The sequence below is a fragment of the Hemiscyllium ocellatum genome, chromosome 48 (genome assembly GCF_020745735.1).
Source record: "Hemiscyllium ocellatum isolate sHemOce1 chromosome 48, sHemOce1.pat.X.cur, whole genome shotgun sequence".
NCBI classification, from domain to species: domain Eukaryota; kingdom Metazoa; phylum Chordata; class Chondrichthyes; order Orectolobiformes; family Hemiscylliidae; genus Hemiscyllium; species Hemiscyllium ocellatum.
This window is the reverse complement of record NC_083448.1, coordinates 16,860,141-16,932,229: the sequence shown is the minus strand read 5'-3', so window position 1 is coordinate 16,932,229 and position 72,089 is coordinate 16,860,141. Positions and strand designations below refer to the sequence as shown.

The 72,089-nt window shown below is 51.1% G+C and overlaps 1 protein-coding gene across 1 annotated transcript; it reads right to left on the bottom strand.

Moving 5' to 3' along the window:
• Positions 1 to 23,358: 23,358 nt before the first annotated feature.
• LOC132836820 (solute carrier family 23 member 2-like) lies at positions 23,359 to 67,990 on the bottom strand. Its single transcript, XM_060856286.1, has 16 exons — positions 67,785 to 67,990; positions 65,950 to 66,220; positions 53,803 to 53,901; positions 52,488 to 52,604; positions 49,647 to 49,804; positions 46,190 to 46,278; positions 45,142 to 45,209; positions 43,838 to 44,019; positions 42,255 to 42,375; positions 41,549 to 41,705; positions 40,378 to 40,525; positions 38,311 to 38,416; positions 33,926 to 34,055; positions 32,006 to 32,143; positions 26,913 to 27,008; positions 23,359 to 26,696 (listed from the first exon to the last, which is right to left on the bottom strand). The coding sequence occupies exons 2-16, from the start codon at positions 66,055 to 66,057 to the stop codon at positions 26,467 to 26,469; spliced, it is 1,947 nt and encodes a 648-aa protein (XP_060712269.1). The 5' UTR covers positions 66,058 to 66,220; positions 67,785 to 67,990; the 3' UTR covers positions 23,359 to 26,466.
• Between the last annotated feature and the right edge of the window lie 4,099 nt (positions 67,991 to 72,089).

The following is a 72,089-nucleotide window of genomic DNA, read 5'->3' as shown; positions in this document are numbered from 1 at the left end:
ATTAAATTCGCTATACAGGGGATTTCCTGGTAGTGGTTGAAAGTTAAAATGAAGCTATGGTTTGGTGCTCTGGTTCAGCTGTGTGTGATACAGGAAGAAACTAAAGAGCTACTTCCAGGGAAACTCATGTTGTGTGTTGTTTACACTGCTGCTTGCAGAAGGGGTGTATACAAGTCAGATTCGGAGAGCGACAGGTTACTGATTTCTGATGATGGACTTAGGGCCACTTGTCGATCATAACAATGACTCAGCAGCTTCTGGGTGTGAACGATATCAGCAGCAGCCTTTGGACTGCTGGGAGGGGAAAGATGGAAAGATTTTCTCCCAAGTAACATAACTGAAGCCTCAGGAAAGTGACTTAGTGTTTCCCTTATCAGTGGCTGTGAGCTGCAACTTTTCACCAGGCACTATGAGACTTTGCAGTTTGTGTACAAATTGCCCTGTGCCTCCAGTCAAGAGGTGACAAGAGATGATTACTTTGAGAAGGTGATGGTGAGCTATCTTGAAGCACTGCAGTCTGGGTGCTGTACGTATGTGCTTAGGAAGAAGATGCCAGGATTTTGACCAGTGATATAGTTCGAAGTCAGGGTGGAGAATGGCTTGGAGGGGAACTTGCAGGGGTCAGTGTTCCCATGTACCTGCTGCCCTTATCCTGACAGATAACTGGTACACACAGGTATGACTATGTGTCGATTGGGGGGGATGAGTCAGCAACTGTAGGGCATTACTAGAGAAACAAAATAGACAAGCAAAGACAGAATCATGATTTGGAGATGTTGGTGTTGGATTCGGGTGTACAAAGTTAAAAATCACACAACACCAGGTTATAGTCCAACAGGTCTAACTGGAAGCACACGAGCTTTCAGAGCAACGCTCCTTCATCAGGTGATAGAATCAACATGACTGTTTCTCACAACTCAGTGTTGATCACAGCCCAAGGCATGTATTTCTTCATTAACTGACGCATCAGCTTCGGAGATGGCATTTCATAACATGTTTTCTCAAGGACTGAGGGCCAGTAGCAATACTCCCCCACACGTTACAAAATCGTCACTGCTGTTTCCAATCATCATCATTGCAACTTACACAACAGGCATTATGTAACAGAGTCAACCAACAATACTGATGTTCTGACAGTGTGGCACTCCCTCAGCACTGACCCTCTGACAGTGCAGCTCTCCCTCAGCACTGACCCTCCGACAGTGCCCACTCCCTCAGCACTGACCTTCCGACAGTGCCCACTCCCTCAGCATTGACCCTCTGACAGTGTGGCACTCCCTCAGCACTGACCCTCTGACAGTGTGGCACTCCCTCAGCACTGACCCTCTGACAGTGCGGCACTCCCTCAGCACTGACCCTCCGACAGTGCGGCACTCCCTCAGCACTGACCCTCTGACAGTGCGGCACTCCTTCAGCACTGACCCTCCGACAGTGCGGCACTCCTTCAGCACTGACCCTCCGACAGTGCCCACTCCCTCAGCACTGACCCTCTGACAGTGTGGCACTCCCTCAGCACTGACCCTCCGACAGTGCAGTGCTCCCCCAGCACTGACCCTCTGACAGTGCGGCACTCCTTCAGCACTGACCCTCCGACAGTGCGGCACTCCTTCAGCACTGACCCTCCGACAGTGCGGCACTCCTTCAGCACTGACCCTCCGACAGTGCCCACTCCCTCAGCACTGACCCTGTATTCATGAATAGGGAGGGCCATGTATGCCAGATGCTGGTAAATGGGCCTAGTTTATTTCGGAAAGTTACTCAGCATGAATGAGTTGGCCCAAAGGGACTGGCTGTGTCCAAGCAGTCTGACTGAAATGGACAATCCTTTCTCCAGCACAACTGGCTGCATTGCTGGAACCTTCTTCCATCCAAAACTTGCTTCACACAGGAACAGACCAGGCCCTTGTCCCCTCCACACGACTTTATCCAGCTATCTGTCTGCAAACCGGACCAGCAATGAGCAGGACATATTCAGGGGAAATGGATGTCTGAGTGTATATCTAAATGCTGAAGGGGTCAGGAAGCTGAGTGAGACATCAGGCTGGGAGACAGAGAATTACAAACTACAGCTGATCACCCACCGTACCCTTTCTCCTGCTCTCCTCTCTTGGTTAAAGAGTGGAGCTCACACCAAAACCTTTTGACCAAATCTACTTGGACTGTCCCGGGTGGGTCAAAATACACCCTGTCCCATCACCCTGCAACAGACCCTCACCCCCAACCTGTCCCAAACCAGGCTCCCACAACACAAAACACAGCATGCAAACCCAATGACAGGTTCTGATGTATCCCAGCCCAACGTCCCACTCCGAGGAAGCCTCCACCCTGTTCCCAGACCCTGGCCTACCGTCACTGTCCCTCCCACATCTGGATGGACTGCAATATGGTCCTTTACTGGAAACCCATGTGCGTGGCCTACCTCTGTGGAGGTTGCGAGACCTGCTGAACTTCCCCAGCTGCTTCGGTTTCTGTTCGGTGCAGTCACATGGTAGACTTTACCAGCTCATGAGAAACAGTGGGTACTCAGAATGTGCCTCACAGAGGGTCACCCCAAACTCTACATCTACCCCAATCACTCCTACCCTTGACTGGGAAAGATTTGGATCTCAGGACCTTTCCCTGACCCTCTGTTGCCTGATTCCCAGAACGACAATTCCTAGTTCAACCTGTCGCACAGGCTGAGCCATACTCACTCGGATATAGTGAGCAGGAGTGACAGGGTAAGGGAGAGGCTGTGGAACAGGAAGGCACACCTCTTTCAACACCCACAAGATCACCTCTGCGTTCTAAGGCTGATCAGAACAAAATCAAAGCGCCTTATACTCATCTCCCATTGTGGAGACAGGCAAGAAACAGGCAAGGTCCCTGAGTACTGGACAACTGATGGTTCCCAATGAATTGCAAAAGGTCCATCAGGAAAAGGTGGAAGGAATAGGTTTCAGGATGATTCTAGCATCAGCAAGGTGAGAGTGACCACATATTGAGTGCAACAAGAAATCTCAGCCAGGAATCTGGTTCTAACTCTTCCCCCAAACCCCTCCCTGAGGTCAGAAAGCCTCATCTGAAAGACATGGAGTCCCATGCACAGTATCAGTATCTCTCTACTTACAGGAGGATGTCAGTGTCATTGAGTCATAAGGCACAGAAACAGACCCTTCGGCCCAACTGGTCAATGCTAACCACAATCCCAAACTCAACGAGTCCCACCTGCCTGCTCCTGGTCCATATCCCTCCAAACCTTTCCAATGCATGTCCTTATCCAAATGTCCTTCAAATGTTGGAACTATACCCACATCCATCACTTCCTCTGGCAGTTCATCCCACACATGGAACCCCTCTCTGCGTGAGAAAAATTGCCTCTCATGTGTGTTAAATCCTGTTCCTCTCACTGTGAACATATGCCCCCGGTTTTGAAATCCCCTGTGCTCTAGGGAAAAGACCCCTCATGATTTCATAAATCTCTCTAAGGTCCACCTTTCTACCTCCTATGCCCCAGTAAAAAAAAATCCCAGTCAATCCAGCCTCTCCCCATCTCTCCATTCCCAGCAACATCCTGGTTAAAGCCTCCTGGAGCCTGTGTTTGAGAAGGTGAGTCTGACTGTAACCAAGCTGGGCTGGGTTGGCTGATGAGGCCTTTCCTGTCTCCAAGGGCTATGAGTGTTTGGAACACCTAGACACAGACAGAGTCCTCGAAGGCTACCAAAGACAACTCTTGTGCAGTTGGGGAACAAGGGCAGGAAAATGGGCATGAGGAATGTGGGATCAGCCATGATCCTGTTGACTGGTGGAGCGGGATTGATGGGCCGAAAAGCCTGCTACTGTTCTTGTTCCTTATGGACTGATGGAATCAATTGGGCAGGCTGGGCTTGTCTCAGAGAGTGAGGGGTAATGATGATGATGACCACAAGGCATCTTGATGGGGCCTGTTCATCTGCAACATGTGAGGAACTGACCAGACCACAGGTCCTTGTGTCTTGGCTTTGGAACTGAAGAGTAATGATGCACAAAGTCATCACTGTCCCCAGCAGTCCACCCAACTCATTGCAGACTGACCAGGAAGGCTGCAGGTGTCATCGCTTCACCGTGGGTGGAGAAGGGAGGCTGGGAAGGGGAAAAGACAATCCTTCCCCAACTCCAGGGAATGTCGATAGCTAGTTCTCTTACTCTCCTCACACTGATGCTGCTGCACACCTCTCCCTATCTCAGCCACCTTGGTCATCTCATTCCCGAATAGCTCCACACGCAGTCCCCTGGTCAAAGCATGTTCAACAACAGCCCTGGGAAACATCACATCATATCTGAACAGCAGCAAGCTGCTGGATTACAGCTGGGAGCCTGGGCAGGTGGAAATCATTCTGAAATCTCAAAGAAAACACACCTACACACACAGACACACACACATAGACACACACACGCACGCATGCAGACACACATAGACACACACACAGACAGACACGGACACACGCACGCAGACACGCACACACACATGCACATAGACACACACAGGCACACACATAGACACACACGCACAGACACACACAGGCACACACATAGACACACACGCACAGACACACACACAGACACGCACATAGACATACACGCACAGACAAACACATACACAGACACACACACAGACACACACAGGCACACACAGGGGCACACACGCACGCATGCAGACACACACAGACACACACACATAGACACAGACACACATGCATGCACAGATACACACCATGCAGACACACACACACACACACACAAACACATGCAAACACACAGACACACACGCAGATCAGAAAACTGCCTTTCACACTCACATAAATAAGGCAGCAATAATTCAATATTGATTCACTTATCTGCTTTGGGGCCTCAGTAAGCAGATTAGTCATTAATTAAATTGTATCACAAGGCATTCTGCTGGCACAGACTCACAGAGACTTGGAACTTCCCATGCCTGACTCACTTGTGTGAGATGGAAGTCCATTTGGCAATGGACAGATCTGACTCTGGGGACAAGGGCCCTGGTGTGGAAGGAAGAGTGAAAAGGAACACAGGTTTCTGTGAGAAGGAAGGAAGCAGAATGGGTGGAGGGACAGCATCAGGATTCAGGAGGGCTGAATGGTCTGTGTCTTGCACTGTACGTGATGCAAAACAACTTAATTGCAGTGACGTGGTGTTGTGAAATCTTGTCAAACTTGGCTTGCAGTCAGGATCATTTGCTCAAAGCACTGACACTAAAGCACATGAAGTCTTGCTGCGGGGGTGAGGGGGGGGCTGGCGTTATTTGACAGAGGGTTGTAAATGTGGGGAGGGAGGGTGAGAATGACAGAGACAGACAGAGAGGCGGGGGGCAGAGAGTTTCAGTGAGAAAGCTCTGTAGCTGAAGTTTCAGACAGCCCAAGGCATGGTTACCAGTGCTGCAGTAACCCCGGACAAACAGCAAGCAGAAATTAGAGGGTTCACAAGGGCTGCACCAGGTGAGTCCACAGTGAAGGGCAATGAGACTTTTTCCCCTATGTGGGTCAACTCAGCTGAAATAAAACTGGAGCATGGGCCCTGTTGGGCTCCAGCAATCAAGTAAGTGTTCTCCTTTCACCTCGTGTACACAGCTCTGTCCAATAAAAGCCCATCGCTGTTTCTGTCCTCTCCCTCAGATCTTAGCTGACTGCCACCTCTGTAACCCGAGTATAAATACCTCCCTATTTCTCAGTTAGACTCGAAACGTCAGCTCTTTTCTCTCCTTACAGATGCAGCCAGACCTGCTGAGATTTTCCAGCATTTTCTCAGTTGGTTTCAGCTGACTGTTAGTTGTGAATATCGAACAGTGAGGGAGATCCACATAGAAAGCAGCTGCTGATTTGTTTGCAGAGACAGTTTGAGATTAAAGCATACTGCTGAGACCATTTTACTGCATTCTAGCCCCCCTCCCACTCACACCTGGGTATATTGGGCTTTGGGCTCACTCCCTGTAGGGGGAATGAAACAATGCAAGTTCTCAGGATAGTCCTACCTGTTCTCCTCTGTCTCGATTAATGAAATCAGCTTCTGAAGACTTCCTCAAATCATTTGGACACATCTGGAAACAAGGTGAGTTAGTTGCAGGTAATGTTGTTCCCCTCTTCCTGTCATGGGATAGGGACTTCACATGCTGCTGAGGTTAACAGAGTGAGAGAGACAACCCCCTTAAAGGGACACACACACACACTCAGCACCTGATTCCACAACTAAGATAGTGTCCTGAGCTGTGGTATGGCTCAAATCCCTTCACTTGATGACAGACTCCTTGATGGCTATTCAATACTGGACTTGCTGAATCATCCCATTGGGATTTCAGGCATTTTGACAGGACAAGGATGAGTGTGTGTGTGTGTGTGTGTGTGTTCCCCTGCACCATCCCCTGCCAAAAGGTGTCAGAATCCAGAACTAGACTGCCTGACGTTTCAAACTCATCTGATTGTCTCGCTGACAATGGACAGCATTTCTTTATTCTTTCCTGAGATGATTTCTTGTCCATTACCTCATTACCCAGAGGGCAGTTCAGAGCCAACGACATGGCTGTGGGTTTGGGACAGTGAGGACGGAGAGTTTCCTTCCCAATAGGAATCAGGGAACCAGATGGGGTTTTCCTGACAGAAAGCAAATTACTACGGATGCTGGAATCTGAAACCAAAAGAGAAAATGCTGGAAAATCTCAGCAGGTCTGGCTGCATCTGTAAGGAGAGAAAAGAGCTGACATTTCGAGGCTCACTGACCCTTTGTCGAAGCTTTTCCTGACGATTGGATTCAGGATCATCATGAGTGTCTCGGTTTTGAATGAAGTGAAATTCCACCAGCTGGCATGTGGGATTTGAACTGGTGTTCCCTGGGCTCTAGGTGAATAGCTACTTGGCCATCTGCTATCCCTCAAGCTGAGAGGTAGCTGACTGCTCCCCAAGTGCTCCATAACACTGCCGAGGCAGAGAATGGTGAAGGGGTTTGGGTCTGCCTTTCCAATGTTTGACCCCCATGGTGAGACTCAGAGCTCCACGGGGTTTGGCAGACTGAGTCTGACTCCCAGTTCATGTTCTGAACGAGCCTTGTCTGATTAAAAGGGGTGAAGTCCACCTGACAAAGTTCAGAGGGGATTCCTGAAACATGGACGTGTCGCCCCCAACAGCAACAACAACAACATCATGCCTGAGATAGCGCCTACTGCCTGCGCCTCTCCCACAACATCCAGAGGGGTGGCTCCATGTGGCTCAGTTAGGATTGTTGGGATAAACTCCTGACTGCTCCCTCACTGCCCATGCCAACCCCGGGTAGCTTGGATGAACCATTATGGAAACAGATCTTGGTGATTTCCATCCAGAGGGGCAGGAGTGGGAGCTGTGAGCCACTGTCTCACCATCACATCCCCCCACTCGGGGGCAAAGAGTTAGTCCCCTCTGTCCAAACACATCGAGGAGAATTAACTCCACCTTCTGCTGTCCTCCTGCTCGGGACAGAGGGTCACCACCCCCACCCCAAGTATCCCAACCCCCATCCACTGGGATCTTGCTGTGTGCACATTCACCACTGCGTGGTGATAGATCAGGTTATGGGGTGGGGGGGGGGGTCTCTCTGTTTCCAACATTGTTTGGGATGGAAAGGCCAGTGAGTGCGGAGTGACCCTGATGGATAGACATGCAGATGGATGGGTGTCAGTGAAGAGCAGGAACCTTAGTAAGGGAGTAGCTGTGTGAAAGCCTGACCATTGCTGAACTCTGGGGAACCCTCCTCCACGGGACCTGCCTGGAAGCAGCTACAATAAATCAGGCTTCATTCTCTGCTCCTCGCTCCACTCCATCTCATTCCATTGGTCTGCAATCAGAAGGTGAGGGTCTTAGACACATGCCTGAGAATCCCTGAGATCCCTTCTGGAGTGTGTCGCGGCAGAAGCAACAGCATGATTGGATCCAGCACACAGAGGTGGCTGCTCAGTCCTCTCAATCCCACTGGCACAGAGAGAGCTCATCCCATCTGCTGATAGACCAGAATGGCTCCATGACTACCTGAATCGCAGTCCCTCTGTGTGAAGCTAAGAGTGTCATTGGAGGGCTAGATGGTTTCATTCCCACCAAAGCAGCCGAGCTCAATGACAGCTTCACTATCAGGACTCACCAGTCAATCACTTGACTACATAACGAAGGAATTTGACTCACTGGTGAAGCCCAGTGACACTGTTGCCTGGACACCTTCCCTGATATAGACACAAGTCTATACTGTATTGTAGTTGTGTCCATCCACAATTCTGCTTACACAGTGACTTGTCCAATATGCACTGGTTTGAGATTCTCAGCTCCTACCTGTGGAACCGTTTCCAGTTTTCTGTCCTTCTTGTGTGGTTTCAGGCCAGCAGGAAACTCTGTGTGAAATCCTTCCTGACTTGGTGAGGAAACCTCTCTCTCCTCTTTTTAAAGTGCTTCTGAAAACATCTCCTTGCAGTCATCCGTCCTGATAACTCGAAAAACAACTGAGTCTCAGATTCAGTTTGGGAACACTCCTCTGATTCCCTTTCCCACCCAAGGAACAGCGATGTCAGACAGGTCTTCCCTTTGACACGGTCTCTTCCCTCAGTTTGGTTTGAAACTGCAAACTGCTTCCTTCCTCAGATTCCCATCCATTTGCTTCCACTCATTCCCCATTGCTTCAGTGCACTGACATGGAACGGGCAAAGAAGCTAAATGATTGCACATGTGTACAGACATGTAGATTCACAAAATATGGGTAGGCATGCACCATTCAGACCCTCTCACCTGCTACACCATTCAATAATCTCATCTCAATCATAATTCCACTTTCCTGCCCATTCCCGGGAGTCCTTCAACCCATTACTAATAAAATTCTATGTCCTTCTCAAATTTATTCTGTCTCCCACATTAGGGACCAAGCCAGACTCCCTCAGAATATTTTCAGTCGGTCGCCCAGACCCTAACCTTTGCTTATTGTAAAGGTAGGTGTGAAGTGGATATTCCAGGAGTGATACAGCTGGTCAAACCACTCAGCTTTAAGCAAAACAGAATTTATTTACCTACTACAGTTGAATCACGAACAAAAGAATACGGAATTTAGAATAACTTAATTATTGGAAAACTCGGCAGGCTTGATACCCAACTGAGGAGCTGTTCCAATTCCCGTAACATCCCACAAACGCACCCCTTGGCAAACACGGGTTCCTCCAGGCAGGAGAGATTTCAGAGACAGAGGCTGGAACCTGTTTGCACTGTAGCAGCTTCTGACTGCCTGCTCCCAGCACCTTCTCTGCTCCAGCTAAACCAAACCAGAAAAAACCTCAACAGGGAGAACTGGCCACTCCCCTGCCATTGTGAAAGTAAACAACCCAGACATCTGCCTTTTCCTCAGCTCTTGATAAAAAAAACCCAAGGACAGAATTGTCACTGCCGCCGTCCCCGCCCCCAGCATGTGCCATGCTTTGGAGGAGTGAATTGCCCAGCTTCCTGACCTTCTGAGGGTCCTCCTCATTTCGGTTTGGAATTGCCACCCTGTGTTTGTCAGGTGCTGTCACACCTGATGTTCCTCGGGTCAATCCTTCCCTTCCTCAGTGGGAGAGGCTTTCTAGCCAGAGACACCATATTCCCCTCCAGTCCTGCAGCACCCTGGGGGTCTCCTCCGAGAACGTAACCCTTGGTGAGGAAGGAAGCAGAGAGGGACAGTAAAAATTGGGAGGTTGTGGGGACCAGACCTGCACAGAGTCCTCCAGCTGTGGCCTGAACATAGTGCTGACCAGCTCCAATATAACCTCCCTGCTCTTCCTAGCTGTCCCATCACTGAGGAAGACAAGTGTCCCCTTTTGCCTTCTCAACTCCCCCATGAACCTGCCCTGTTCCCTTTCGGGATCTGTGAACATACACCCTTCCCCAACATCCCTCGCTTCCTCCTCTCTGCTGAGTGTGAGCGATTCCATCGCCATGATTTTGAGGAGATCGGAGGGGGAAGATCGATGTGGTGTCCCAGTGAATACAGGATGGTGGACCGATGGAGATCAGAGGATAGCGTACTGGGAGGTGAGCACACTGCTCAGTTCAAACTGGCCGAGTGACCAAGAGGTCAGGAATCTCTCTGTTGGCTAGCAGTTAGTTGGTACATTCTTGTGATGTTGAAAGAGCTGATTGTATTTGTGTTCTGACATTGAATACGAACAAAAACAAAACAACTCCCCAGTGACCTGGCAGAGTTGCCCAAGGCACAGTCAGGACAGGTTTGCCACAGTGACAATGCCGACTTGTTACCCACAGCTCCAATTGCAACGACAAAGTTTGACATCAGGCCCAAAGGGCTTGGATCACTCACAAAGCAAAGGCAATACATCAATGGGATTGGCTGGGTTCCTGTTTCCATCATTCAGGACCAGCTCCCCCCTTCCCCATTGTCGGGGAGTGGAGGTGGGTTGGGGGCAACACGGCTGATCTCCCCCCTACTCCCCCCCCTCCCACCATGAGCTCAGAAAGTGGTCCAGTGTCCCTTCACTGTGCTTCTGCTCTCCTCTGTATTTATCCTCCCTGCTCTTTAAAATCTCCTCCTCTCTCAATTCAGGGCAGCACTGGCTCCAGACCATCAAGTGCTGCTAGTGAGCCAGATAGTTCATCAAGGTGTGAGTGAGTTAGTCAGTGAGTCGGATGGTCAGTTAGTCTGTTAATGAGTGACCCTGTATTCCCTCAGCTGCCTTCTCTGTGCAGACAGCAGGAGGACCAGCTCTGAGCTCAGCTCTGCACAGACCCAGCACAATGAGGGAAATGCTTCCTTTCCTGGTTGCTAGTTGCTGTTGGGGAGCTTAGCAACGTTTCGTCAACGTGGTGTCTGAAGGAGTCAGGAACTTGAATAGGCATGTGAGGGAACCAAATTATTGTCAGAAAACGAGAAGCGTTCTAAATCCTTTTTTGTGCTTACCAGTTCAGTTCGGAGAGGATTATTTCATTTCAGTTCAGGATTAAACCTTTGTTTTTCTGTGTGGATTGAAAAGGATTTGCAAACAGCATTGCTTAGCTTCCCGTCATTTTACAAACATATAAAGCATGACACAGTTGGATTGCTGTATGTGAAAACTCCAAAGGTACACTCAGCTATGCTTAACACACCTTCAAAAACGGAGGAAGACAACGCATGCAAACACAGACAGTTTTCGTTTTACTTTTACCTCTTTGTGCATCTGTTACCCATAGCAACCACGTTGTCATGGGTCTGGAGTCATTTGGAGGCCAGACCAGGTAAGGATGGCAGATTTCCTTCCATGAGCAGGCCAGGTGAGTCAGTAACAACCATGATGATCGGTCAGCAATGGTCCGGCTTTTTAATTCCAGATTTTCCATTGAAATCGCGCCAGCAGCCAGCGTGGGATTTGAACCCACGTCCCCAGTAAACCAGCATGGGGCTCAGGATTACTTCTCGAGCGATATTACCACCGTGCCTGGCAATGTTGCGGCAGTGTCATGGTGGTACTGGCACAGTACTTCAGACAGCAGAGAAAGATGAACAGAGGAAATGCCTGTTCCTGCTTAATCAAGTAAAGAGTGCCCTCCAGGATCTGAGATTGAGTAGTTTGTGTTCTAAAGAAACTCAGCTTCCAACCAGGCAATGAGTGAAAGCATTCATGAGAAGCTCAATGAGTGAATGGCACAAATCATTGCGAATGAATATGATATGGTCGCCATTACAGAGACATGGTCACCACGAGGAATTAAATATCCTGGGGTATCAGACTATTCTGAAGGACAGACAGGAAGGTTAAGGGAGGTGGTGTAGCTCTGATATTTACAGAGGACATCCGGGCAGTGCTGAGAGATGATATTGCTTCTATGGAGAATAAGACTGAATCTATTTGGGAGGAAATTAGAAATTCTAAGAAGAAAATAAAATCACTCATATGGGTAGTCTATTGGCCACCAAATAATAACACCACATTGGGGCGGGTAATAAACAAAGAAATGACTAATGACTGTAAAAATAGTATGGCAATTATCATGGAGGATTTTGATCTCCATGTCAATTGGTCAAACCAGCTCAGCCAGGGCAGTTTTGAGGAGGAGTTCATTGAGTGTATCCATGATATTTTCTTGAACAGTATGTAATGGAACCGACGAGAGAGCAACCTATCCTAGATCTGGTCCTGTGTAATGAGACAGGAATAATTAATGACCTCATAGTTAGAGATCGTCTTGGAAGGAGTGGTCACAATATGGTTGAATTTAGAATACAGATGGAGAGTGTAAAGATAAAATCCAATACCAGGGTCCTGTGCTTAAACAAGGGAGACTACAAAAGAATGAGAGAGGACTTGGCTAAAGTAGACTGGAAACAAAGATTTTATGATGGGGCAATTGACGAGCAGTGGAGGACTTTCAAAGCAATTTTTCAACGTGTTCAGGAAAATTATATTCCAGTGAAAAGGAAGGTCTGTAAGAAAAGGGGTACTCTGCCATGGGTGTCTGAGAAAATAAGGGACACTATCAAATTGAAAGAGAGGGCGTACAAGAGCAGGACCAGAACAGCAGGAAACGAGAAGATTGGGAAAACTTTAAAGGTCAACAGAAAAGAGCTATAAAGAAAAGTAAGATAGAACATGAGAAAAAAACAAACACAGAAAAAGCAGAAGCACGGAGCACAAAGGTTTCTGCAAATATATAAACTGAAAAAGAGTGGCTTCAGTAAAACATTGGTGCTTTTGAGGAGGAGAAGAGGCATTTAGTTATGGGCTATGATGAAATGGCCAAGGCACTGAATAGGTGTTCTGTATTGGTCTTCACAGTGGAGCGCACCAATAACATGCCAGTAATTGACAAAGAGACAAAGGGCAGTGAGGAGCTGGAAAAAATTATTATTACTGCAGATATGGTGTTGAGCAAGTTATTGGAGCTAAGGATAGACAAGTCTCCTAGCTCTGATGGAATGCATCCCAGGGTACTAAACGAGATGGCGGGAGAAATAACAAGTACACTTGCGTTAATTTTCCGAAATTTGCAGGACTTTAAGGCAGTTCCAGCAGTTTGCAGAACAGCAAATATGACGCGACTTTTTAAAAGGGAAGGTAGACAAAAAATGAGGAATTATAGACCGGTTACCTTAATCTCTGTAGTGGGGAGGATGATTGAGTTGATTATCAAGCAACAAATAGCAAGGCATCTCGATAAAAAATTTCCCATTGGCATGGGTTCATGAAAGGCAGGTTATGCTTCACATATCTTTTGGAATTCTATGTAGATATTACAAGCACAGTGGACAAGGGGGACCTAGTAGATGTGGTGCACCTTGATTTCCAAAAGGCCTTTGACAAGGTGCTGCATAAGATAAAGATGTGTGGCATTATGGACAAAGTATTAGCATGGATAAAGGATTGGTTGACTAACAGGAAGCAAAGAATGGGGATAAATGAATGCTATTCTGGTTGACAATCAGTAACTAAGGGTGTGTCTGATGTATCAGTGTTGGGACCACAATTATTTACAATTTATGTAGATGATTTGGAATTGGGGATCACGTGTAGTGTGTCAAAATTCCAGATGACACTTACGACACAGGGTAGACTCTCCTCCTTAATTTAAACCAGCAACACAGAAAAGATTTATCCCGTGCAGTAATCTGTGAACATTCAAGAGGCCAAGAACATATTTAAAGTAAAAATTAACAACTTTATTCCTTAAAGTATAACAGAAAATAATGAAACTAACTACTTTTTACAACTCCTTCTTCTAACCTATCTTTTACTTTCCCTTCTATAATGCTAGTCCAATAAAACCCCGATTAAGATTTACTGAAAAATTCAAATTTCAAAAACTAGCCATTATTTGGATCTTCCGGTGCCTTCATTTCTTCTTCTTAGGGATTGCTGCCTCACAGGTCATGGATTGATAAAGGTACCTTTAAGAGAGCTATTCTCTGGGCAGTTTGCAGATGTCATTGTTGGTTTGGCAGTTCTCTTCCCTACTAGTCAATTTTCCCCAGTGTTATACTCCCAAAACGTTGGATTGTGTCAGTGGCTTTTAAGATTGCCAATATACTCAATTCAAACTGGATTGGAGTTTGGTATTTTTCAGGGTATAATTCGAATTTGTTTCATCATCTCCAGGCAACCAGCTAATCGAGTTGGTCAACCAAACATTCTAGTTTTAACTTATTCAGAACACTTAGTGCTGTGTCAGGTAGTTCTGCTAGGTTTTAACTCTCTTAAAGGTACAGTACATCCACATCTTCATAACAACACTAAAATGAGTGGTACAGCAAAGTGTGCAGAGGACTGTGAAACTTTACAGAGGAACATGAATAGTTTGAGTGAGTGAGCAAAGGTCTGGCAGATAGGGTACAATGTTAATAAATGTGAAGTCATCCATTTTGGTAGGAATAACAGTAAAAAGGACTATTACTTGAAATTGCAACATGCTGTTCTGCAGAGGGACCTGAGTGTCTTTCGACATGAATCACAGAAGTTTGGTCTGCAGTTGCAACAGGTATTGAAGAAGACAAATGGAAATTTGTCTTTCATTGCTAAAGGGACTGAGTTTACAAGCAGGGAGGTTACGTTGCAGCTATATAGAGAGCTGGTGAGGCCACACCTGGAGTACTGCATGCAGTTTTGGTCTCTTTACTTGAGAAAGGATGGACTGGCACTAGCGAGGTACAGAAGAGATAGGAGAAAGTGAGGACTGCAGATGCTGGAGATCAGAGCTGAAAATGTGCTGCTGGAAAAGCGCAGCAGGTCAGGCAGCATCCAAGGAACAGGAGAATCGACGTTTCGGGCATGAGCCCTTCTTCAGGATTGGTACACTAGGTTGATTCTGGAGTTAAGGGGGTTGGCTTATGAGGAGAGACTGAGTAGACGGAGGAGACTGGGAATATATTCATTGGAATTTAGAAGAATGAGGGGGGATCTCACAGAAACATATAAAATAATGAAGGGAATAGATAAGATAAATGTAGAGAGGATGATTCCACAGGCAGGTGAAACTAGGACAAGAGGACATGGCCTCAAAGTTAGGGGGAGCAAATTTAGGACCAAATTGAGGAGGAACTTCTTCACCCAAAGGGTTGTGAATCTATGGAATTCCCTGCCAAGTGAAGTGGTTGGGGCTTTCTCGGTACATGTTTTGAAAGCTAAAATAGATCATTCTTTTAACAGTGAAGGAATTAAGGGTTTTCGTGAGAGGGCGGGTAAGTGGAGCTGAGGACAGGAAAAGATCAGTCACGATTTGATTGAACAACAGCGCAGGTTCAAAGGGCCAGGTGGCCTACTCCTGCTCGGAGTTCTTCTGTTCTCATCCTTCCCAAAGCAAGTTGCACTCTGTTTGTTTGAACAGATTGTTGAACAAGTACCCTTGCAGAAGGGACTGGGTTAGGACCTGCTTGAACATATCTGGTCGGTGTGCGTGGGATCTGACAATGAAAAACCTTAATAGGGCTCCTTTGTGAATCCAAGCTTTTGTTTCATGATTAAAGCACATCTTTGTCTGGCAATGAATTGATGCCAAAATACCATCCAACCTGATTCCCTCAACCCACATCCTGCACAGACTGTAATCAAAGAGTTTCTCAGAGTCTGGGAGGGGAGGGGAACAAAAAGGCTGTCTTTGTCTCTCTCTCTCTCTCTCTCTCTCTGGCCAGAATTCACAACCAAGATATCAGGACTAGCTGGAGGCTACAATCGTTCAAGGACCAGCAATGTCTATTGTTCAGGAGGGCCTTACTCCCACAGAAGACTGGGGAAAGAGAGGGAACAGCTCGTCTCACAGTCACTAGATTAGGATGTCCACAACTCATTTCCCAAGGGAGCTGGGACTCTTGGAAGTTTGCAATTCTAATAACAGTGATATGAAATGATGATCATTAAAAGCCCACCCAGTTCACTCATGCTCGCTAGGGAAGGAAATCTGCCGTCCTTCCCTAGTCTGGCCAATATGTGACTCCAACCCCACAGTCAAGGTGGTTGACTCTTAACTGCCCTCTGGGCCACTCGGGATGGTCAATAATTGCTGCACCTCTCCAGCGATGCCCACCACAACAAATGGAGAGGACAGTACAGTGAATCGATCTGACGACACAGCACATGATAGGATCAGCAGCCTTCTGTGAGAGACCAAACCTTGGACAAATGGCCCCACAGCATGCCCCCTGCCACCCAGACAGACAGAGGCGAGGCCAACACCTTGTTGGTGAATTCTTCTATGCCCCAGTCATTCTCCTTGCTGTTGTGGGATGCCAGGACAAGTGAGAAAGGCAGTCAATCCTGGCACTGAAGGCCCAGTTTGCAAGGGCCTGCACATGTGGCAGAGATTCCGTTTTGTTCGCTCAATCCTGCTGTGTGGGAAGGGGCTGGGGCAAAAGACACAGGACCCCCCTATTGCATTGTGCCGACAGCAGCTGAACCCGACTGGAAACGGTGGGGCATAATGGTGCCAGAGCTGCTATGACAGCCACATCTCCTTCCTCAGAGCCTGCCTACCGAACCAAGGGATCCTGCATGGACTCCAGACTGCATTCACTCCACCATCACAATCTGGACCTGAACAGGACAACCAATCCTGACTCCAACTCCGGAAACCTTCAGAAATGGTTCTCCTTCTGGATCCAGTACTCCACACTCGCAGCCAAGCACCACCCCCTAACCTCTCAACAGTCAACCATGTCCCAGCTCAGGGCCACACTCTCCCAGACCTGCAAAGGACAACTGCTGGTTAACATCCTTCGAAGAATTCACAAGCTCAACAGACATTTTCTCTTCAACATATCAGACATAAAACTCACAAACCTAACTTCCCCGGCCATCCCATTGTCTCAGGAGAAAGTCAGGACTGCGGATGCTGGAGATCAGAGCTGAAAAATGTGTTGCTGGAAAAGCGCAGCAGGTCAGGCAGCATCCAAGGAACAGGAAATTCAACGTTTCGGGCATAAGCCCTTCTTCAGGAATGAGGAGGGTGTGCCAAGCAGGCTAAGATAAAAGGTAGGGGGGAGGGACTTGGGGGATGGGCGTTGGGAATGCGATAGGTGGAAGGAGGTTAAGGTGAGGGTGATAGGCCAGAGAGGGGGTGGGGGCGGAGAGGTCGGGAAGAAGATTGCAGGTTAGGAAGGTGGTGCTGAGTCCGAGGGTTGGGACTGAGATAAGGTGGGGGGAGGGGAAATGAGGAAGCTGGAGAAATCTACATTCATCCCTTGTGGTTGGAGGGTTCCTAGGCGGAAGATGAGGTGCTCTTCCTCCAGGCGTTATGTTGCCATGGTCTGGCGATGGAGGAGGCCAAGGACCTGCATGTCCTGAGCGGAGTGGGAGGGGGAGTTGAAGTGTTGAGCGACGGGGTGGTTGGGTTGGTTGGTCCGGGTGTCCCAGAGGTGTTCCCTGAAACGTTCCGCAAGTAGGCGGCCTGTCTCCCCAGTGTAGAGGAGACCATGTCGGGTGCAGCGGATGCAGTAAATGATGTGTGTGGAGGTGCAGGTGAATTTGTGATGGATATGGAAGGATCCCTTGGGGCCTTGGAGGGAAGTGAGGAGGGAGGTGTGGGCGCAAGTTTTGCATTTCTTGCAGTTGCAGGGGAAGGTGCCGGGGGTGGAGGTTGGGTTGGTGGGGGGTGTGGACCTGACGAGGGAGTCGCGGAGGGAGTGGTCTTTTCGGAACGCTGATAGGGGAGGGGAGGGAAATATATCTCTGGTGGTGGGGTCTGTTTGGAGGTGGCGGAAATGACGGAGGATGATACAATGTATCTGGAGGTTAATGGGGTGGTAGGTGAGGACCAGTGGGGTTCTGTCTTGGTGGCGGTTGGAGGAGCGGGGCTCAAGGGCGGAGGAGTGGGAAGTGGAGGAGATGCGGTGGAGGGCATCGTCGATCACGTCTGGAGGGAAATTGCAGTCTTTGAAGAAGGAGGCCATCTGGGTTGTTCGGTATTAGAACTGGTCCTCCTGGGAGCAGATGCGGCGGAGATGAAAGAATTGGGATAGTGGGATGGTGTTTTTACAGGGGGCAGGGTGGGAGGAGGAGTAGTCTAGGTAGCTGTGGGAATCAGTCGGTTTATAGTAAATGTCCATGTTGATTCGGTTGCCCGAGATAGAAATGGAGAGGTCTAGGAAGGGGAGGGAGGAGTCTGAGATGGTCCAGGTGAATTTGAGGTCGGGGTGGAAGGTGTCAGTAATGTGAATGAACTGTTCAACCTCCTCGTGGGAGGTTGAAATTTACCTGGACCCCCTCTCCAGCCTATCACCCTCACCTTAACCTCCTTCCACCTACCGCATTCCCAACGCCCCTCCCCCAAGTCCCTCTTCCCTACCTTTTATCTTAGCCTGCTTGGCACACCCTCCTCATTCCTGAAGAAGGGCTCACGCCCGAAACGCCGATTCTCCTGCTCCTTTGATGCTGCCTGACCTGCTGCGCTTTTCCAGCAACACATTTTTCAGTCCCATTGTCTCAGGCTGCTCCTGCCCCACCGAACTCATCTCCATATACCTTAACACCGTCCTGTCCCCTTGGTCCAGGAACTTGCCAGCTATGCGCAGGACACCCTCCCCTCCCCCTCCTCCCCATCCTTCACCTCCTCTAAGACTTGCATTTCTCCAGCCCCCAATGCCTCATCTTCACCATGGACATCCAGTCCCTGTACACATCAATCCGCCATGATGAAGGGCTCCAAGCCCTCCGTCTCTTCCTCTCACGCTGTCCCAACCAGTCCCCTTTCACTGACACCCTCCTCCACCTAGCTAAACTGGTCCTCACCCTCAACAACTTCTCCTTCCAATCTCCCACTTCCTCCAGACCAAAATGGTAGCCATGGGCACCAGTTCTGCCTGTCTCTTTGTTGGGTACGTGGAACAGTCCGCCTTCTGCAGTTACATCGGCACCACTCCCGACCTGCTCCTCTGCTACATCGATGACTGTATCGGCATTGCCTCATGCTCCCATGAGGAGGTTGAACAGTTCCACCCTTAACAACACCTTCCATCTTGACCTCAAATTCACCTGAACCATCTCAGACACCTCCCTCCCCTTCCTGGACCTCTCCACCTCCATCTCCGGCAACCGACTAACCACAGACATCTACTACAAGCCCACCGACTCCCACAGCTACCTGGATTACACCTCGTCCCACGCTAGCTCCTGTAAAAACGCTATCCCTTATTCCCAATTCCTCCATCACATCTGTTCCCAGGATAACCAATTCCAACCCAGAAAGTCCCAGATGGCCTCCTCCTTCCATGATCACAACTTCATTTCCCACATAGTTGACGATGCCCTCCAGTGCATCTCCTCCACTTCACACACCACTGCCCTTGAACCCCACCCCTGCCAACGCAACAGGACAGAACGCTCCCTGGTCCTCACCTTCCATCCCACCAACCGTGCATACATCGTATCATCCTCTGTCATTTCCGCCCCCTCCAAACGGACCCCATCACCCAGGATATATTTCCCTCCCCACCCCATCTGCATTCCAGAGAGACCATTCCCTCTGTGACTCCTTGGTTAGATCCACACCCCGCAGCAGACCACACCCCACTCCCAGCACCTTCCACTGCCACCGCGGGAAGTGCAAAAGCTGCGCCCACACCACTCCCCTGACCTCCATCCAAAATGATCTTTCCACATCCATCAGAGATTTACCTGTACCTCCAACAATAGCATCCATTGTATCCATTGCACCCAATGTGGTCTCCTCTACATCGGGGAGAGTGGACACCTACTTGTGGATTGTTTCAGGGGGAACATCTCTGGGACACTCACACCCACCAATCCCACCGCCCCATGGATGGACACTCCAACTCCCATTCCTGCTCTGCCCAAGACATGCAGGCCTTGGGTGTCCTCCAATGCCACTCCCTAACCACCCAATGCCTGGAGGAAGAACGCCTCATCTTCCACCTCAGGAGCCTCCAACCATGCAGGATCAGTGTGGAGTTCATCAGTTTCCTCATTTGCCCTCCCCCAACCTTATCCCAGATCCAATCCTCCAACTCAGCACCGCCCTCATGACCTGTCCTCCCTGTCCATCTTCCTTCCCATCTATCTGCCCCACCCACCCCTCTCACCTTTACCCCTACCTCCATCCACCGACTGCACTCTCAGCTACCTTCCCCCCCACCTCCCAGCCCACAAGCCTTCTTCCTGATGAAGCCTGAATCGTTAATCCTCCTGTTCCTCGGATGCTGCCTGACCGGCTGTGTTTTTCCAGCACCACTCTCTTGACTCTGATCTCCAGCATCTGCAGTCCTCACTTTCTCCCAGAACAGAAATGTGCCTGACTGGTTTTGCTCTGTCCGACCCTGACCATCTCATACCAACCACACTCTCTCTGTCTCCTCCTAACACACACACACAATCATGGCTCAGGGCAGCAGGAGTGCCACCCTGTCAGAGGTGTCATCTCTCAATCACAATGGGGTCCTATCCTTTCTCCAGAGAGAGAGAGAGAGAGAGAGAGAGAGAGAGAGATGTGGCATTCCCAAGACAAGCACAAATCCCTTGCTGTTTTTGTAATCTGTTGATATTCCAGATCAATATCCACAAATCATTACAGCGCAGGCACAAGGAGGCCATTCAGCCTGTTTCCTGTTCCTGGCTCTCTGAGTGGGCACACCTTTCTCTCGGTGACCCCAGCAACGCCCAAGCTGCCCTCACTGCGCTGTCAGGTAGGTGGTGAACTGTACACTAGGTGAGAAAGCTCCTCCTGAACTCACCTTCCCAAGCTCCACCGCCAGTGTCTTACCATCTGTGCAGGTCCCCTTCCCACTCCTTTCCTGAGGAGAGGGGATGTTTCAGGGTCTCCCTTGGCCCAGCCTTGAACTCCCTCACTGACCCCCTCTTCAGGGGCAGTTACTGAGTTTGGACCCATCTCCCTTCCAGATGTCAAACTGTTCAAAAGAACATCTCACCTTAAGGTATCAGGACAGGTCAATGAAGTGGTTAAAGAGGCATTTGGGACACTGAGGCATAGGGTTTAAGAGCAGGGAGTTAATGCTGGAACAGTGGAACTGGAGTGCTGTGTCCAGTTCTGTTATCCAGACTCCAGGAGGGAATGTGATAACACTGGAGAGCATGCAGACAGAGGTTTACCAGGATGTTACCTGGTGCTGAGAGGTTCACTGATGAAGGGAAATTGGACAGACTGGGGTTGTTTTCCCTGGAACAGAGGAGATGGAGAGGGGACAGGATTGAGATGAAGGGGTTAAACAGCGGAGGCAGGAAGAAAGTTTTGCCCATGGGGGAGGGATCAGTGACTGGGGGCATAGATTGAAGGTCAGTTATAGGAAGTTTCCCGGAAATGTGATGAAGATCCAGAGGATGATGGGAATCTGAAACGTCCTGCCTGTCAGGGTGGGAGAGGCAGGAACCATTCTAACATTGTGGAAGTATGGAGATCTGCACAGTGCAGGATAATGGGATGAGACTGGAGAGCTGGTTTTTTTTGACGGTGTAAACTCCATCTTTTTTGGTGCTGCAGAGCCCTATGACCCTGTGCCAAGTGCTGTCACAACTCCTGACACCCCTGTGATGGTCTGGGCCTGGACAAATTATAGCTGTCTGTCCACCACCTTGAATCCTGTGCCCCGTGCCTATCAAAGCTGCATCGACTGTGAAGAAATCCGTCCGTTCACGAACAGATCTCCCAGCTCCTGCACAGCCTGGCCCCCATCACTGCAACCATTCCAGGCTTGGTCTCAGACAACTCTGACATAGCGATGGGGGGGGAAGGGAAAGGGCTGAGACATCACCATACACAGAGGACAAGGAAGAAAGCGTTCCGACACCATCTTTCCAACCAGTTCTCGTCTTTAATCGTTGAATAAACTTAGATTGAGCAGATAAAAAGTTCATGACTGGACAATGAATCAAATAAACACAGCAGAGACATCACCAGTGTGTATAGACATTTCACAGAATCAAGATGAAAAGCCAGAGCAATACAAAGGAGATTTGCCTGTGGATGGTCAGGAGCTGATTGTAACAGTACAAAGATACAGGACGGTTCAATAACACGCGTGTACACACATATATACACACATGTGCACACGCGACAGCAGCCTGGAAACAAATCTCTGAAGTATTCTTGCCCCACACTATGGCAGCAAAGTCTGAACACTGAGTTGTATCGATTCAACACTGGCTTCCTGAAAACTGCCATTTTCTTTGTCAATGAGTTCCCGAAGCCCAGCCAAAGGTTCAGCAGAGTGCTGTTGGAGTGTCTTACTAGGGAGGGGAGAGAAAGGAGCTGGCACCCACTGGGACAAGACCTGGCCAGCCCTGCCCTCAGTTGATGCCCCGAGTGTGGAGCCAGGATTCACACGCACAGGGTTTACAAGAGCCTGCCCTTGGGGCCATCTTCAAGAGCCTGGACCTTTCCCGGGGGAGGCCTGAAGTGGGCCACAACTCCAGAGGAAGATTGCTCTCTGCTGCTATAAATAATCAGGACACAGTACACCACATCAACACTGAGGCAAAGCTGGGAATCAGCCCATAACACTGCAGAGAGAACACCGACCTCATCACCGACGTGGGGAGGGGGAAGCTGTGGTATGGTGCTCAGTGTGTGCTGACAGGGTTTACATGTACAACACACGCAGCGCCCACATCGCCAACCCATGGCACTGATGGAGCTCACTGCAGTCTCATCTACCTGTGAGCTCCTACCATTGCACACATACAAATACACAGACAGTGCCACACACATGTACTGACAAATTCACTCTACACAATCTGACACAGTCAGCCACACAGAAACACACATGCACACTCACACAGACACTCAGAAACAGGCACGCACTCATACAAACACACAGATACTCAAGTGACAGAGGCACGCACACACACACACAAACGCACACACTCACTCACACGCACACAGGCACACACACAGGCACACACTCACACACACACTCACTCACAGGCACACACTCACACACACAGGCACACACACACACACTCACTCACAGGCACACACACACAGGCGCGCGCGCGCACACACACACACACACAGGTACACACTCTCTCAGACAGAAGCCTACACAAACCTTCCCCACCCCGACACAGACACAGACACAGACCTAGACGCAGTCAGCCTGGCCCTCTGATAGAGCATTCTCGTTCTCACATCGCAGGCAATGATTTTACTAGGATGGTCAGAATGAAACAGAAAACACATTTGTCACCAAGAAAACTCAAGGCAGGGTGCCAGTTGCCCTCCAGGTAAATACCTGGTACTCTGGTGCCCTGTGTAGTTGTGACCAAGTGGCCCACTGCCAGAAGGGTTTAACGGATAGGTCTCCATGTGGCCTGGAAAATGGACACTTGGCTTTCAGTACAATTCCATCTGATCAGCTCATACACACAGAATCACCCTCGTTCCCCACCTCCCCCCACCCCGAACCCCGAGACCCCAGGGAATGAATGCGGTCCATGTTACCCTTCCTCTTGCCCACCAACCTAGCAGCATTGACAACACAGAGATCCAGAAAAACACAAAGGAGATGCATATATCTTTCTATTTACATACATACACACACACATAAACACACTATATATAATATATATGTATATAATTCTTGCACACACTGGGAATGTAAGTGTGGGCTCCCTGTCCAGTTGAGATTCCAGTCCAAATGGCTGGTGATTTTGGGATGACCTGGAGGACTCCCTCACTCTCCCCACTAACAGTGCAGGGGTGCTCCCTCAGCCTGACCATATGTGACCACCTGAGACAGCAGCAGCAGCTCCTGATCCGGTCAGTGCTCAATGCTTTGGCACAGATGGTCCTCAACTCCCCACCACCCCAACAGTGGAGACCAAAGCTCATCACATGTTGGCCCAGCCAAACGCCACAAGCCATGCCCAGCTCCCAAGGCTGTCTGTGGGGGCAGATTGCAGGAGCTGATGTGGGCTTCAGTTCCTGTGTGTCAGGAACTTTGTCGTCAATCCAGGTCCTGAGGGTCATTTTAATACAGAGACACACAGACACACACACACACCCCCTCCTGGTCCAATGAGCACCCCCTTACCTGATCAAAGGGGCTGCAGAATGGGAAAGTGAGGAGAATGGAAGGGTCATGTTGTAGTTACAAGGGGCCAGGGCTGTGGGGAATGTGGTTGGGAAACACCGTCCCAACAAGGCAAGAGCTGGAGAAACAAGCAGGTCTGGATGATTTGCCTGAGGAGGAGGAGGAGGAGGCCAGCTCTCCCTCCATTCAGGGCCAGCAGCAGCTGGGCAGGTTAAGCCAAACATGGCGTCTTCACTCAGTCACACAGACACCCGAGCCTGGTTTCATAGGGTGGTCACTGTCATCTCCACCAGCATGGCCTTGCTGCAGAGAAGCAGGTACACTGATCAAGGTAGAGGGCAGAGGCACAGAGAGAGAGAGAGAGAGATGAACCAATGGCACTGCTTCCAGGTCAAGGGTGGCTTCTCACAACTCAACATAACTCCAGCAATAACACGAGAGCCAGCGCCAAGTACCAGAGAGAGCTGCACAGACAGGCCTGGAGAGCTTGGGAAAGCATCAGGAGTGCCTGAGAGACAAACAGGCCACTAGCCACCCTTACATGGACTGGAAGAGGGTTGTCAGGAGTAGAGAGGCTGCTGGGTATTACAAGTTACCCCTTTGCCCTTCCCTCTGAGTGCACCAGGGTCTGCCAAGGTCCTGCCACAAAACCAACAGACTAACACTTCCAAACCACAGCCAATGAACCATCTCATCTCCAGGCATCAGCCAAGTGATGGTGAGGGCTGTCAACAGAACAATTCGAGGACCGTGAGTCTGTTCAGTGCCACTCCATCTGGGACACGGACAGTTCCTGGCAGTTTTTCCTGCAGCCTGCAGTGTGGGATGGAGAGGAGATGACTCATATCATCAATGAATCCCTCACTATCAACACTGACCAGCAACTCCATTGGACTCAGTGGATTGAAATACAGTGACTACTTGGGCAGGTCAGAGGCTAGGAATACTGCAGTGACCAACTCCCCAAAGCCTGTCCATCAGCTACAAGGCACAGGTCAGGAGTGGGATGGAATACTCTCCACTTGCCTGGATGGGGACAGCTCCAACAACACTCAAGAAGCTCAACACCATCCAGGACAAAGCAGCCCACAAGATGGACACCACAACCACAAATACCCACTCTGGTGCTCAGTAGCTGCAGGGTGTACCATCTCCAAGATACACTGCAGCAATGCATCAAAGATCCTCAGGCAGCACCTTCCAAACCCACAACCACTTCCATCTAGGAGGACATGGGCAGGAGGTACGTGGGAACACCACCCCCTGCAAGTTCCCCTCCAAATCTCTCACCACCCTGACTTAGAAATATATCACCGTTCCTTCAGTGTCGCTGGGTCCAAATCCTGGAATTCCCTCCCTTAGGGACATTGTTGGTCTCTAGCTACAGCACATGGACTGCACTGCAGTTCAAGAAGGCAAGTGACTCCCACCTTCTCAAGGGGCAACTAGAGATGGGTAATAAATACTGGGCCAGCCGGTGGTGATGAGAGGCAGCACCTTTGGACCCTGCTGCCTCGGAGAGCCGAGGGAAAGCAGATTCCTTGTGGGTTGGAGGAGTTCACCAGGCAAGAGCAGGAGATCCTGTTACCTGGTAGGCCAGCGTTTGGGCTTGGGAGGGAGAGGGAGGGTGCTGAATTACCCCTTGATTGGTGGCACTCAGCACCTCAGCTTCCTGCTTTGATGAGGAGATGAAGATGGGCTGGAGGGTGCAGGGGTGGGAGGGATTGTATTCCTCTTGTTATAAAAACAACAGAGCCACAGGAAGTGAGGGATACAGCTGAATAAGCCCCCCCAGCGTCTCTGAGCATCCAAGTCCACCCAGAGTTCAGGGGAACTCGCCAGTTTGAGCTGAATGACCTTGGAACACACCCTGGGATGGACACACACATACAGACATGGTCTCTATCTCTCTCTCTCTCTCTCACACAGAGACACACATCCAAACACACACACCTCAGCAAAGCCTAAACACACACAGGATCCTGCATCCCTGGGAGCAGGCACCTGTCCACCCTCTCCTGCCGTGCTGTGCTATCAAAGGGAGAGTAATGCCCTGATTGTGATAGTAGGGTGGAGGGGAGGAGTTTAGGGCTGGAGAGGGTGAGGCACTGGCAGATGGTGCACACAGCATGCAGTGCTGTCCCAATGCCAGCAATGGGGCCTCAGACTGCTCATTCCAGGAGGGAGGGGGTTTGGAGTGAGAGCTCAGTAACCACCCCCGACACGTGATCCAGATCATCGGCTGCTGCAGATTTGTCGTGAGCTTTGGACAGAGGGGTTCCGATTGTCGGGTGGGGAAAGAGGAAAGAGACAGGGACACACACACAAACACACAACCACACACACAGAACTTTCCCCCCCCACCACCACCCCCAACTAAACACCACCCTGTTGACCTTCCCCACGGTGGGAGCCACAAACAGAACACTGGAATGGACTCTGAGCCTCAGAAGGCACAGGGTGGCTAGCTCCATGCTATACTGATGCTTCAGCATGGTCAGGCCGACTCCTCAAACTGCCAGTCTCCTGGCACATCTGCCAACTGTATCCTGTAAAGGTGGGACTGATAGGCAGGTAAGTGAATACCTTGTACCTCTTCACTAATCCCATACCACATGGCAGGTTATAAGTCTCTTTACTGTCCAAAGACTTGGATGTCAACACACCAGCCTTCCATTTGCGAAGTCCTCTCTCTTCAATGGTGCCTGTCAGGGAGGAGAGAGGACAGAGGTGAGAGAGTACCGTCACCTGACAACGACCGAAACAGACAGTGTCGTAGTGTACCAGATCCAGTGCAGGACTACCCCACACCGGGACAGAGCAGTGACCGCCAGTGAGGAGGGAGCTGTGATAATGTCCCAGCACTGGGTCAGATCAAGATAAGGCAATGCGGTATGGTGCCCACAAACACTGCGACCCACCTGGGATGGTATTGTCCAATAGAAATGCAACACAGCCTCCAACAAACATTGCCGTTGTCAATAACACGTTCAGGACTTGGTCAATTTCAGAAATACCTATGAGGGAAACACAAAGAGGGCAATGAGATGGGGAGGGAGAGAGAGAGTGGAGTGAGGGGGTGGGGAGGGGGGAAAGAGGGAGATGGGGAGGAGGGGGAGAGAGTAGCCGGAGTCCTTTGGTTTCCAGCTCTCAATGGAAATTGGAGAGATTTTGTTCCAACCCCCTCTGGTAATTAAACCCAAACACCCAGGAACACTTGCCTTACCTCATAATCTCTTCAATGTGTGACACAGTGAAAGAGAACTCCAAATTTTTCGAACTCTTACAGTGAAGATGAAACAAAACTATTCATGAATCCAGCCCCCACTTTCTGAACAAGGCACTATCTGACTCTCATTCTATAAAAACGCTGCTCCAATAACACAATCACTAGTCAGTACAGTCTCTGACCCTGTTCTTCCAATCCTGCTGTCTCTTCCCCGAGTTGTCTTTTGACTTTTTCCTGCTTTGACAGACAAAGCTACCTTCTGACATGTAGTGCTTTCTGACATTTCTTTTGACAGCAAGATGTTTATATTTTTGGATAGCCTTTGCTCTCTGGCAGTGACTCTGACCAATTCTCAAAATGACCTTATTTTATACTCCCTACATCGTTCCCTCTCACTGGTCTGAACTTGTCAACACAATAAATTCAAACTCAAATGGGTTTTAATGCCCTGGGCACAATTTAAATTAATTGGTTAAATTTGAATTGTTATCAAAACAGCAACCAAAACTCAGGGATCTATTCAATAGCCAATTGCTATACATATGTAGTTTGCAGCAGCCAGTGTCCTAGCTGTTTTGTTCTGCTCACTGTGACTGTACTTCAAATTCAGAAAGCACTTGCTATTTTAAAGTGACCTACTTTTTCGACTTCCGAACACATTGTCAAACACCAGTTCTTCTTTATCTTTAGTGTTCTCTCTCTTGTCATGCAGCCATTCTCAGCCCCTCCTGTGTTTCCCCGTCAGTCACTGATGTGAGGTTGGTTTTACCCATTCCGGTGTCTGCTTCCCAGCAAACCCCCTCAACAGTGACGTTCTCAGATCTGCTCCTGGGAAATGGGTGATCTTTTCCCTCCCATCGCAGCAGCAGTGTTATCAACAAACACTTGTACCAATTTGTCAGGCAAAAACGAGATAAACATTTGGAACTTGTCAGCAGGGAGGACAGGAGCGGGGGAATGGCAAAGAGAGATAGACAAGCTGCCACTGCCAAATCACAAGCTTCTCAACCTATTGACACCGCTCAGTCACAAGTCATTCAGAGATAAAGACTACAACACAAGGAGTGCTGAACTGACCAATTGCTGCCTTGATGCTGTGAGAGTGAGGAGATTTCAAACCGCCTCCCAGCTCTGTTAAAACAGAAGATTTTACTCCCACATGAGGAGACAGAAAGATCAAAGAGGTCTCGATTCCAGGTACAAGTGAAGGAACTGATCGGAACTCTGACCAACACAATACTGCCTGGCCAAACAATGTGTTGCCTTGTCAGAGCTCAAAAGGACCCAGTTATGCAGAGGGACCACATCCATCCCTATCCCATCACTGCCGTTTGGAAGAACGAGGGGAGATCTCACAGAAACAGGGTGCAGGAGTACTTTGGGGCCAGTGGCCACAATTCTATTCGTTTTAAAATAGTGATGGAAAAGGATAGACTGGATTTAAAAGCTCTCAGTTGGAGGAAGGCCAGGTTTGACAGTATTGGACAAGAACTTTCAAAAGTTGACTTGGGAGAGGCTATTTGCAGGTGAAGGGATGGTTGGGAAGTGGGAAGCCTTCAAACATGAGATGCTGAGAGTCCAGAGACAGTATGTTCCTGTTCGGGTGAAAGGAAAGGCTGGGAGGTATAGGGAACGCTGGATGATGAGAGAAATTGAGGGTTTGGTCAAGAAAACGAAGGAAGCTTATGTCAGGTTTGGACAGCAAAGATCGAGTGAATCCTTAGAAGAGTATACAGGCAGTAGGAGTATAGAAGGAGTCATGAGATAACTTAGGCAGGTAGGGTTAAGGAGAATCCAAAGGAATTTGATAAATATTATAAGAACAAAAGGGTAACTAGATTAGATTAGACTTACAGTGTGGAAACAGGCCCTTCGGCCCAACAAGTCCACACCGACCCGCCGAAGCGCAACCCACCCATACCCCTACATTTACCCCTTACCTAACACTACAGGCAATTTAGCATGGCCAATTCACCTGACCCGCACATCTTTGGACTGTGGGAGGAAACCGGAGCACCCGGAGGAAACCCACGCAGTCACGGGGAGAATGTGCAAACTCCACACAGTCAGTCGCCTGAGTCGAGAATTGAACCCGGGTCTACAGGCGCTGTGAGGCAGCAGTGCTAACCACTGTGCCACCGTGCCGCCAATCGGGAACTAGGGAAGAGAACAGGACTCCTCAAGGATCAGCAGGTCAGGCAGCATCTGAGGAGCAGGAAAATTGACGTTTCAGGCAAAAGCCCTTCATTAGGAAATTGCTGCCTGACCTGCTGTGCTTTTCCAGCACCACACTCTTGACTTTGATCTCCAGCATCTGCAGTATCCACCTCTGCCCCATCAAAGATCAGCAAGGTGGCCTTTGTGTGGAACTGCAGGTGATGGGGGAGATAATAAATGAGTGGGGTCGTTGCTTAGCTCACCAATGCAAAGCAACTACCTCACCCACAACCTGACCAACACACCTTTGCAAAAACCTTAATCACTAAACAAGTATCTTACATCAGTGTTTACTGTGGGAAAGGACTTGGAAGATACAGACTGGAGGGAAATAGATGGTGACATCTTGAGAAATGTCCAGATTACAGAGGAGGAAGTGTTGGATGTCTTGAAACGCATAAAGGTGGATAAATCCCCAGGACCTGATCAGGTGAACCCGAGAACTCTGTGGGAAGCTAGAGAAGTGATTGTAGGGCCTCTTGCTGAGATATTTGTATCATCGATAGTCACAGGTGAGGTGCTGGAGGACTGGAGGTTGGCAAACGTGGTGCCACTGTTTAAGAAGGGCGGTAAGGTCAAGCCAGGGAACTATAGACAGGTGAGCCTGACCTCGGTGGTGGGCAAGTTGTTGGAGGGAATCCTGAGGGACAGGATGTACATGTATTTGGAAAGGCAAGGACTGATTCAGGATAGTCAACATGGCTTTGTGCGTGGGAAATCATGTCTCACAAACTTGGTTGAGTTTTTGAAGAAGTAACTAAGAAGATTGATGAGGGCAGAGCAGAAGATGTGATCAATATGGACTTCAGTAAGGTGTTCGACAAGGTTTCCCATGGGACACTGGTTAGCAGGGTTAGATCTCATTGAATACAGGGTGAACTAGCCATTTGGATACAGAATTGGCTGAAAGGTAGAAGACAGAGGGTGATGGTGGAGGGTTGTTTTTCAGACTGGAGGCCTGTGACCAGTGGAGTGCCACAAGGATCTGTGCTGCGTCCTCTACTTTTTGTCATTTACATAAATGATTTGGATGCAAGCAGAAGAGGTATAGTCAGTAAATTTACAAATGACACCAAAATTGGACAGCGAAGAAGGTTACTTCAGATTACAACAGGATCTTAATCAGATGGGCCAATGGGCTGAGAAGTGGCAGATGGAGTTTAATTTAGATAAATGCGAGGTACTGCATTTTGGAAAAACGGGAGTTAGACACTTAGTGGTAAAGTCCTAGGAAGTGTTGCTGAATAAAGAGACCTTGGAGTGCAGGTTCATAGCTCCTTGAAAGTGGAGTCGCAGGTAGATAGGATAGTGAAGAAGGTGTTTGATATGCTTTCCTTTATTAAACAGAGCATTGACTATAGGAGTTGGGAGGTCATGTTGCAGCTGTATAGAACATTGGTTAGGCCACTGTTGGAATATTGCGTACAATTCTGGTCTCCTTCCTATTGGAAAGATGTTGTGAAACTTGAAAGGGTTCAGAAAAGATTTACAAGGATGTTGCCAGGGTTGGAGGATTTGAGCTATAGAGAGAGGCTGAACAGGCTGGGGCTGTTTTCCCTGGAGTGTCAGAGGCTGAGGGGTGACCTTATATAGGTTTACAAAATTATGAGGGGCATGGATAGGATAAATAGACAAAGTCTTTTCCCTGGGGTCGGGGCGTCCAGAACTAGAGGGTATAGGTTTAGGGTGAGAGGGGAAAGATTTAAAAGGGACCTAAGGGACAACTTTTCCACACAGAGGGTTGTACGTGTATGGAATGAGCTGCCAGAGGATGTGGTGGAGGCTGGTACAATTGCAACATTTAAGAGGCATTTAGATGGGTATATGAATAGGAAGGGTTTGGAGGGACATGAGCCAAGTGCTGGCAGGTGGGATTAGAGTAACGCACAATATCTGGTCAGCATGAAGTTGGATTGAAGGGTCTGTTTCCATGCTGTACATCTCTACAAATCTGAGCCTAAACAGGGGACAACATGGGATGGATGTTCCTGCTGAGCAGAGTGTCCAGACCCAGGGCTCACAGTCTGAGGATACAGGCTAGGACTGAGCTGTGGAGAAATGCCTTCACCCAGAGAGTGGGGAGCCTGTGGGATTCACTGTCACTGAAAGAGTTTGAGGCTGAAACAGTGAATGTTATCAAGAAGGAGTTAGACCAAGTTCTTGGAGCTAAAGGGATCACAGGGTTTGGGAAGAAAGTGTGAGTGGGGGTCTGAATTGGATGATCAGCCATGATCACTGTGAATGGTCTAGTATGCTTGAAGGGCTGAATGGCCAATTCTTGCTGCCACTTTCAGCATTTCTGTGAATCTCCCTTGGAACAGAACTGGCAGGATTGAGATGGGGAACTTTTCAAAGATAAATTGGGTGAGTAAACAGATTGTAATCCTAGCCCATAGAATGATAGAGACCCAGCTGTATACCGTTGGGTCCATCTATTCTGTGCTAGCTCCAATGGAAAAGAGCAACTGTGGCAGAGGGAGATTTGCAATCACATAAAAGTGAAGATGGGCAGGGTCAATCACTTCGGGATGCATCACCTCAGCTAATCCCAAGGTATCTCCCACCTACCTGTCACGAGAGGGTTCTGCTTGAGGTAACTCGGCAGCATTAACCCAAAAAAGATGGAAAATCCCAACACAAAGAGATTCCGAGAGGAGTTCAAGTCAACAAACTGAAGGTTGGACAGTCCAACAGCAGTGATCATCCCTGGAAAAGAATGACATCCCACTGTTAGAGATCCCAAATCAATAACTCCCACAACTCAGTAACATCCGTTCCTCAGCACTGACCCTCTGACAATGCCCACTCCCTCAGTACTGACCCTCCGACAGTGCCCACTCCCTCAGCACTGACCCTCCGACAGTGCAGCACTCCCTCAGCACTGACCCTCCGACAGTGCGGCACACCATTAGCACTGACCCTCCGACAGTGTGGCACTCCCTCAGCACTGACCCTCCGACAGTGCGGTGCTCCCTCAGCACTGATCCTCCGACAGTGACGCACACCCTCAGCACTGACCCTCCGACAGTGCGGCACTCCCTCAGCACTGATCCTCTGACAGTGACGCACTCCCTCAGCACTGACCCTCCGACAGTGCGGCACTCCCTCAGCACTGATCCTCTGACAGTGACGCACACCCTCAGCACTGACCCTCCGACAGTGCGGCACTCCCTCAGCACTGATCCTCTGACAGTGACGCACTCCCTCAGCACTGACCCTCCGACAGTGCGGCACACCCTCAGCACTGACCCTCCGACAGTGCGGCACTCCCTCAGCACTGACCCTCTGACAGTGACGCACTCCCTCAGTACTGACCCTCCGACAGTGCGGTGCTCCCTCAGCACTGACTCTCCGACAGTGCAGCACTCCCTCAGCACTGACCCTCCGACAGTGCCCACTCCCTCAGCACTGACCCTCCGACAGTGTGGCATTCCCTCAGCACTGACCCTCCGACAGTGTGGCACTCCCTCAGCACTAACTCTCCGACAGTGCAGCACTCCCTCAGCACTGACCCTCCGACAGTGCCCACTCCCTCAGCACTGACCCTCCGACAGTGTGGCACTCCCTCAGCACTGACCCTCCGACAGTGCCCACTCCCTCAGCACTGACCCTCCGACAGTGCGGCACTCCCTCAGCACTGACCCTCCGACAGTGCGGCACTCCCTCAGCACTGACCCTCCGACAGTGCATTACTCCCTCAGCACTGATCCTCCGACAGTGCCCACTCCCTCAGCACTGATCCTCCGACAGTGCAGCACTCCCTCAGCACTGACCCTCAGTGTGGCACTCCCTCAGCACTGATCCTCCGACAGTGCATTACTCCCTCAGCACTGATCCTCTGACAGTGCAGCACTCCCTCAGTACTGATCCTCCGACAGTGCAGCACTCCCTCAGCACTGATCCTCTGACAGTGCCCACTCCCTCAGTACTGACTCTCCGACAGTGCAGCGCTCCCTCAGCACTGACCCTCCGACAGTGCAGCACTCCCTCAGCACTGACCCTCAGTGTGGCTGGGCACTGTAGGATGCCTTCTGTTGTGAGATGAATGAGTTGAATACATGCCTTGCTTGCCATTTCCCTCCAAGTAGGTCATGCCTGTCTGCTTCCGTATCAAATATTACTTGGAGATTTATCCTGTGCACTGTTGCCGCTAATTTTAGACTCTGACCTTGTTCAGAGTGCCTTCATTGAGTTTAATGCCTAGCTGTTAATATTGGCACTGTACGGTATGACTTGATGCTGACTGAATTGAGACAGTCATGTCCCTTTTGTCTGAGTTTCATCGTGAGAGTCTGCCATTCGGCCCCTCAATGAATTCCTAATCTGGAGTCCGCAGGTGAGTGCCTGATTTGGAGGTGCTAACCTGACTGAGTTGCCCTGTGAGTGGATCAGGAGTTGACATCTGCACTGTCACATACCCACCCTGTCACACTGAGCTATGGAATGTGGAAAATAACTATCCACAGCAGCTTCCTGACACCAACCTACCAAATAAAGTGCAGAACAATGCCCCGAGCACGGGGTCTGGCAAGGAGGCAAACAGTGCACTAAACTTGCCGATCGTCCCCAGGAGCACCATCATTGCAGCTCCATACTGGATCACCCTCCTGCTCCCCACCTAGAAACAAACAGAGAGAGAGAGAGAGAGAGAGAGAGAGAGAGAGAGAGAGAGATAAGCTGACCATGTTACCAGACTAATGAGGCTATATTAGCCATCACAAAATCACCTTGCTGACTGGTAGTCTGCACTCAGCATGGGATGACCATGAGGGACAGTGGATTAGTGGTGCTGGAAAAGCACAGCAGTTCAGGCAGCATCCGAGGAGCAGGAAAATAGAGTCATACAACCCTTCGGTCCAACACGTCTGTGCTGACCATGTTTCCCCAAAGTAAACCCGTCCCATGTCTGTGCGCTTGGTCCATGTCCCACACATAGACACTGGCACACACCACCACCACCGCGCTCCCCCTCACCTTCCACACTCATTCCCACACACATCACATCCACACACACCCACTCTCACACCCTCAAAATTCCTCACAGAGCACCCTGCCACACACACCCATCCCTGCACAGATTCTTTACCCATCTGGCAGAGAAACCCCACTGTGAGCCCATTCCCTCTCCAAGACATAGAGCCATTTCCCTGCAGCAAAGCACCCTGGGTAAAGAGCTCGCCATTACTCCAAGTTACTCTGGAGTGGCACAGTGCACGTCTCCAGGGCCGAAAGCTGTGGCTGTTGAACTGAAAGGTGCCTTCCGCCAGCCCCTCCCATGGCTGTCATACTGAGCCTCCCCCTACCTTACTGAGGGGGTGAATTGCCCTCTGTCAGAGTATTTGACCCTCTAACTGGGGCAAGAGAACTGGCAGCTCAGCTGGCTGGACACAGTGAAATTTCGAGGTTTCGCGACCTGTTTCCCAGACAGACGGATGCACGTTCAGAGGCAGTTTTAAGTGGTTGCTCAGTGTCAGTATGGGTTCAGTGTACCTGCACTTACAGCACCCACCACACTGGAAGAACACTCTGTGAATGGGGAGTGCACTACTCTTCGGAACATCCTTAAAGGAAGCAAAGGACCAGGATCAGAGCAGCAAGCAGGGACACGCCCCGCACAGCCCTCCCTCTCTGTCTGTCTCTCTGAACCAGCTCCAGACCATAGCGTAACATGACAGGCCATCAAACAATCCAGCCAGGAGTGGGACATGGGAAAATAAAGAGGCCAGCCAACCACTGCACAGAGTGAAATCACTTGTCAAACGGCTTGTTTTGTGAGCACAAGCCAGCGTTAACACCAAGTTGCTCAGAACAGGGTTCTTGTGGGTTTGAGAACCTGTCGGGATAGACAGATACCCAATCAGTCAGTGAATCAACAGACCCAGCAGAGTGGAAGGGAGGAGGAATAATGCAGCGATCTCTAAGGAGGGTGCCTGTAACCAGAAAGGTGGATTGAAGTGTGTATACTTCAATGCCAGAAGTATAAGGAATAAGGTAGGTGAACTTGCAGCGTGGGTTGGTACCTGGGACTTCGATGTTGTGGCCATTACAGAGACGTGGGTAGAACAGGGACAAGAATGGCTGTTGCACGTTCCAGGGTTCAAATGTTTTAGTAGGATCAGACATGGGAGTAAAAAAGGGGGAGGCGTGGCATTACTTGTCAAAGACAGTATCACAGCAGTGGAATGGACGATGGAAGAGGACTTGCCATCTGAGGTAGTTTGGGCTGAGGTTAGAAATAGGAAAGGTGAGGTCACCCTGTTAGGTGTTTTCTACAGGCCTCCTAATAGTCCTAGAGAAGTAGAGGATAATATTGCGAGGATGATTCAGGAAAAGAGTGAAGGTAGCAGGGTGGTTGTTATGGGGGACTTTAACTTCCCAGATATTGACTGGGAGAGCTATAGCTCGAGTTCATTAGATGGGTCGGTGTTTGTACAATGTGTGCAGGATGGTTTCCTGACACAATATGTCGACAGGCCAACAAGAGGGGAGGCTATATTGGATTTGGTTCTAGGTAATGAACCAGGCCAGGTGTTAGACTTGGAGGTAGGTGAGCACTTCGGGGACAGTGACCACAACTCGGTGACTTTTACTTTAGTGATGGAGAGGGATAATCGTGCGCCGCAGGGCAAGAGCTATAGCTGGGGGCAGGGAAATTATGATGCAGTGAGGCATGACTTAGGATGTGTGGATTGGAAAAACAGGCTTCAAGAGAAGAACACTAATGAGATGTGGGGAGTGTTCAAGGAGCAGCTACTGCGTGTCCTCGATAGGTATGTACCTGTCAGGCATGGTGTAAAGGGCCTTGTGAGGCAGCCGTGGTTTAGTAAGGAATTGGAGTCCCTTGTGAAAGGGAAGAAGGCGGCATATGTAAAGATGAGGCGTGAAGGTTCAGTAGGGGCGATTGAGAGTTATAAGGTAGCCAGGAAGGAGCTAAAGAGGGAGCTAAGAGAAGCGAGAAGGGGACATGAAAAGTCTTTAGCTGGTAGGATTAGGGAAAACCCAAAGGCTTTCTATAGGTATGTCAAGAATAAAAGGATGACTAGGGTAGGTATCGGTCCAGTCAAGGAGAGTAGTGGGAAGTTGTGTGTGGAGGCAGAGGAGATTGGAGAGACATTAAATCAGTACTTTTCATCAGTCTTCACTCAGGAACAGGACACTGTTGCTGATGTGAATATGGAATCACAAATAATTAGAATGGATGCCCTGGAAATATGCAGGGAAGAGGTTTTGGGAATATTGGAAAGGATGAATATAGATAAGTCTCCTGGGCCTGATGGCATTTACCCCAGGATCCTATGGGAAGCTAGGGAGGAGATAGCAGAGCCATTGGCCTGGATTTTTATGTCGTCGTTGTCAACGGGAATAGTACCAGAGGACTGGAGGATAGCGAATGTGGTCCCATTGTTCAAGAAAGGGAGTAGGGATAGCCCTAGTAACTATAGGCCAGTGAGTCTGACTTCAGTGGTGGGCAAAGTCTTAGAGAGAATGGTAAGGGATAAGATTTATGAACATCTGGGTAGGAATAACGTGATCAGGGATAGCCAGCATGGTTTTGTGAAGGGCAGGTCGTGCCTCACAAACCTTATTGAGTTCTTTGAGAAGGTGACCAAGGAAGTGGATGAGGGTAAAGCAGTAGATGTTGTGTATATGGATTTTAGTAAGGCGTTCGATAAGGTTCCCCATGGTAGGCTAATGCTAAAACTTCGGAGGTATGGCATTGAGGATACATCAGAGGTTTGGATTAGGAATTGGCTGGCTGGAAGGAGACAGAGGGTAGTAGTTGATGGATTATGTTCATCTTGGAGCGCAGTTACTAGCGGTGTACCACAAGGATCTGTTTTGGGACCATTGCTTTTTGTTATCTTTATAAATGATCTAGAGGAAGGACTTGAAAGCTGGGTAAGCAAGTTTGCGGATGACACAAAAGTCGGTGGAGTTGTGGATAGTGAGGAAGGAAGTGGTAGGTTACAGCGGGATATAGATAAGTTGCAGAGCTGGGCGGAAATGTGGCAAATGGAATTCAATGTAGCTAAGTGCGAAGTCATTCACTTTGGTAGGAATAACAAGATGATGGATTACTGGGCTAATGGTAGGCTACTTGGTAGTGTGGATGAGCAGAGGGATCTTGGTGTCCATGTACACAGATCTCTGAAAGTTGCCACCCAGGTAAATAGTGCTGTGAGGAAGGCATATGGTGTACTGGGCTTTATTGGCAGAGGAATTGAGTTCCGGAGTCCTGAGGTCATGTTGCAGTTGTATAAGACTCTGGTGCGGCCTCATCTGGAGTATTGTGTGCAGTTTTGGTCGCCATACTATAGGAAGGATGTGGAAGCTTTAGAACGAGTGCAGAGGAGGTTTACCAGGATGTTGCCTGGAATGGTAGGAAAATCTTATGAGGAAAGGCTGAGGCACTTGGGGCTGTTCTCATTGGAGAAGAGAAGGTTTAGGGGAGATCTGATAGAAGTGTATAAGATGATTAGGGGTTTAGATAGGGTAGATACTAAGAACCTTTTACCGCTAATGGAGTCAGGTGTTACTAGGGGACATAGCTTTAAATTAAGGGGTGGTAGGTATAGGACAGATGTTAGGGGTAGATTCTTCACACAGCGGGTTGTGAGTTCATGGAATGCCCTGCCCGTATCAGTGGTGAACTCTCCTTCTTTATGGTCATTTAAGCGGGCATTGGATAGGCATTTGGAAGTTATTGGGCTAGTATAGGTTAGGTAGGATTCGGTCGGCGCAACATCGAGGGCCGAAGGGCCTGTACTGCGCTGTATCCTTCTATGTTCTATGTTCTATGAAGCTACAACATGGCTGGGTCACTTCCAAAGGTGCTGGGAAGGAAGGGGGCACAGTGCCCACCAGCAGCCCACCTTGGTGATTCCCAACACCCCGATGTTGGGGCTGGATGATGTGGAGCCATTTCCCGTTCCAAACAGTCCATCCAGGACACAGGACAAGCCTTCCACCATGATGCCCCTATGAAGAGAGTGACAGCTGTCAGTAACCATACATACGTTAGCGATTCCTCACCACCGCCCATTCCCAGCCCAATACCCACCGGCTGCTCGACTGCAGTGTGCTGCCTTCATGTGTGGAACAGCTCAAGCTGCAGCACATTGGACACAGGGAGATGCCTGACCAGTCAACCCAACAGGGGCCAAGGGAGACCCAGTCATCTGACCCCACCCATCACTACACACCCTTCCACACAGTACCCAATCCTCACTACCTGCTCCCTCACTAACCCCCTCAGTGCCCAGTCCTCACTACCTGCTCCCTCAGTGCCCATCCCTCACTACCTCCCCCCTCAGTGCCCAACCCTCACTACCCCCCCAGTGCCCAACCCTCACTACCTGCTCCCTCCATGACCAACCTCCATGACCTGATCTCTCAGTGCCCAACCCTCACTACCTCCCCCGTCAGTGCCCAACCCTCACTGCCTGCTCCCTTAGTGCCTAACCCTCATACCTCCCCCCTCAGTGCCCAATCCTCACTACCTCCCCCGTCAGTGCCCAACCCTCACTGCCTGCTCCCTCAGTGCCCAACCCTCACTACCACCCCCTCAGTGCCCAACCCTCACTACCTCCCCCGTCAGTGCCCAAACCTCACTACCTGCTCCCTTAGTGCCTAACCCTCATACCTGCTCCCTCAGTGCCCAACCCTCACTACCTGCTCCCTCGGTGCCCAACCCTCACTGCCTGCTCCCTCAGTGCCCAACCCTCACTACCTCCCCCCTCAGTGCCCAACCCTCACTACCTCCCCCCTCAGTGCCCAACCCTCATACCTGCTCCCTCAGTGCCCAACCCTCACGACCTCCCCCCCTCAGTGCCCAACCCTCACTCCCTCCCCTTCAGTGCCCAACCCTCACTACCTGCTCCCTCAGTGCTCAATCCTCACTACCTGCTCCCTCACTAACCCCCTCAGTGCCCAGTTCTCACTACCTGCTCCCTCAGTGCCCAACCCTCACGACCTCCCCCCCTCAGTGCCCAACCCTCACTACCCCCCCAGTGCCCAACCCTCACTACTTGCTCCCTCCGTGCCCAACCTCCATGACCTGATCTCTCAGTGCCCAACCCTCACTACCTCCCCCCTCAGTCCCCAACCCTCATACCTGCTCCCTCAGTGCCCAACCCTCACTACCTCCCCCGTCAGTGCCCAACCCTCACTGCCTGCTCCCTCAGTGCCCAACCCTCACTACCTCCCCCGTCAGTGCCCAACCCTCACTGCCTGCTCCCTCAGTGCCCAACCCTCACTACCTCCCCCCCAGTGCCCAACCCTCATACCTGCTCCCTCAGTGCCCAACCCTCACTACCTCCCTCCTTAGTGCCCAACCCTCACTACCTCCCCCCTCAGTGCCCAACCCTCACGACCTCCCCCCTCAGTGCCCAACCCTCACTACCTCCCCTATCTGAACATCTCTGCGAGGTCTTGTTGCCCAATGCCCTCGAGTGAAGAGCCATTCTCTGGGGTATGATCGGTCCCTGCACTCTGGGTATGAAACTATCAGGCCTCCAGGTTTCTGATGGAGTCCAGGCTTGGGGAGGTGGGGGAAAGAGAGAGAGAGAGAGAGAGAGAGAGAGAGAGAGCAAAAGAGTGCGAGAGGGAGGGTGAGACGGGGCAGCGGAGCAAGAGAACAAGAAGATTGACAAAAGGGGGAGATAAAAACATTCACAGAAAGTAGAGAGACAGAGAGAGATGGGAGGGTAGAGAGCAAGAAAGAGATTTGGAGATAAAGTGAAAAAGAGGAGAGAGAAAAAGTAATTGAGAGAAACAAAGAGAAAGGGGGGGAGAGAGAGAGAGAGAGAAAGAGAGCGATACGGTGGGGAGGAGATGGGGAGAGAGGATGTGGGGGTTTGTGGATGAGAAGGTGGGGTGGGGGAGATAGAGAGATCAAGGGGCAAGTCAGATTGAAAGCCCGAGAGAGAGAGTTGGCCTACCTGTTAATGGCATGGACTGGTGGAGGTGGGGCACAGGATAACCGGGCACAGGCATAGTAATCGCCGATGGATTCAATGATGCTAGCGACGACGGCACTCAGCATGCCAATTACCCCCGCGGCCGAGACTGTGGGCAAACCCCACTGACCTGATGGAGACGACAAGACACATGGTCAGGCTGGCACACAGAAAGAGAGATGGAGGGGTACCTACCAATCCAGACCCCTTCCCAGGGAGTGTGAGAGGCTCCACATGCAGCATATTCCAGCTCTGGGCCCCTTGCTCCCTGAACTCCCTGACCAGAGGCTACAGGAGTGAGCTGCCCTCGGATCCCAGAATTGGAAGGTGCTCTTCCCATTGCCATGACGGATTCACATCCACAACGCAGGCAGACATTCCAACACCACTCTGTGAGGTAGTACACACACCGTGTGGGCTGAATGGCTTCCCCATTACCACACACAGAGCCACCACCTCAGACCAGGAGCTGCCAGGTACATGGGAGGATCCCAGAGTGTGGGGGACATGGCCCCGCTGAGCAGACCAACACCTGCCATACCTTTGTGGGAGCTTGCTGTGAGCAAACTGGTTCAACGAACACAGGAGCAGGAGTAGGCCATTCGGCCCCTGAGCCTGACCCACCATTCAGTCTGATCATGGCTGGTACACCTAACGCAGTTCTGTTTCTTCCCCACACTCTCGGGATGAAGGCATTTCTCACTATCCCAGGCAGGCGTGAATGGTCTACCCCATGCTCCGAGAGCCCACCATAATACAGAGTCAGTGAGGGGTCAGTGAGGGGTCGGCGAGGGGGTACAGTGAGGGTACAGTGTGGGTACAGTGTGGGTACAGTGTGGGTGAGGGGGTACAGTGTGGGTACAGTGTGGGTGAGGGGGTACAGCGTGGGTGAGGGGGTACAGCGTGGGTGAGGGGGTATAGTGTGGGTACAGTGTGAGTGAGGGGTACAGTGTGGGTACAGCGTGGGTGAGGGGTAATGGAGAACACACTGAGATATCCCATGTTTGATGCTGGTCTAAGCAGCCAGTGATGTGGAGCAGTCCTTTGTGTTGGGGTCTACTGTGACAGAGGGTTAAATCTGCACTGGTATGGCCCAACACTCTGACCATGGAGGACAGGCAGGAACAGTCTCACGGCTACGTAGCAGACTTACAGGGGTAAGGAACTTTGAACCACGGAGCGACAGAGAGGACACCTTTCCGAGCATCAGTCCGAGCGTAGTATCCATACTGACCACTGGCTGGTGGGAAAACATCCGTCACGGTGAAGATAAAGCACAGGAACCACGAGACCAGGATGGCCAAGATAATCTGCAGGACAACAGCCAGAAAGGAGGAGCTGGGAGTCAGTCAGACACAATAACTACACTGCCAGGCACTCTGCCATCTGCTGGAGGATCTGCTGCCAAAGCACAGCACTGAGAGGGTGCCACCTTGCCAACAGCACTCTGCTGCCCAACCTCAGCTCAACCCTCCCAAGGGAAAGCCCGGCTCTGATAGCACAGCAAGATCCCAATAGGACCCAGCAAACGCTCACCCCCTCCATGCCCACCCCATCGCCCTCTCGACCACTCCCTCATCCATCCCCTCCTCAGGGCCTCCCAGTCACTCCCTGACGGATTGACTCGATCACTGGGGATCAAGTCCCTGTCAGGGAATCCATTTGCTTGCTGGAGATCCAGTCTCTATCCCTGGGGATCGAGTCCTTCTCGAGAGATCCATTTGCTCACTGGGGAATCGGATCGCTCTGTGGGGAGGAGGGTGGGATTTTGCCTGTCTCCAGGCAGGATGGTGAGCTGTGAAAAGCCAGGGAGTGAGTGAGTGGGTGCTGCCCGTAACCCCCTGGACCAGTGTACTCACCGGGAACATCTTAAAGAGCTGCAGTCTGTAGGCAGTCCAACCTTTCTTGTATTTATAAACCGGAAGGGGAAGTTTCACATTGCGAGCGTACTGAGAGAAAAACAGCACCAAGAAGATGGTCCTGGGAGGGAAACAAACACACCAGCAACATTCAGGGCTGGAGCAGCAGTGAGTCATCCCTGTTCCCTCCGTCCGGGAAACCCGCGCCCTCCGTCCGGGAATACCATTCCTTCCGTCCGGGAATACCGCTCCCTCTGTTCGGGAATACCGCGCCCTCTGTTCAGGAATACCATTCCCTCCGTCCGGGAAACCCGCGCCCTCCGTCCGGGAATACCATTCCCTCCGTCCGGGAATACCGCGCCCTCCGTCCGGGAATACCGCGCCCTCCGTCCGGGAAACCTGCGCCCTCCGTCCGGGAATACCATTCCTTCCGTCTGGGAATACCGCGCTCTCCGTCCGGGAAAACCGCGCCCTCCGTCCGGGAATACCGCGCCCTCCGTCCGGGAATACCGCGCCCTCCGTCCGGGAATACTGCACACTCCATCCAGGAATACCACTCCCTCCATCTGGGAATACCGCGCACTCCGTCCGGGAATACCGCGCACTCCGTCCGGGAATACCGCACCCTCTGTCCGAGAATACTGTGCCCTCCGTCCGGGAATACTGCTCCCTCCATCTGGAAACTCCGCTCCCTCCATCTGGGAACCTCACTCCCACCTTCCAGGAATACTGCTCCCTCCATCCAGGAATACTACTCACTCCATCCGGGAATACCGCGCCCTCTGTCCGCGAAACCTGTGCCATCTGTGCAGGAATACCGCTCCCTCCGACCGGGAACCCCACTCCATCCATCCGGGAACCTCGCTTCCTCTGTTCGAGAATCCCACTCTCTCTGTCTGGGAACCCTACTCCCTCTGAATGGGTACCCACTCCCTCCGTCCGGGAACCCCACAACCTCTGTCCAGGAACGCCGCTCCCTACATCAGGGAGGTTGCCAACTCAGACCTGGCACTGCACTGGGGGACACAGCCGGATAGAGGGAGGGGGTCTACAGCATGTGCCCACTCACATGGTCAGCAACGCCCCCTCATCGACAACCCACTGTACTATCCCACTGACTCAGGACATCACAGCCTGCCCCTGCATCCGAGGGCACTTCAGAGCCCCATCTGCGGACCTCCACACCCAGAGCCGTGGACACTGGAGGGAGAGGGGAGCCGGTGAGTTGTAACGCCTGTGGAACTGGGGGGGCAGGCCATTGGTTTCGGGGTGGAACAGGAGACTCACTGCAGCCCTGACACTGACAGTGCACAGCCCCAGACTGAGGGGTCACTATCCCTTCCCAATCCCTCCCTTTCCCCCTCCTCAGGCTCACCGACTCCTGAAGGGAAGGAGAACCCCCTTTCCTGCTCCCACCCCTCCACCCAACTCCTCAGGGCAGGGCATGACCATTGGACAGTCTTGGGTGGGGGGGTGAGCTAACCACATGACAAGTGCTTCCTTCAGCTTGGCACCACCCCTGAGCAATCCCACAGTATCCCCTCCCCAATGCCAGCCCTGCCCCACTGCCTGTCCATACTCACAGCATGGCAATGCCCCAGTGCTGCCCAGCTCGCTCGCCAGCTGCCTGGTAACCGGACAGGCCAATCAGAGCCACCGTTGGGGTGATGGTCAAGGGTCCGATGTAGTTCAGCAGAATGCCAGGCAGACCCAGTAACCCGATCAGCACCTCCACCAGCGAGGACATGATGATGGCGCCTTGGATCTGTGGGAAGCAGAGGGGCAAGTCACTCCACTGGACTAGAGGGGCAGAATGGCCTTGGAGCCCCCCCTCAAGTCTCCCGGGGGGCTTCGCGACCATCAGGGAGAGCAGCAGAGGGCTGAGTCATGGTGAACTGCCTAGTCACAGCCAGGCGCCCCTCGGTGGGGACAAAGAGAAGGTCTGTCCAAACCAGCCCACCCTTCTGATGGAACACCAACCTTCTGATGGCCAGCACGCTCAGGATAGGCCAGGGGGGGAATTCTGGCCATCCCCCTCTCCCACCGGCCCCAGGGTCACAGAGTTCCACTTGGGCTATCTCCCTCCCTGCTTTCTCATCCCACTCCAGTCCCCATCCCTTCCCCTCATCCGTGGGGCTTGTCTACGGGAGAAATGGAAGTGTGACGCGGATTAAAGCCCCCTGCAATCCCCTGGCCTGTCAGAAGGTCACATATACACGCCCCCGTCCCCCTAGCCACATCGAGGCCTGGGCACATCCGCAGCTCTGTTCCCATGTCTAACAGTACCCTCACCACTGCACCCAACGCACACGGCTGCGCCAATGTGCTCCCGCTCCGGGCTGGGAGCTATCGGGAGGGACATGGGATCTGAAGGATGGAGGGTAGGGTCCGGTGACAACTGTCACTCACTGAGGTGGGTTCAGACCGTACAGCATCGAGGTGGGTCCCTCAGGGTCTCCCAGCCATTCTCCTGGTCAGACAGACACTCGCTGGGACCACAGTCCACCTGGGATTCTCCCACAGCGACACGGAGAGGTTTCACCCAACAGCTCGGAACTGGATGTCCGGGATGGAGCCAGCATCCCAGAGTCAGGGAGCTGAGAGAGAGAGAGAGCGAGAGAGCAGGACAGGATCACTTCATCAGCCGTCTCTGCTGACTGCCTCAGTGCAGAACCAGGAGAGAGACAGAGGGACCACTTCAGTTAATGGCGTACCCTGACACTGTCACCAACAGTACTCCCACCTTATCCCCTCCCCTCCCGACCCCCTCCCCTCGTGACCCCTGCCCCTCTCAGCCCAGACCTGGGTCTGAAAGGACACACCATCAACAAGAAGACGTTGAGGGAGTTGTGACCAACATTAAGGAGTACCTCTGAGAGAGCCTTACCTCTCGGATCCTGGGATGCCAAATATGTGAGGTGTCCATCACTTCGGAGCTATTCTGAAAGGTTATATCTTAAAGGTAAGGACATGGAGAAAACAGAGAGAGAGTCAAAGAACTGTCAAAGAGCTTAATGCCCCTGGCCCTTTGTGTGTGTGTGTGTCTGTCTGTCTCTCTCTCACTCACACACACACACACACACACACACACACACACACACACACACACACACACACAAACACACACACACACACACACACACACACACACACACACACACACACACACACACACACACACACACACACACACACACACACACACACACACGTACCCCACCCAGTTTTCAGACCCTTCTCTAAGGAAGGATAGACTGGCCATTGGATGCAGTCCAGAGAAGATTCACTTGGCTGATCCTGGGGATGGAGGGACTCTCTTAAGAGGACAGGTTGCGTAGGGTGGGCTTGTACTGACTGCAGCTCATTGGAATGACAGGAGACCTTGCTGAAATGTACAAGATCCTTAGGGATATGGAGAGGTTGTTCCCCCTTGTGGGAGTCTGGGACCAGAGAGTGTACTTTCAGAGAAAGGGGTCACCCAGTGAAGGGAGAGATGTGGAGGAATTTCTCCTCTCTGAGGGGAGTGAGGCTGTGGGATTCTCTCCCGCAGAGGGATGGAGAGGCTGGGTCACAGAGGGGAGGGAGGGGGAATCAAGGGTGATGGGGGACAGGCAGGAAAGGGGGAGTCGTGGGTGATCAGCTCAGCCACGATCTGATTGAATGGCGGAGCAGACTGGATGGGCTGAGTGGCCTCCTGCTGCTCCTATGTCTGAACGTGCAGAGCAGTAAGGGAAGGAAAATTCCTGGGAGGATGCTGGACATTGAGATGAGCATCCCTGAGAACGTCTGTTTCCGAGGAGCTGGAAGACATGGCCTTGTCCCTGAGCCAGTGAGAAGCCTGCAGGACCCCACCGTGAATTCTGTCCCACACTCTGATCCCACCTCCCCCCCCACCCCCTTCATCCCGAGCAGTGAGTGTCACACTCTCCCCATACCTGAGTTATTACATTTCCATTTCTCCAGGGACAGAATGGCTCGAGCGGGAGCGAGGAAGGCAAAGGCACTGGCCTGAAACAAGGGCAGCCTGTCAAACCCAACAACACAGCAATTACACAGGGCAACACACAGAGAAAAGCTCTCCCCCCCCCCCCCCCCCCACAGACTCTCAACACAAGCAGCACGTGTTCCAGATTCCCCCACCCTTCGGAAGCTCCTTCCTGACTCCCTCCAGTCATGTTGGAGATGAGATCCAGCCCTCTCCTCCTTCACCTGAACTTCAGTGAATATATTCCAAACTAATCAATCCTGCCTTTATTGGTCAGTCCTGGCATCCCAGGAATCCATCTGGGAAACCTTCATTGCACTCCGTCGACATCCTTCCTCAGATAAGGAGACCAGAACTGCACACAGCATTCCAGGTGTGGCCTTCCCACAACCCTGTATAATTCCAACAAGAAATCCTTATCCCTGAATTCCAACAAGAAATCCTTATCCCTGAATTCCAGTCCTCTCACTGTGAAGATCAACACAGAGTTTGCCACCTTTACTGCCTGCTGTGCCTGAGCACTTCGTGGGTGGTGCATGAGGACTCCCAGGTCTCACTGAACATTTTCCTGTCTCAATTTGCAGCCATTCAAAGCATAATCTGTCTTCCTACTTTTGGTGCCAAAATAAATCACCTGATACTTATCCACGTTATGCTGCATCTGCTCTGCATTTGGCCATTCACTCAGTCTGTATAAATCACACTGCGACATCGCTGCATCCCCCTCACAGTTTTCCCAACCACCCAGCTCTGTGCCATCTGCAAATTCTGGAGTATTACATCTAGTTCCCTCACCGAAATCATGAATGAATACTGTGAACAGCTGGGGTCCAAGTACCAATCCTTGTGGAAACTCACAGGTAACTGCCTACCATTCAGAAACAACCCATTTTATTTCTACTTTTTGATTCCTGTCGACAAACCAATTTTCTGTCCATTTCAGTGCACTACCCATGGTCCCATGTGCTTTTATCTCTGATCAGAGTGACAATGGCACAAGGAGTGCTGTCTTCTTAACCTATTCCCAAGTTTATTTTATCCATGTATCCCAGTTTCAGCCTAGAAGGACACCCCATTCTCTGAAGATTTCCTCTGGGGGCTGAGTGAAGGTTCGAGATGATCGTGAGACCCAGGAGAGAATCGGCTTCGGTCTTGGGAATCTTGTCGGATCTTGGACAGTGTGGATGGGTTGCTGGATCGGGAGCATCTAGGCAGGGCTCAGTGTGCACAAAGCCAGCAAGGGAGGAAACCATAACTCACAGACTTACTGTCAAAATCTGGACACTGTTTATTCCAGCCTTCAGCTGTCTGGGGGTCTGAGCTCTGGAATTCTGTCCTGAAACCTCTCCCACAGTACGTGCTTCATCCCAAACTCTCTGACAACAATGAGAGTTGGAGACAACGTTTCCACAGGAGAGATGTGTCACATTCTGAGGGGGACAGACAATGGGAGCAGGAAGGAAGTTTGCCCCTTGCTGCAGCGGACAGTGACTGAGGGGGGACAGAGGGTGAAGGGAAAGGCTAGGAGGTTTCGAGGGGACGTGGGGGAAACCTTTCTCACTCAGGGGAATCTGGAACTCTCTGCCTGTGAGGGTGGGAGAGGCAGAAACCCCCATCACATTGCGGACGTATGCAGATGTGATGGTCAGGATATGGGCCAGGTGCTGGGAGGTGGGGTTAGAGCTGTGAGATGCTTGTTTCAGGACCAGGACAAGCCCGATGGGCTGAAGGGCCTGATTCTGTGCACACTGCCTCACTGATAAGCTGAGGTCTCCTGACCTGAGCAGAGAGCGATGCCTACTGTTAGGGAATAACGCACATGTTCAAGTACAGCTGGACAGAGCAGAGACTCGGAGTTGGATTGGAGTCAGCGTTCCTGGTCAATTCCCATTGGCTCAGCACACAGCCATAGGGTGGAGCTCTTTCCATGTGACAGGGTCATAAGGCAATGATCAAAGCCTCAAACCCCAGGCATCAAGCCAACAGCACAGCTAGTTATTATCCCAGTGCTCACCAAATCTCACCCTCTTCAATCTCACAGCATTCCACTGTTCAGGTTTCACTCTGCGTCAGAGACAGACCTTTCGGCCCAACTCGTCCATGCTGACCGGAATCCCAAACTCAACTGATCCCACCTGCTTGCTCCTGGCCAATATCCATCCAAACATTTCCTAGTGATGTCAATGTTGTGACTGTATCCACATCCACCAAATCCTCTTGAAATTCACTTGCTGTGTAATAACGCTGCCCCTCATGTCCTTTTTAAATCTCACCGGAAAGATATACTCCCATCTGACAGAAAAGATTTTATGATTTTATAATCCTTTTAAAAGGTCACCTCTCAGCCTCCTACGCTCCAGTGAACAAAGTCCCAGTCTCGGCTTCGAACCCAACCCCTCCATTCCCACCAACACCCTGCTCAGTCTTTTCTAAACCCTCCCCAGATTAATAATATCCTTCCTACAAACAGGGTGACCAGAACTGGACACAGTATACCAACATCCTGTCCAACCTCAAGGTGATGTCCCAACTCAAAGGTCAGAGCAGTGTGTGTAAGACACCTTCTGAAGCACCCTGTCTGTATGGGAGGCAAACTTTCAAAACGGATGTGACTGAACCTCTCCATCTCCCTGTTCTACAACACAAGCCAGGGGTCGAGCAGTAATTGGAAAAGTCCCACCCTCGTTTGTTATCTCAAACTGCAATCCCTCGTATTTATCCAAATTCATCTCCATCTGCCACTCCTCAGCCCACTGACACGATTAATCAGGATCTCTTTGTAGTTTTCGATAATAATCTTCACCGCCCACAATACCATCAATTTTGGTGTGATCCACAAACTTACTAACTAACGCCATCTATATTCTCATTTAAATCACTCATATAAATGGCAGGCAATAGATCACCCAGCACCCGAACCCTGTGGAAAACCACTGGTGATAGGCGTCCAGTCCAGAAAACACCACCACCCTCTACTCCTCATGTTAAGCCAAGTTTAGATCCAATTGGCGAACCCCCCCCCGAGCCCCAAGCGATCGAAGTTTCCAAAAAAAAATTACCCATCAACTCTACCACCTTGAAGGTCGAGGGCAGCAGGTACATGGGAACACCACCCCCTCAAAGTCCCTCACCACCCTGAATTGGAAAGGTATTGCTGTTCGGTTACTGTCACTGGGTGACAATCCTGGAACTCCCTCTCCAAGGGTGTTGTGGGTGTCTCTCAAGCACACATTTGAATGGGGCAACTCGTTACCACCTTCTCAAAGGAAGGGGCACTGAATGAAAGCTTTCTGAGCAATACTCATGTCCCTTTGCTTGGATCGAATCCAGAAACACAGCAAATTGGAGCCCAGTATAGGCTCGTCCTGAAGGTGGGGGAAACGTGTGTGTGTGTGTGACAGACATACCTGCAGCCCAGGGTACTCTGAAGCAGCGTTGTCAATCCCACACAGAAGAAGATGGTCCCAATCAGTTGACTGGTGGCCCACTGGTCAAAGCCAACACACATGGCATCAACCAACAGGAAGGGAACAGCAATGGTCCCACTGAAACAGGTCAGGTAGTGCTGGAGAGCAACAGGACAGAAAAAAACCTCTTGTTAGTCAGATCACATAAACACACCACTCCCCTCTTCAACACAACCCTCCGCATTCACATACAGATGGACAGAGAGACAGAGTGAGGGAGAAAAAGAGAGAGAGAGAGAGAGAGACGGGGATAGAGACAGAGCGAGCGAGAGAGATGGCAAGAGAGAGCAAGTGGGGAGAGAGGGAGAGGGGGACAGAGAGAGAGAGAGAGAGAGAGAGAGAGGGGCTGTACAAATCGACAAGAGACTCATGATATACTTGAAGTTGAATGGGCTGATTTCGATTGGAGCGAGTATAGTTCTGTAGTGAAAGCGATTGTAACTTGTTTCTGAATAAAGTTGGGCCTGTTTTGTATTGGTATTGGCTTGTTTTCACATTGATATGACCATTTCAGGATTGTGGGACACGTGAACAAATATATTGCTAACATTGGAGTTGCAGATGTGGAACTTGCATGGAGGAGAGATGGGACAAGGGAACTGAGAAGCCAGGGAATGTGTCTGAAATGTCCTTGGTGCTGTTCAGTGAGGAACAGCCTCTCTCTCTCTCTCTCTGGCTGCTGTGGTTATGAGATCAATGATGCTCTTGCTCAGTCTTGCACAGACTCGGTGCTGAGAGATTTCCATCTCTGACGGAACTGCTTATGCAGCATTCCCAGGTTACACAGTCATCCAAACGGACAGAGCGACCAAGTTAATGATCCACCCCTCAGTCAATAAGAGCGGTGTCACTTTAATCACTCACATCAGGGGACTGCTGTATGCTCTGTTCTGCGTCCCCTCATCCTGTATCTGCATTACTCCCCCTCCCAGCTCCCCATCTGCTCACTGCTCACAGCCCATCTCCCAGCTCCTTCCCCTGCCATTATCAGTGACCAGACTGAAAACCCCTGGTCATCTCTTCACACTCCAGCTCCCAACTGACCCAGAGTGTGGTCACATGGCATGAGCTCCTCGTTGCCATGCCTACAGGCCGGGCCCTGCTTGGGAATCAGTGCCTGGATGGTTTAGATATTGACTCAATTAACTCACAGTCCATTATTTCAGGGAAGAGACAAGCTGTTTGAGCTTGCCAAGCTCTCTGCTGAGGACAGGATGGGAGATACTGAGAGGACTTGACAAGGGGGGGGGGATGTGTTTCCCCTTGTGAGAAAGTCGCAGACCAGAGGGCATTATCTCAGAGTCAGGGGTCAATCTGAGATGAGGAGGAATTCCTTCTCTCAGACAGGAGTGGAGTTGTGGGATCAAGGCTGAACACGATCCAGCCCCTACACGTTAACACCACGTTCAACTGAGTGTGGTATCAAGGACCCCAGAGTCAAAGTGGAACCAGTGGCTATCAGGGAACAAACCTCCCCTGGTTGGACTCATTCCTGGCAGCTATTGGAGGTCAGTTACCTCAGCTCCAGCTCATCTCTGCAGCCGTTCAGTGACCTTCCCTTGATCAGAAGGGTGGGGGGTGTTCACCATGTCCAACACCATTTGGGCATCCTCAGATAGAGATGCAGTCCATGCTTAAATGCAGCGAGATCCGGACAATATCCAGGCTTGGGCTGACAAGTGGCATTTGGGTGCCATTCAAATGCCAGGCTGTGACCATCGCCCACAAGAGACACCCTGACCACCACCCCTTGACATCCAATGGAGTTACCATCACTGAGTCCTCCTCTACCAACACCCTGGGGATTACCACCAATCAGAAACTGACAGCCATTTCTCCAAGCCATACCAACACAGTGACTGGGAATACTGTGGGGAGTAACTCCCCTCCTGACTCCCTGAAGCCTGTCCACCATCTACAAGGCACAAGTCAGGAGTGGGATGGACGGGGGCAGCTCCAACAACATTCAAGAAGCTCATCAACATCCTGGACAAAGCAGCCCCCACTTGATTGGCACCACATCCACAAACATCCCCTCCCTCCACCACTGACCCTCAGTAGCAGCAGGGTGTACCATCTACAAGATACACTGCAGCAATTCACCAAAGACCCTCAGGCAGCACCTTCCAAACCCACAACCACTTCCATCTCGAAGGACAAGGGGCAGCAGATACATGGGAACACCACCCCCTGCAAGTTCCCCTCCCAGCCCCTCACCATCCTGACTTGGAAATATATCGCTGTTCCTTCAGTGTCACTGGGTCCGAATCCTGGAATTCCTTCCCTCAGGGCATTGTGGGTCAGCCCACAGCACATGGACTGCAGCGGGTCAAGACACCAGCTCACCACACCACCCCCCCCCACCTTCCCAGGGGCATGTCGGGACAGACGTTAAATGCTGTGCCTGGCCAATGTTGTGAATGTGTGAAGCAGCAGATTGGAAACAATGACCAACATTATTTGCAGTCACCCGGCAGCAGCCAGCTATTTGACCATGAAAGATAGCATTTTCACCCTGCCGCCCCACACAGACACTGACTCACAAAGGTTTTGACAGACACACACAAACACACATACAGAAAGGCCCCACTTCACTCCCTCCCCCCCATGAGACACACGCTGCCTCGATGTCTTCCCTGTCATCTGGATCTCCGGAATGCATGGAGATGGTGGTGAACTGGACTTCTCCAATGGAGAAAGCACAGCTGGGCAGTTCCAGCATTCAGGACAGGATGGGCCAGGGGCCACTGACTGAGGTGGCACCATCGCTCTGGGACTCACCTGTAAACCCAAGAAGATACAGAGATACCAAGGTGGGACATCTTCAACAGTGTAGATCATGTCCAGTCTCTGGGCCTCACTACCACCATGGCTGTCCGAGCTATCCGATAAGGAGGACTGTAAGGACAAATCCAAACCAAGAACAATCAACAAGGTATTCTCCATCTGACCCTGAGACATCACCCCCCCACTCCCCACACATACCCTGCAGAACCAGCCCAGTTCCCCCTCTCACACCCCCCTGCCTCTCTTTGTTTTTCTCTCTCTCTCTCTCTCTCTTTTCCCGCCGTCTCTCTCTCTCTCCTTCCCCCCCACCTGCCCCTCCCCCACGGACCAGCCCGTTCCTGGGGGGACAAACTCTCAGCCAGCTCCCGAGTGCAATCCCAGCTCCCAAAGCCCACAGACCCTTCCCGTAACTGAGTGAGAAAGGGTTTACAGTTCCTGTGTCCCACCACCCCAGGCAAGGAGCCAAGGATATACTGTCCCGGAGTTCACAGGGTGAACTTCAGGAGTCGCTGAGAGTTAGCTTTCTTGAAGCTTCCACATCACTCATCCTCCCTCCTTCTCCCCCTGCCTGGTACACACAGACCTTGTGGGTAACATGGTGGCTCAGTGGTTAGCACTGCTGTCTCACTGTGCCAGGGACCCGGGCTCAATTCCACCCTCGGGTAACCGTCTGTGTGGGAGAATGGACATTCTCCCCGTGTCTGCGTGGGTTTCCTCCGGGTGCTCCGGTTTCCTCCCACAGTCCAAAGATGTGCAGGTCAGGGTGGATTGGTGATGGGAAATTTCATACAGTGTCCAGGGATGTGCAGGCTAAGGGGGGTGGGAGAGGTTAGCCACGGGAAAGGTAGAGTTAGAGGATGGGTGGGGTGGATCTTCTTTGGAGGGTCAGCTTAGATCCGATGGGCCAAATGGCCTGTTTCCCCCGTAAGAATTCTAGGATTCTCAGTAATTGGCTAATATTTGAGCTTGGAGTTGCAAACCGTTTAGAGTTGGGTCACACACGGGTCATAGGCTTGCCCATGTCTGTGGGCTACTGGACAAAGAGAGAGTGGGGGACATTCCTGAGAGAGGACACCGATAGTGGGAATGGGAGGGCACAGCATACCACCAGTTCAGTGCAACAGGCATTCCCCCGGGAATTGGGATATGATAGAGCTGGTGCACTGAGATTCACAATGATCAGTGTCCTCAACAAGCCCATAACACCAACCGATTGACCAGCTTCACTCCCAGTACAACACAGGGTTCCCAGCAGCCAGTCAATCCAGAAACCAAAACCAGAGCAGGAGACCACAAACTGGAGAGTTACCTTGTCAGCGCCAGTGTTCTGTTTGGCATAGACAGCCATCAGCTCAGTCACCTCTGTGTCCTGCTCACCAGGCACCACCGCAGCTCCATTAATCACCACCTACACCAACAGGAGGAAGATCCATTAGAGGAACAGGGCTGTCTGGCTGAGGGGACAGCTTTCCCCTCTCACTCTCCTCCTGATACACAACTCTCTGCCCCAGATGGACATGGGAGCAGCAGGAGGCCACTCAGCCCATCCAGTCTGCTCCGCCATTCAATCAGATCGTGGCTGTCTCATGCTCACCCATGACTCCCCCTTTCCTGCGTGTCCCCCATCCCCCTTGATTCCCCCTCCCTCCCCTCTGTCTCAGCCTTTAGTGACCCAGCCTCTCCATCCCTCTGCGGGAGAGAATCCCACAGCCTCACTCCCCTCAGAGAGGAGAAATTCCTCCACATCTCTCTCGTCTTGTCAGTGGGTGACCAGGGAAATTCTTCAGAAGGCCATTCGTAGCCTCGCTGATATCCCTCGAAAAGCTGCTCCAGCCCGTCAGATGGAAGGCACTGAGGAGACATGGGTATCTCGAGGTACTTGGGCGATCTGCCCGCTTAGCTGTGGGTCTGGAGTCACGTGGAGGGAGGGACCCCTCAATGGCTGGGTGGCTGTGACATGAGAGGACTGCAGCTCCTGGAACCACCTTGCCCAGGGCCTGTGCTGTGGGTTTTCACTGGGAAACGGCTGGGTTAATTCAGTCTGCACCTGGGTGTGGGCAGGAAGCAGGTGTACCTTACAGATTTCACACTCACCAGGGAAGCTCCTGATCCAGGAAGGGCTCTGCAGGAGCTGGCTGTTGTACACTGGGGTGTGTTATGCTCCCAACTCTCCCAGCACGGTCAGAGTTCAGGGACTGGCTGAGACAGCAGCTCCCGCCTGAGTCTACAGCAGCAGCCCGAGGGACCCTGCAGTCCCCACCACTATCCCCGGGCCGTCCACACCCAGAGGGAATCCCGCTGGCCCATGCTGGTGTGAGTGTGTGTCTGGGCCCTAACTCCAACAGGCTAACCTCCCTTACCATCCACCCCCTTCCAACAACCAGCAGGTCAAAGACGAATCTGACCGATTGGTGGTCCCAGAGTCCAAGCTGTCTTCGCCCTCCCAGCTTGGACAAGGTGATCACATCACAAAGAGCAGAGTCTGACCCGGCTCCATTCTGTAACAATGGCCCCTGAGCTGGGAGAACACAATGAGGATCTCTGCTCGTCTCACAGGTACACAACTGGCCTGGGAGCCCTCTCCCCTCCCACCTCACTCTCCTTCAACACAGCAAACACAGAGCCACAGCTCAGCGGGACACTGGTCAGCACTGGGCAGTTACTCAGCAGGATGCTACACTCTGAGAAAAACACCCCACTCACTATCAGAGAGAGAAAACTCAGCGACGTCCTCCAGCAGACAGACAGATGAAGACAGAGAGGGAGTGAGGGAGAGAGACAGAGAGAGATGGGGGGGACCGGGAGGGGAGAGAGAGAGAGAGAGAGAGAGAGATAGGCGCTGGGGGGGGGGGGGGGGGGGGCGGGGAGGAGGGAGAGACAGGGGCAACAGAGAGAGAGGCAGACAGGCAGAGGGAGAGGGAGAGGGAGAGAGACAGAGACAGAGGGAGAGAGACAGAGACAGAGACAGAGAGAGAGAGAGAGAGAGAGAGAGAGATGGACAGGGAGAGGGATTTTGTATAGTGGTGTGATCAGAGACAGACATGAGTAGGTGTTGAGGGAGACCAGTGCAGAACATGGATCCAGGCAGCACCAACCAAGTGCTGAAAACTGGAGGTAAAGACTTGTGGAGGACAGGACTCCCAGTGGGAGCTGGGAGATTGTAGTGACAGGGACTGGCAGATGGAGAGTGAGAGAGTTGCTCTGCAGGAAGCCCAGTAGGGGGCAGAGCTAGAGGAGTGTCGATAGACAAGTGAGAGTCAGTAATGGTCACTTACAGAGGGAGCCAAGGCATTCTTTCATTCAGCAGTTAGCTACTCCATACTCACAAAGCCCAGGGAGAAGTGACCAGTGCGAACCCAGCACTAACCTCTCCCCTACAGGACAGGATGGCTCAGTGGTTAGCACTGCTGCCTGACAGCACTGGGGATCCGGGTTCGATTCCAGCCTCAGATCACTGTCTGTGTGGAGTTTACACAGTGAAGTGTGGGTTTCCTCCCACAGTCCAAAGACATGCAGGTTAGGGTGGATTGGCCATCTTTAACTGCCTTATAGTGCCCAGGGATACATCGGCTGGGTGGGCTAGGCATGGAGGGGCTCTTCTGAGGGTTGGTGTGGACTTGATGGGCCAAATGGCCTGCTTCCATATGGTAGGGATTCTATGACTGGCTCTCACTGTACTCCAGGACCCCAAGACAACACTCTGGCAGTGGGGGGGGGGGGGGTTGGGTCTGGCATGGGCTCTTCCTGTGCATTGTTAGCATTGCCCAATGACAATGACTGAACCAAAGGGCTCTCCTTCCCTCTTCCTGCGAAATCTTCCCACCGGATAGGGATCGGACACCAGGTGGTCCCAGATCTCCCAACCCCGATGTCGATGGAGACCCCGAGAGAGAGAGAGTGCACTGGTCACCACTCTGAATGCAGTCCCACTGCAGAGGTTTGGTCACAACATCTCAGCTTCCCACTCCCACGCAGTGCTGATGGGGTGTCAGCGTTCCACCGACAGACTGGTGGACTGGAAGAAACTGGACTCTGGAGTGACTTGGGCTTGGTTGGATTGAAGAGGAATTTAGTATTTGACTTGTTGGACCTGAACACACAAGGAAGCCTTGAGGAAGAATTCAGAGACGGGGTTTCTGTTTTCATTGTTGGTCAAGGAACCTTGGACAAACCCTTCCATTGGTGCAAACAGTTGCCTAGCAACAGCCTCTGAAAATAGACTTGCTTTTCTTGAACGCAGTTAATTCTGGCATTTTTTAAGGAATAAAACTGAGAGGTACATCTCGCTCGAAATCTCCAAGAGAAAAGATAAACATTCTGAAAGGAAAACAAGCCGATTCTCACTGCAAGAAAACTTTCAGTAAAACCTGCAGAAGTTTGGAATATCATCAGGATGGGGATATGAATAGGAAGGGTTTGGAGGGATATGGGCCGGGTGCTGCCAGGTGGGACTAGATTGGGTTGGGATATCTGGTTGGACCGAAGGGTCTGTTTCCATGCTATTCATCTCTCTGACTCTCTGAGTGTTTGCCACGTGAAGGTGAGAGCTACCCTGAAGCTCTTCCTTCAGTCAGTGTCTGTCAACAATTCGATCTCATCTGACAGAACTGTGACAGACCAATCTCCTCTAACTTCAGAGGGTGGGGGGGGGGGCTGAGTCTTTTTCTCCTAACAGTGATGAGAAACCTCTTTTGTTCCAATTGTCTGGAGTGGTGATAAGATGAGACATGGAGTCTTTCAGGGTGTTTTGTGGGGTTGGGTGACGACACAACAGCTTCCCCACCAGTGCCCAGTCAGAGGGAGACACATCAGCAAGGTCCCAGCTAATTGTTTACAGGAGTCCAAGGAACAGAGTGTTCCGAGCACCCTCCAGAATGGTCTCCTGGGCGTGTGGAAGGTTCGAGCACTCAGCGCTGCACTCCAACCTCAGCCCTTAGCCCAGCAGACTACATCCCAGCTGGCCAACCACTCAACCTGACAGTCAGTGTGATCGTATCCAACAGGGCAAAAACACCAAGACCCAGCCTGCACTGTGACTGGCACCGTTTGTGGGATCTTGCTGTGCTGTCAAGTTGGCTACCCAGTGGTCAGGGGGCCATGTGGAAATCAGGAAACGGACAGGACAAACAGACCTTCTCAAAGAGTCAGAAATCTGGAATCTGTTTTCTGTCAAAATTCAGTTTCCTTCAGACTGTGTGTATATGTATGTGAGTACACACATGTCTCTCTGCATGTGAGCGTGTGTCAATGTCATACACTCACAGAGATGTACAGCGTGGAAACAGACCCTTCGGTCCAACCCGTCCATGCCGAACAGACATCCCAACCCAATCTAGTCCCACCTGCCAGCACCCGGCCCATATCCATCCAAACCCTTCCTATTCATATCCCCATCCAAATGCCTCTTAAATGTTGCAATTGTACCAGCCTCCACCACTTCCTCTGGCAGCTCATTCCATACACGTACCACCCTCTGGGTGAAAAAGTTGCCCCTTAAGTCTCTTTTATATCTTTCCCCTCTCACCCTAAACCCATGCCCTCTCGTTCTGGACTCCCCGACCCCAGGGGAAAGACTTTGTCTATTTACCCTATCCATGCCTCTCATGATTTTATAAACCTCTATAAGGTCACCCCTCAGCCTCCGACACTCCAGGGAAAACAGCCCCAGCCTATTCAGCCTCTCCCTATAGCTCAGATCGTCCAACCCTGGCAACATCCTTGTAAATCTTTTCTGAACTCTTTCACCTGAGCAGTTGAAGAGCTAATGCAAATGCAGTGAACTTGAATGGAGAATGAGTTGCAGCAGAAACCACACAGCAATGGTCTGAAATGGAAGAGTTTCCTAACAGAGACAGGAGAGAGAGAGAGAGAAAGAGAGAGAGAGAGAGTGAGAGAGAGAGTGAGAGAGAGAGTGAGAGAGAGAGTGATGAAAGAGAGAATCAGGGAAACAGGCTGATGGCCCAAGAGACAGAAAAAGAGAGGAGAGAGAGAAAAAAAGAGAGGGGCAGAGATGGGGGTGGTGGGAGGAAAGAGAAGGGGAATGAGAGAGAGAGAGTATGAGAGAGAGAGAGGGAGGGGGGGACAGAGAGAAAGTGAGAGAGAAAGAGAAAGTGAGACAGAGAGAGAGAAAGTGAGAGTGACAGACAGAGAGACAGACTGAGAGAAATATAGAGTGTGAGAGAGAGAATATGTGTGAGAGTGAGACTGTGTGAGAGTGAGACTGTGTGTGAGAATGAGACTGTGTGTGAGAGAGTGAGACAGAGAGTGAGAGTGAGACTGTGTGTGTGAGAGTGAGACTGTGGGTGAGAATGAGACTGTGAGTAAGAATGAGACTGCGTGAGTGAGAGTGAGACTGTGGGTGAGAATGAGACTGCGTGAGTGAGAGTGAGACTGTGGGTGAGAATGAGACTGTGGGTGAGAATGAGACTGTGGGTGAGAGTGAGACTGCGTGACAGTGAGACTGCGTGAGAGAGTGAGACTGTGTGTGAGAGTGAGACTGTGTGTGAGTAAGAGTGAGAAAGTGAGACTGTGTGAGAGAGTGAGACTGTGAGAGAGAGTGAGACTGTGTGAGAGAGTGAGACTGTGTGCGAGAGTGAGACTGTGTGTGAGTGAGACTGTGTGAGAGAGTGAGACTGTGTGTGAGAGTGAGACTGTGTGTGAGAGTGAGACTGTGTGAGAGAGTGAGACTGTGTGTGAGAGTGAGACTGTGTGTGAGAGTGAGACTGTGTGTGAGAGTGAGACTGTGTGAGAGAGTGAGAGTGAGACTGTGTGTGAGAGTGAGACTGTGTGAGAGAGTGAGACTGAGACTGTGTGAGAGAGTGAGACTGTGTGAGAGAGACAGTGAGAGAGGGAGCGTGGGAGAGAGTGGGAGAGATTTGCAGTATTGTCCTGAGCAGGTCCTGTGTAGAATGGTGGATGATGATGGCAGCATGCATCTGGGAGCAGCCAGCCCAATGAAAAGGCCAAGGTGGAAGGATCTGGTGGTAATGCTAGGACCAGGAGGACACAGTTGCACCCTCAGTAGAGGTAAGCAAGGAGCCCCTCCTGTGTTTCATCCACCTCTCACCCAACCCCTTCCCCAGTCCAGACCCACATGCCTAGCCAAGGCTTCATGCCCACGACTAGGCCCGAGAACCTGACAACAGCTACAGGGAGTCCCAGTGCAGGAGCCTACAGTAGCAGCAGTCAGCTCAGGCCCCGTGGTGTTGGTGAAGTGGTGGTGAGGGCAGAGACAGGCCATTTGCAGCAGGGACTGTCGCAGTGGGATGGAGGAGACTGCACCCAGGCCCATCACTCAGCTCGGGGAAGGAGCTTGACCCAGGTGAGACTAGATCAACTTCCCTCTCGTATTTCATGGCTCTTTGGCCTATGCTTTGGTTTCCATCCTGTGGTTAAAGGTGGTGCTGCAGAGTGGAGACCCTTAACAACACGGATCACTGTGTTTGTAATAAATACATCTGTCAAGAAATAAATCCAATCCTCAGTCAGTTATCCACCTGTAGTGTGCTCACCCTTCAAACTCTCTCTGTACCTCTGTATCAACAGCTACTGTCTCTCTCTCCCTCTCTCTCTCTGTGTCTCCCCACTGATGGTCCATGAGCTGCTGTCAAGTTTCTCCAGGAATTCCCTATCTCACTCTAGCCCCTGACTGGATTACTCTTCCTAGAGGCATGGCATTCATCCACAAACTCCATCAACAAACACATCGACCTGGACCCAATATACCAACCACTACAGCGGACAGCTGAAACTGACACCCGGAAGCGGCAAGGACAGACCACTATAAATACCGGAAGAAACATCAAAGAAGCGCTTCGCAGGAGGCTCCAAAGCACTGATGATGTCGCCTAGCCAGGGGACGAAACGTTTGCAACAAAAACTTCCAGCTCGGCGAACAGAACCACAACAACGAGCACCCGAGCTACAAATCTTCGCACAAACCTTGGATTACTCTTCTTTCAGAGACAGAGCGACAGTTTGAAAACAGCAGTGAGGACTCACAGTCTGGGTGGTACCTCACTGGTTGGAGCTCATCTCCTGGTCAGCTTCCAACAGCAGCTGACTTCAAAGAAACATCATCAACTCTTGAACATTGTTTTAGGACCATTCACAATGAAATCTTCCCACAAAGTAAACCATTGCCTCCCTGGAAAGGAGTCAATGATTGGCATTCATTCGGACAGGATGGCCCAAGGCAGAATTGAGATGATTCCGGCTGACTCACCTTCATGATGAAAGCTGATGGGGAAAAGCCAGGCTTATTCAGTCAGTCAGGGTCTCAGGGAATCAACCAGCAGACCAGAGAAGCTGAGGCAGTGCCTTATGTTGTGTGGTTTGAGTGACAAACAAGCAGCACTCAACAAACAACAGCACATCCCCCATTGCTAATGAAAAGAGACAAGTGAAACCACCCTAGATCTTGAGAAGACTGATTCCCATCTTTCTGTTCTGATCATGTGTGGCAAACTGTCTGCCTTATTTCTCAATGTGTGTGTGAGAGACAGAGAGAGAGAGAGAGAGAGAGACGGCATGTCTGCGAGGGTGTGGAAGAGTGTACTTGCAGTCACACATTGGTGGAGATTATTGAGGCTATGTCAATGTTCTGGAGTTACAACAGGGAGTGAGGAAAACCTACAGTGAATGATGTGGGTCCTGAAGACTGGGCACTCCCAGAAACACTGACCACCATCCCACTGGTCTCTGGGACACTTGGCGGCAGGGGGGGGGGGGGAAGAGAGAGATTCAGAGAGCAAGAGAACGAGAGAGCGAGAACAACAAGGAGAGAGAAGGAGAGAGAGAGAGAATTGACAGAGACTGAGATTTAGCAAGAGGGTGGACAGAAAGGTGGGGGGAGCAAGACAGAGAGAGTGAATGATGAATGATGAACAGAGAGGTAAGGAGGGATATGTATACACAGAGCTTCAGAGCCCACACTTTGTGACAGAATGGCCAGAGATAGAGTCCACAATGTCTTCCCATACCCTGCAAGGTCAGGGCACAGAGAGATAGCCAACACCAAGAGCAGTGGGCTGGAAGGAAGCAGCTGTGTGCTCCCAGTGCAATGATGACAGTGTCACTGGGCTTGGAATGATAACAGGAACACGACCCACACACACACATCACTGAGAGCAGGATGCAGTGACGTAGTGTGAGAGGCTGACACTCAGGTCCTGAGGACACAGACTCAAATCTCATTCACCTCCCTCAGCGTACAACCACTCTGCTGATCGTTACACCTGATAAAGGAAGGAAATCTGCTGGCTTTATCCAGTCTGACCTACCCGACAGTGAGCTCTGGCCAATAACATTCACACTCAAGTCAAGAAACGAGAACAAACTCAGTCTGTCGGGAGGGACGGGGTGAAGCTGGGAGTAAGTGCAGATGATGTCTAAGGGCCTGATTTCCATCCACACTGTTGTTATACAGATGACAGAAGGCATCATTACGGCCAGACTCCAGCCTTATTGACCCACAGCCAGGGAAAACAAGGCTTGGCTTTTCACAGGATCTCACCCCATCCCCCACCAGATCTGGGACACAGGAAAATCACAGGCTCGGACTTACAATGACCCGACAGGGCCTTGGCTGGGAGCGAGGGGTGTGTGGCACTCCCAATGCTCAGTATCTCAGTGTGTCCGCTCTGAGAGGGCCTCTCTCAGTCTCCACACGTGTCACACCCGCTAACGTTCTGCCAGAGGGAAGCTGGCACGTCTCCAGTCTTGTCCTCAGCCTGGTGGTGTCCCTGGGCACTTGGATCACAGTCACTGCTGCCATGTTAGCACCTCACTCACACAGAGGATCTTACAGTCCAACAGCACGGTGATTGTTGACGGAAGAAGCGCTGAAGGAATAAGTGTTAAATACAAGGATCAGCTCCCATTTGGAACAACGCAGAGCAAACACCGCCATCAGGAAAGGTGTGTGTTTGTATCAGAGAACAGTAAGGCACCACTAAGGCCCACTGTCATGTTGGGATCTCTGTGCAGCTGTTTCAAGGTGCTGGGTTTTCTACCACACATGGAGGATCTTTCCTTGATAAAGTCACACCCTGCCCATTACCAGCCAAATGACCTGGAGCACTGAACGCCAGGGAAGATAATCAGGGTGCCTCAGACACCCCTGAGGGGGTCACAGCAGACTCTGTATGTCAAGGTTAGCAATTCCTTCCTTTCTGTAAACCTGCTCATTATCTTGTCTCAAGCTGCTGTGGGACAAGACAAGGCAAGGCACGCAGTGGTGAATGTGTGTGAGGCAGTATGCTCAGTAGCGTTCCTTACAATAACATCCAGCTCAAGTTTAGCGTGCCCCTGAAACCCTTCTCCAATTCAGCTCAATAAGCTGGAGTAATGTTCCTCCTCTGAGCTCAGGGTTAGCAGCAAGGCCCCCCAATGAAGGACAAAGACACAGCCTATCCACACAAAATCCATCGATCAGTTCAGTGTCAGTCAATCCACACGGCAGCACATGGAAAAGAAAGGATCAAGTCAGCCTTTAAGGTTAACAATGCACTCAAGAGGTGCCCAAGTCAGAAAGAACGCTCTGGCGGGTGGCACGGTGGCTCAGTGGTTAGCATTGCTGCCTCACAGCACCAGGGACCCAGGTTCGATTCCAGCCTCGGGCAACTGTCTGTGTGGAGTTTGCACATTCTCCCCGTGTCTGTGTGGGTTTCCTCCAGGTGCTCCGGTTTCCTCCCACAGTCCAAAGATGTGCAGGTTAGGGTGAATTGGCCATGCTAAACTGCCCCACAGTGTTCAGGGATGTGTGGATTAGGTGGGTTAGCCACTGGAAATGCAAGGTTACAAAGACAGATTGAGGGGTTGAGTTTGGGAGGGATGCTCCCCAGAGGGTTGGTGTGGACTCGATGGGCTGACTGGCCTGCTCCCACACCGTGGGGATTCTATGAAGTGTGTGTGTGTGTGTGTGTGTGTGTCATTCCTCAGGCCATCAGCTCTTGGCAGTCTGACAGAGCAGATCCCAGGATTGTAGCCGAATGGAGAGCCTTCCCAGAACAAAACAGCAGCTTCCCAAGCAGAGATGTGAAGGATGGGGACAGCAGCAGAATGTCTGCAGGCTACTCCAGGTGGAATCAAGGAGCAGATTTCTGCAAAGGTCCAGCTACTGGGAGGACACCAGAACACTCATGTTACCCCATTCAACAGAAGAACAAAAGGTTGAGGTGGGAGACTTGTGTAACAAGATTGAAACTGATAGCAGTACCTTCTGACTGACTGGTTCAAACATCGACAAAAACACTGAATTCCAGAGGTGAGCTGAGAGTGACACTCCCTGACAACAAGGCTGCATTCCCTCAGGAGTGTGGCACCACAAAGTCCTCACAGAACTGGAATCAATGGCTATCAGGGAAAATGCTCCAGTGGTTGGAGTCATATCTAGCACACAGGAAGGGGGTTGTGCTTATTGGCGGTCAGTCATCCCAGCTCCAGGACATCTCTGCAGGATGGTAGATACACAGGAACACCACCCCCTGTACATTCCCTTCCAAGCCCCTCACCATCCTGACTTGGAAATATAACGCTGTTCCTTCACTGTCACTGGGTCAGAATCCTGGAATTCCCTCCCACAGGGCATTGTGGGTCAGCCCACAGCACATGGACTGCAGCGGGTCAAGACACCAGCTCACCCCCACCTTCACAAGGGGCAACTAGGGACGGGCAGGAAATGCTGGGCCCAGCCAGTGAAGCTCATGCCTCATAAATGAACAATTGTCTTAAAGAAAAGTTTGAACAATGTTTAAGATGGATTTGATGACACAGTCTTTGAACATTAGTCCTGTGTGGAATCAATCTGCAAATGTGCTCTGTGGCACATTCTGGAGAAAGTAATGCCACTGTGGTAATGTCATCATCCAGAACTCCGAGTGAATGTTCTGGGTTCAAACCCAACCAGGGCAGAAAGTAATATTTCAACTCGATAAAAGCATCTCAAATTAAAAACCAGATCAGCCTCTGACAATTACTGGTGACTCATCTGGTTCAATGCTGTCCGACAAGGAAGGATAACTGGTTACATCATGACTGTGCTCCATTTTCCTGACATTCTCTCCCCTCCAGTTCTGAACGTGTTGTCTTGTTTCCATGGCTGACAGTGTGAAAGATGTGTTCCCTGTCTTTCACAGCTCAGTTCATATCCATTTTACAGCTAGTCTCCTCCTCTCTCTCTCTCACTGCTGTTAATAAGCCCTTTGTCTTTATCACTGAGCCACTGTACCATCTGTTCACCACTCCTCCATCTCTGTTAAAAAAAACACAGACATTCTCCAACGTCTTTCGGTTCTGAAGAAGTCAAACCAGATTGGAAAGGTGAACCCATTTTTTTTTTAGCCCTCTCCCCACAGATGCTGCCACAGCCTCTGAGTTTCTGTAGCATCAACTGTTGTGTTCAGCATCATCTCCCATCCTGACCTGGTCTGGCCTACAAGAACCCCCAGCATGGTGGCTAACTTCTAAATGCCCTCTGGTCAAACCGGGCCGGCCACTACAGGAGACACACTCCTCAGACAAATGTGTATGAAAATCAGTCACAACAAGCAGCCAGCAGTGACTGAGATCACTCACCCCCATTTACATAGGATTACTTCAAAGGCAAGTCACTGAGTGACGCCCTTGGACAAGCCAGGTACAGAGAAATAGCAACATGCACCCACGGAACTACGGGTCAAGTCGATCGAGTCTATATTTGTTGGCGTTCAGAAGAGAGGGGAGACCTTGTTGAAATGTCCAAGATCCGCAGCCACATTCGGGAGATTGAAACAATCCTTACATAAGCACATGGATGATGATGGGATAGTGGAAGGGGGCGAGCTGAGAACAGTTCACAGGTTGGTGCAACATCGAAGGGCCTGTCCTGTGCTGTACTGTTCCGTGTTGTATGTTCTACCCTTAGGGATCTTGGTGGGGTAGATGTGGAGAGACTGTTTCTCCTTGTGGGAGAGTCTGGGTCCAGAGGGTGTCACCTCAGAGAAAGGGAGAGATGTGGAGGAATTTCTCCTCTCTGAGGGGAGTGAGGCTGTGGGATTCTCTCCCGCAGAGGGATGGAGAGGCTGGGTCACAGAGGGGAGGGAGGGAGAATCAAGGGGGATGGGGGACAGGCAGGAAAGGGGGAGTTGGGGCTGATCAGGTCAGATCATTCAATGGCAGAACAGACTGGATGGGATGAGTGGTCTATTTCTGCTTCTGCAACGACATGGGGCCTGAAGGAGACTAGCTGCTGTGAATAGGGCTGGTTGCCTCCTTTCTCCACTGTTTTTTCAAGTGCCCTGAAAAGCCAGGCTGAGGGGCCTTGCAGTTCAGTCCCTGCTCCCACTGATGTTGCTGTTATGTGGGCTGCACAGTCTGGGATGCCCTGTGCTAACCTCCTGGTCAACCAGCCCTCCTTCCTTGCCTAGCAGCTTGCTGTCAGACTTGGTGGGGAACGGGTGCTAGGAATGTGTCTCACCGGCATTGGGAAGAAAGTTGTGGAGTGTTTCTCTTCCTCATACTTGTCCTCGCAAGAGTTGGCTGACTCCATGGTGCCCTTGGGTGCTGTGTTCTTGCCAATGCCCATCGGTTCGGGAGTCCAGGGGTGTAGTCTGATGCTTTAAAGCCGTGACGTACCAGGATGTTACCTCCCTCTCGGTCTCCGACTGTCTGTCACTCACACACCCATTACATGCTGCTCAGGGACAATAAGCAGCAGGTCCACATGTGGGTGGATGGAGAGATCCTTGCTGTAAACAGAAACACAGCATCACAGAATGGTTACAGTGTGCAAGTACACCATTCTGCCCGTCAGTCAGTCTGCCTGTCTCTGTTACCCAGTCCTGCTCTGGTTTTCCAAGGAAGTACACCATTCTGCCCGTCAGTCGGTCTGCCTGTCTCTGTTACCCAGTCCTGCTGTGGGTTTCCACGGAAGTACACCATTCTGCCCGTCAGTCAGTCTGCCTGTCTCTGTTACCCAGTCCTGCTCTGGTTTTCCACGCAAGTACACCATTCTGCCCGTCAGTCGGTCTGCCTGTCTCTGTTACCCAGTCCTGCTCTGGTTTTCCAAGGAAGTACACCATTCTGCCCGTCAGTCGGTCTGCCTGTCTCTGTTACCCAGTCCTGCTGTGGTTTTCCAAGGAAGTACACCATTCTGCCCGTCAGTCGGTCTGCCTGTCTCTGTTACCCAGTCCTGCTCTGGTTTTCCACGCAAGTACACCATTCTGCCCGTCAGTCGGTCTGCCTGTCTCTGTTACCCAGTCCTGCTGTGGGTTTCCGTGCAAGTACACCATTCTGCCCGACAGTCGGTCTGCCTGTCTCTGTTACCCAGTCCTGCTGTGGGTTTCCGTGCAAGTACACCATTCTGCCCGTCAGTCGGTCTGCCTGTCTCTGTTACCCAGTCCTGCTCTGGTTTGCCGTGTTCCTTTTGCCCTTTGTCCCTGTGCACGGTGACTATCCCGACCGCAGCAGAACCACCCAAGGCCCTCCAGGAAGCCTCAAATATCTGTCAGAGACAGCAACTTGCCTCAAGATGGACACACTGGGCCTGGATACAGAGTCTCAACCAGGGAACATCTCTCCCCTGCTGCCTGGTGTGTGTGTGTGTGTGTACAAATTCCAACCAAACAGAAACATGCCCAAACCCTGAATCGATGAAAGAAGGGGCCATTGCACAAACAAGAGTTGGGGGCTGGCTGAGCGAGGTCACAGAGTGAGAGTGATTTGTACTTGCACCCTTCCCTGGAGGAAACAGTGTTGCTCGTGTCACATTATCCAACATAGTTACCAAACATCTCTGGGCGTTTGCAAATACAGTACTGAACACAATCAGCCTCGGGGGGTGGGGGGAAGGAGAGAGGAAACTTTGTCGCTGAGGGAAAGACAAGGATACCCAGGGCAGGAGCCTGACACAGAGAGAGAGAGAGAGATCCGGATTTGCTGCTGCCTGCCTGCCTGCTGGGAGAAAGAAACAAGACGGACTCTGATCTGCACAGTCCCTCCATTAGCGCCATCATGTAATAAAATCCGAATGAGAAAGAAAAAGGAACAGAGATCAAAGGCTGGCTGGGATCTCTGCTGCTGCTGGAGAGAGAGAGAGAGCTAAATGAATGAGGCATGTGGTATGCAGACTCTCTCTCTCACACACACACACCAGAGGGAGAAAGCTCCCATTGTCTAGCCGCGGCTCCGCTATCTCTGAGGCTGCATTGCTTTAGCCCCCAGTCCCGGCTTCTCGCAAAGCAAGCAGCCTGCTTCCCTCTCGCTGCTTTCCCCATGGCCACACCGGCCTTGTGTTCTGACGGATCTCCTTACCTGGGTCACCAGGCCCCTGTGCACCCAATATGTCGCAGCTCTCTGGCTGTATCTGTGTCTGTGTGTGTGCAATGGTCCCGCACTGACACACACTGACTTTCTCTCTCTCTCTACACACCGGAAGAAATTAGTCCTTCCGTCACTGACTTATACACAGACAGAGCAGTGAAACAGACCAGTGCTCCCAGCCAGCTCCCGCTCCTTCCTTCCCCATTGCAATGCCATCAAGCGCCCTCTGCAGCCTTGTACTCTCTGTCTCACACACACACACACACAGAGAGTGGCCACTCGGCCCGTCCCATTCATTCCTGATCCATCTGTTCCCTGTTCCCTCCCCACCTCCTGATCTCTCTCTCCCCTCCTGGTCTGTACTCAGCCTCCCGAGGGACAGATTCCTACAGGTTTCACCTCAGACTGCCTTCAATTTTGCAAAGGATCTCACTCCCTTACAGCAATGTGTAAGATGGGCTGAATGGCTTCCTGCATCGCTGAGCGTGGAGTTCAGGGCTCCTGGGGTCTCCAGATCAAATTAAACACTTACCCAAAGACAGCTATCCATGAGACCGACTGGTAGATGGGAGGGTTGGACACTTGGGGAACACTAGCTCAGGGTGTGAGGGGGAATGGGGACAGGAGGGTCAGCACAACCCTATCGATTCCACACAAACTCAATCCAGCATCCACCGCCCAGAGCAACGAGGGTCACAAACTGTCTGGATGTTTTTCATCTTCCTGTGATGGGGAATTCCACATCCTCGCCCACCCTCTGAGTGTGAAATGGTCTACCCCATATCCCCCTGAGACTGTGTGACCCCCTCCCCAGCTGGAGACCCCTTGATAGTCTGGTCTTATCCCATCCTTCTGCGCTCCACTGGGTACAGGCCCAGTCGAACCAATCTCTCCTCATTCGACAGCCAAGTGAACTTTTACTGCACTCCCCCAAAGGACAAATCACAAACACAATCCCCTCCAGTGGTTTTCATTGGATTCCCTACGATGTGGAAACAGGCCCTTCGGCCCAACAAGTCCATACCGACCCGCCGAAGAGCAACCCACCCAGACCCATTCCCCTACACCGAATACTGCAGGCAATTCAGCATGGCCAATTTACTTACCCTACACATTTTTTGGACTGTGGGAGGAAACCAAAGCACTCAGAGCACGCAGACACGGGGAGAATGTACAAACTCCACACAGGCAGTTACCCGAGGCTGGAATCGAACCTGGGTGTCTGGCACTGTGAGGCAGCGGTGCTAACCACTGTGCCACCATGCTGCCCACCAAGTTATATTAAAGATCCGAAATATTTTTCCTGTATTTTTGCATTGTGTTCTGACTTCTTTAACAAGTGACTTGCAAACAGACTGGAGAACACCAGGCACTGCCTGTCTAGCCTCTCTTGGGTAGGGGCCCAATACTGCAGGGGTACTCTGTCCAAGTAAGACTGCAGACTTCAGAACTCCAACCTCTTACAATGAAGGCCAAAGCAGATGTGCTTGCAGTATCTGTCTGTCTATTTTCACAGACTGGTGTACATGGACACCCAGTTCCAATTGTACATCCACACTTCCCAGGATAGAGTCAAAGTGCACAAAGACGGACCCTTTAGTCCAACTCAGACCAGCTATTCTGAACTGAACTGCTTCCATTTGTCTGTGTTTGGTCCATATCCCTCTCAAACTCTCCTATTTCAGTACTGACCCAATTGTCCATAAAATGTTGCAATTGTACCAACCACTTCCTCTGGCAGCTCATTCCATACCCGTACCACCCTCTGTGTGAAAAAGTTGCCCCTTAGGTCCCTTTTATATCTTTCCCCGCTCACCCTAAACCTATGCCCTCTAGTTCTGGACTCCCCCACCCCAGGGAAAAGACTTTGTCTATTTACCCTACCCATGCCCCTCATGATTTTATAAACCTCTATAAGGTCACCCCTCAGCCTCCGCTCCAGGGAACACAGTCCCAGACTATTCAGCCTCTCCCTGTAGCTCAAATCCTCCAACCCTGGCAACATCCTTGTCAATCTTTTCTGCGCCCTCTCAAGTTTCACAACATACTTCCAGTAGCAGGGCTACTAGAACTGAAAGCAGTATTCCAAACGTGGGCTGCAGTGTCATATACAGCTACAACATGACCTCCCAATTCCCACTCCATGTACTGACCAATAAAGGCTGGAAACCCTCTGGAAACAAGGAACCAAGGCATTGCCGAACGGGATGGCAGGTTAGGTCAGTCGGTGAAGACAGACTGGGCAAGCCGAGATTTGAATCGGGTGAAGAGTGTTGACTGAGCACGCTGTAGCCTCAAACCAGGTGAGAACAAGGCTCAGGGAAATACCCACCATCGGACCCTGTTGTCCCAGGGTGAGGAGGTCAGTTGCTCACCTTGTTGAGAGGGGTTATCTTCATCTCTGCCTCCCGGTGAGTGCTCTCTGACTCTGCCAGCGTTTTGCCAACTCTTCCCCTCACTCTGTAATCCTGTTGTCTGGGAGTACATCACTCACTCCCCCAGCTCCCCACCATCCCATCCTGCACAGTCCCAACCACCCGTCAGTAGGGATCATTGTCCCACCCAGCTCTCCCAAACTGGAGCCCTTCTCATGGTCCCTCCCTCCAACTGGGAGGCAGCTGGCACTGAACTTAGAAAAGGCCCCAGGCCAGGAGTGAAAGTGGAAGTTGGCTGATGCACCTAGGAAGGCAATGTTCTCTTGGCTTCTCCCCAAATTGATGTGTCAAGGTGCAGGTCCTACAGAGTCATACTTAGTGCGGTGGAGTGGAAGGTTGGCTGGCATCTGGCCATGAAAGGTGTGCTCCATGCTGGAAATCCTTCAAAGGAACAAGAAACCATGAAATAACTCCACACACACTGCTATCCAGTCACCAAGTCACCCTTAGTTTACATGTAGAGAAACCTGAACTCTGGTACTGCCTCTTCAGAGCCAGCTGTCAAAGTGAACAGAACCCCTGTCATCCAGGGCTCCCTGATTGGACCTGGTAAACAGCCCCAACCAAGGAACTCAGATTCTCTGAGATCTACCTGATCCACATCATTCTGATCCCTACAAATTGTATCAGCCAAGAGAGAGGCTGCTTTATGTGAGAGCATGTGTGAGAGCGTGTGTGTATGTGTTAGTGTGGGTGTGTTAGTGGGTGTGTTAGTGTGTGTGTTAGTGTGTGTGTGCGTGTGTGTGTGTGTAGTGTATGGGTGTGTGTGTGTGTGCGCGCGCATGTTAACGTGTGTGTGTGTGTGTTAGTGTATGTGTGTGTGTTAGTATGTGTGTGTGCTAGTGTGTGTGTGTTAGTGTATGTGTGTGTGTTAGTGTGTGTGTGTGTGTGTGTGTGTGCTAGTGTGTGTGTGTGTGTGTGTGTGTGTGTGCGCGCATGTTAACGTGTGTGTGTGTTAGTGTGTGTGTGTGTGAAGGCCCAATGAGGAAGTACCTGGTCATGAAATTGTTGCTGGGGCAATGCAAGGTAACAATGTGTGATTGTTCATCAGGCTTTGCCAACCTTTTCATTCTGCTTGTTAATCTGCTACCTCATCCTGACTTCACTTCTCTCTTCCAGAATGAGTGTGCCAAACATTCACCTGCTCCCCAGGTGAGCTGCCAACACCTACAACAGGAAGATTAGATTACATACAGCGTGGAAACAGACTATTCAGCCCAACAAGTCCACACCAACCCCCCAGTCCTATTCCCCTACATTTACCCCTTCACCTAACACTACGGGCAATTTCCTATGGCCAATCCACCCTAACCTGCACATTTTTGGATTGTGGGAGGAAACCGGCACACCCAGAGGAAACCCACGCAGACATAGGGAGAATGTATAAACTCCACACAGACAGTTGCCCGAGGTGGGAATTAAACCCAGATCCCTTGTGCTGTGAGGCAGCAGTGCTAACCACTGAGACACCATGCTGCCCTGAAATGGTGGGGTCACTAGCTGACCCAGCATTTCTATGTGACTTGCTCAGGCCATTTTTGACCTGGGGGGGCCTGGAGTCACGTGCAGTTACAGACCAGCTCAGGACAGCGGTGAACTAGAAGGATTTTCTTTTTGAGATTTCACTCTGGACAGGAATGGGATGTGAGTGCACATGCCCAGATATCTTCGGAATGACAAAGTCAGAAACACTCCGACTGCACACGATCACTGAGGCTAAACCCTGGAACCTCCAAGTCAGCATTCTGGTTGGTCTCCCTATAGCAGGTGGCCTGCTCACCACGACCTCCAGGGTAACTAGGGATGGGGAATAAATACTACCAACACACTTGGCTTTCCAGGGGCAGAATAAACTGCCTTC

Coding starts and splice junctions, on each gene's coding strand:
- LOC132836820 (XM_060856286.1), bottom strand. CDS start 66,057: ATGGGCATTGGCAAGAACACAGCACCCAAGGGCACCATGGAGTCAGCC. Junction 52,605..53,802: donor AGAACACTGGCGCTGACAAG/GTAACTCTCCAG, acceptor TTGTCCTTACAG/TCCTCCTTATCGGATAGCTC. Junction 40,526..41,548: donor GTTCAAAGTTCCTTACCCCT/GTAAGTCTGCTA, acceptor CGTCTCCATCAG/GTCAGTGGGGTTTGCCCACA.